This window comes from Nuphar pumila, chromosome 2 (assembly GCF_984573655.1).
Source record: "Nuphar pumila chromosome 2, dmNupPumi1.hap1.1, whole genome shotgun sequence".
Classification (NCBI taxonomy): domain Eukaryota; kingdom Viridiplantae; phylum Streptophyta; class Magnoliopsida; order Nymphaeales; family Nymphaeaceae; genus Nuphar; species Nuphar pumila.
In genome coordinates this window covers 125,488,739-125,560,827 of record NC_143250.1, presented here as the reverse complement: position 1 = coordinate 125,560,827, position 72,089 = coordinate 125,488,739, and the positions used below count along the sequence as shown (strand labels likewise).

Here is a 72,089-nt window from a genome sequence, read left to right as displayed (position 1 = left end):
TATGAGTATCGTGTCGTGTACTGGGGTCATGAATTTTCTGTCGGTCGCAATATTCTCATATCGGTTTCCTCAAAGCCATTTTGGGAGTCGATGTTAGCGAGTGGATCTATCGCACGGCATACCATGCTCCTTTATAAGATAATGACGTTGATTGTGGCGTATTTGTAATGAAGTACATTGAAGCGATATACAATAGTGCAGAACCCTGTTTCGACGATGTATGTCATTTCTTGGCCTCTGTTATTGAGGATTAAGTGTATGTCTATTGGTTCTACTTTACAATCTCTCCTTGCAGGTTGATATACTCGGATTCCGCGAAGAACTCTGCAAAAAATTGATGTCCTTTCTAATTGCGGAGGAGAAAGTGACGGAGGTGTTGCGAGGATCTAAAAGGCTTGTAATTGATAAAAGATGTGCGCTCAACCCGCATGATTGACAGTCGCAGAATGAGACTGCGATGTATACAATGAACAAAGACTTCTAATGTTCGAAATAATAATATTCAACATCGCTATGAAATGTTTGATGCTTAAACATTGCTTTATTGCTGGCATATGAAAAAAGTGGTGAATAATAGCCATTAATGTTGCTTTCGTAATTACGAATAGGACAAAGCGATACGACATGCTTGATGTTCAGAATTGGCGGTCTAACGTCAACTACACTGCTACCACCATGAAAACTTGTGTAAGAATTTGAAAATTTCTTGAATTTTAAACGACGTTTCCTTTAATTATGATCTTGCAGACATATGAAAAAAGTATAGACGGATACGACGACTGCGTCGAAGCCGCCTATATACTCGATTCAAGAACAAGTCGTTTATGCAGGAATTATTTATTTGTCGATTCCTTATTCACGAAGCAAAGTGGAACTGTGTGTTGTGTCATTCAAATATTAATGAAACGTCCTATCACCCTCCGTCAGTTTTCAAGTATATACGTCAATTTCAGTAAACCAAAAGCAAATCTTAAATAAAAATACACTCTGCATTAATTAAATTGAACAATGTCATGCCAGAGGACTATTCTCAATAGTAATCAATGCGATTGGACCGAATTTTTGGGTCTTAAATAAATCCACAAGTATGTCCACACGCGTCCCAAGAAATCGCCTTAGGTGTACATTATCGTAGGTTCAGCAATACAGCGATTTCTGAGAACAAACCTTTCTTATTGATAAGTTCACGGAATGCGATTTTTAGAAAGATTTCAGAACTGCATCAAAATATCTTTCGTCGTAGGAACCGCACCAAAATATCTTTCGCCGTAGGAACCGCACCAAAATATCTTTCGCCGTACAGTATTTTTCATTACTGAAGAACAACTTTATTAGCATTGGTTATGCATATACAACAAAAAACTATTTCTGAATACGATTTAATTTTCGTAAAGGAAGCAGTACAACGATTTGAAAGTGTGTTTTGTAATCTTCGAATTATATTTCAACGGAGACAGATTTACAAAATTTGTAGTCTTAAAAAATTGGCCTATCGGACTTCCTCCTACATATCTCCATTATGTGTCTCTCTCTCTCTCTCCGTCTTTGTCTCTCCGATTGTGTTGATACCAGAAAACCAGACGAATCATATTGCGGCGAGATGAACCCCCGTCACCGGAACGACAGCTCCTCTGAGACCTCCTCACTAGGGAGAGGAAGAGGACGTGGTGGAGCTCCTGTTGGCCACCCTCAGCGCGACTGCACCGACTGGGTTGCTGTCGAGGAGGAGGGCGAGAGCGGTGATGGCGGAGCTCGTTAGGTTGTACAGACAGAGCAATCGATAGGTTTCACTTTACATATTTTGTTTGCCGTTCTTTTTAAACTCAATCAATTTTCCGCATATTTCGTAGCGTATTTTCGGCATATGTTCCTGCAACAAAACATGTAATGTGAAACCAATATATAACATGAATACCCAATAAAATCGGATACAAAACTCATACAGCGTGGAAACAAGGTTCTTCTCTATTGTATATTGCTTCAATATGCTTCATTATGAATATGCCACAATCGACCCCATTACTTTGTAAAGGAGCATCGTCAACACAGAGCAACATCCACTCGGCAATGTCGACACCCATAAGCCCGTTAAGGAATCCCGCTTGTGATAAAGGGATAATATATTACAGTCCGGTCCACCTCGAATAGCTACGATTCACCTATGGGCAGAAGCTTACCAAATGCATAGCATCCCGTTCTACGCCACTGTGGCAGTCCAATGAGTTGTAGCACCATAGTTGTTTTTCCAGAAAATTCATCTCGTATAAGACCCAATGGTCGAGATTTTGCCAGAGTGTAGGAAGTAAAATCTATGAATCGATAAAATAATTTTTCATTCCAGAGACATATCGTGATGGGGATGTTACGACTAAACCTTGGAGAAGAGGTTTGTTCACTTACCTTTCCAAATTTTGAAATGTCTAGGCACTCATCATCGTTGTTCCAACAAGGTAGTGCATCTGTGAATCCAATGCCGTATGGCTTTCGCCGAACGTATATCTGTTGCACGAAATAGTAAGGTTTAACTACCAAGAAACATGACTACGTCATAAAAGCAAACAAAACAACAACGGACCAAACATACCATGAAATAAGGGCTGATGATGCGTACTGTATTGCTCGTTGGGTTGCTCTGAATGTAATTGACAAAATCACACATTGTCTGGTTGCACTAATTTACGAACTTTAAAACATACAAATCGATGACCTAGAAATTGATAGTGGTTAAATACTTACAAAATTACGGATAGTGTTCCCGTCTGCAAATTCATCTTGCATCTACTCGATGTCATCTACGAACTCGTCAGGGCGTTGCCGCTCACCCTTGCCTGTGGATGTTGCACTGAGTGCACCATGAATGTGGTATTCAGGATTCGACATTGAAATTATTGTCTACAGTAAACAACACAAGTCCAAATACGACATAAAAAGGCAAATATTGACTAAACCGCTCAGGCGTTTCAAAAAATATACGTCTTAAGCGCTAGTGCTGGTACTATGGATGTGGTTATCTTCTTTTTCGGCGTCGTGTCTGGCCGTTTTGCTCCCATCGTCCTCTCCGTTGGTGTTGTGCCTGGTCGTTTTGCTCCCATCGTCCTCTCTGTTTGCTCCATGCCTGGTCGTTTTTCTCCCATCGTCCACTCCTTTGGCGTTGTGCCTGGTTGTTTTGCTCTCATCGTCCTCTTCGTTGCCGCCGTGTCCGGTCGTAGTGCTCACATCATCTTTGGCGCTGTGCCGGGTCGTATTGCTCCCATCGTTCTCTTCTTGGCCGCTATGACTGGTCGTACTGCTCTGATTGTCCCCTTCTTCGGCGCCATGCCTGGACAGAGATATCGATGGCACCTTTGCAACGCAGATACGGAAACGTCGTCCTCAGTCAAATACAAAGGTAAAGTCCTTTAACGTGCCGCCCTTTTTCGAAAACAGTCCGCTAATTAAATGATTGTGTTTTAAATAAATAAAAATATGTCTTTTCGCATGCCACCCTTTTTCGATAATCGCCGGCAAATTAAATGATTGTGTTTGAAGTATTTAAAAATACGTCTTTCCACACGCCGCCCTTTGCGTTTTAAATATTTATAAATATGTCCTTTCACATGCCGACCTTTTTTGGAAACACCCCGCAAATTAAATGATTGAATTTTAAATAATTAAAAAATTGTGGTTTGTCGGTCGCATTATAACAATCGTTCAGTGGGAGATTGACACGACCCGAACAAACCTGTTTTTCAGGTATGAATACTCTTTCACGATTATTCTATTGATTATCGTATATGGATACATCGATATATTCATGCAACATATTTTCCTTATCGGTTTTTTAACAACAAACGTTCATTATCGCAGTTTGCATTGAAGGTGTCCCTGCCAAATGAACAATTGCTGACCGGGAACCGTATCGACAGATTTTGGAGCATCAACCTTTTCTTATCGCTATTGACTGTTATCATTTACACCGTCAGAACTCGTTAAATTATTGTTCATGGCTTACATCGCCAATCCTTTTTGCGATATTCTTTCGAGGCGGAGACAAATACAGCGATTGCTAAACAGAAATGCTCTATCTTAGCGATGCCAAAGAGGTTAGGCAATGCCACGATTTCTGAACAAACATCTATTTTCGATTAAAGTTTATTTATTACCGAGATCCATAGACGAAAGGATGTAATAATAAAGAATTAAACAATAAAAGAATGTCACATTACGACAATTCATTATGCAATTACAACAAAAACCTAGCGTGATAAAAATGAAAATCTAGAATTTATTCCGAGGCACTTGACGAATCAGATGAAATATCATAGACTTGTCTCTCACTTTTTATTGGTGGACTGTCTATCATGCGTGGCCTCTTGGTTGCGCCCATCTTATTAAGAAAACTTGTCATCATCTCTACCACTGAGTTCAATTGAATCATCATAGTGCTTACTTCTGTTCTTAATTTCTTATTCTCCCTCTCCATAAGTTCGAACCTTGCGGCAGAGACAATGTTCTCTTTTAAAGCAAGTGTTCACTCTTCCTCGTGCTTTATTACTGAGGGACTAGTCGTAGTAACCAGAGAGAGACGATGTTTTGGTTGTAGAGGCTGGGCTGCAACATGAGAAGGGGCAGTTGGGAGGCATGGGTTCACAATATTCTCAATCTTCCGATTTCGCCGCATTGGTTCCCAATACCTTTCGAAATAGAAGGGATCAAATTGTCGTCCTTCATGATCATACGATACGGCAGAGAAACCACTTGAGTTCCAATTTAATAATTCGTCCCTGTAGCAATCACGCCAATTCACGTTCCTGCCCCCACCACTATTCATCTTCGTTCTCACTTCCAAAGGCTTATTTGAGATAGACTGCCCCAAGTCAGATTGTAGGAGAACTCAACTACCTTGCTGCAACTCAGCTTCAAAATTGTAGAACAACCACAAATCGTGGTCAGACAATCTAGCAGCCTCCGCAACAACGTCTTGATCATCGTTCTCCCCATCTCCGTAAGGTCTCCACAAAACCTGTACATTGGTAATTCTTTTTAATAACGAATGACAAATATATTACAATTTATTTACGCATGGTATGACAACAACGATATGTACTACGAAAGACAATCCTGCAGCAATGGATACTTAAAAATGCTAAACATTACAATGATTTATAATACTCAATGGTAAATGCTGACGCAATTGTAAACAATTTTAGAACGCTTATCTCATTTAGTTGCAGCCCATCTAAAATGGACTTAGCATTATGAACTGTGACGTTTATTCTAGCCCAGCGATCGATTTTTGGAAAACCACAAATCAGAGGGCCACAACGTGGACGCAATGGGATAATATGTTCCAACGCCCAGGCCTAACAAAAACAATATTATTAGTAACACCACAACCTGCAATGAGATTTGTCTACAATTACTAAGTATGTAATCAACAAATACCTGAACAAATGGCCAAAATCTCTCAACTGTTTTCGTACCATTACTCGCACGGTGGAGTTGACTGTACAAGTGTGCGAGCATAGCGGCACCCCAGGCATAATTGTCGACTTCGTCTAAGTCTGTTAGGTACTGCAGCCACATGGAACTTATTCTCGAATCAGAACAATCGGAAAATAATGTAAGACCAAAAAAATATAGAAGGAAGTCAGGCAACTCTTGGTCAGCTATTTCAGATGCACAAGTAGCGGAGTGGCCTCCCCATTTATTACGAAAAAATGACACTTTCATTGATGTGGAATTGATTCCACCAGAAATACATTGACTCTATTCGTCCATCGACATTCCTAAAAGGGCCGTGCATTTTTCCCTTGCGTTATAGTTTGAATGCCGTAATAGGATAGCACTGCCATCGCACTTAAGGTCAGTGATCCTCGTCACATCTTCTAGAGTCATGGTGATCTCAAAAGAATCAAACTGGAATGTGTTCGTCTTATCATTTCACTTATTTACCAGGTGGGTAATGGTATTCTAGCAAGTTTCAAAATATTGTTGGTCCAAAAGGCCACCGAAGTGCATATTTCGTAATCGGTCCTTCTGATATGCACTCAGCTGACCATACCACGACAGAACTACAGGCCATTGACACCGACCTCCGAGCTTTTCACCTGGTGCTCTACTTCTCCTGTGACCTCTCTGTAACACAAAATAATATATTATTCCTACCAATTATAAATTAGTTTCATTTGTACTTATAAATAGTATTTTACTAATCGCTATAAATAATATTGGTTGCACACAAACTATCACAGTAATCGTTATACATATTAATACGTAACACAGTAATCACTATACCAAAATCGCTAAACATATTATTAAATCTTCACAGACAGGACGAATATATTTACCTTGGTCGCTATTTTCTCTTGTTCTCTCTCTAACCTGGGACTTTCTGGTGGGTCCACAGTCTCCAACTGCCTTTCAATCTCCATCTCTACCGGCTCCACCATCGTCTGTCTTTCTCTGGCCTTCCTTTTCTCGCCCACCTTCTTCATCCTTTCTCTATCCTTCCTTTTCTCATCCTCCTTCTCCTTCCTTTCTCTCTCCCGTTTCTCCTCCTCCTTCTACTTCCTTTCTCTCTCCTTTTTCGCCTGCTCCTTCTGCTTCCTTTCTCTCTCCTGTTTCTCCTCCTCCTTCTCTTTCCTTTCTCTCTCATTTTTCTCCTCCTCCTTCTCCTTCCTTTCTCTCTCCTTTTTCTCATCCTCCATCTCTTTCCTTTCTCTCTCCCTTTTCTCCTCCTCCTGCATCCTTTCTCTCTCCTTTTTCACCTCCTCCTCCTTCTCCTTCCTTTCTCTCTCATTTTTCTCCTCCTTCTTCTGCCTCCTTTCTCTCTCCCTTTTCGCCTCCTCCTCCTTCTGCTTCCTTTCTCTCTCTTATTTCTCCTCCTCCTTCTGCTTCCTTTCTCTCTTCGTTTTCGCCTCCTCCTCCTCCTGCTTCCTTTCTCTTTCCTGTTTCTTTTCCTCCTTTTGCTTCCTTTCTCTCTCCTTTTTCGCCTCCTTCTCCTTCCTTTCCCTCTCCTTTATCTCCTCCTCCTTCTACTTCCTTTCTCTCTCCTTTTTTTCCTCCTCATGCTTCATTTCTCTCTCCTTATTCTCGTCCTCCTTCTCCTTCCTTTCTCTCTCCTTTTTTCCCTGCTCATGCTTTCTTTCTCTCTCCCTTTTCTCTTCCTCCTTCCTTTCTCTCTCCTTCCTTTTCTCTTCCTCCTTCTTTATCCTTTCTCTCTCCTTTTTGTCGTCCTCCTCCTTCCGCCGCCTTTCTATCTCTTCCAATTCTTGTTTCCTTCTGTCCTGCACTTCCTCCTCCTGCTTCTTCCTTTCTCTTTCCTTTTCTTTCTCCTCCTCCTCCTTCCGCCGCCTTTCCATCTCCTTCAATTATTGTTTCCTTCTTTCCTGCACTTCCTTCTCCTTCTTCTTTCTTTCTCTTTCCTGCACTTCCTCCTGCTTCTTCCTTTCCCTTTCCTTTTCTTCATCCTCCTTCTCCTTCCGTTGCCTTTCCTTCTTTTCTTCATTCTCCTTCTCATGCCTTTGCATTTCCTTAGCTTCCTCAAACTCCTTCTCCCTCATTCGCCTTTTCTTTTCTTCCTCATACTGAGCAATATTTTTTTCCTTCTCTTCCTCCTTATTTATTTGCCTTCGCCTCTCCTCCGCCTCCTTCAGTAGCCTTGTCTTGTTTCGCATTGCTCTACGCTCCAATTCTCTCCTCTGACATTCCGCCTTAGTCTCCTCCACTATATTGCTAAAATACCTTTCCCACTCCTCCACATTCTTCTTCTTCCTTTCCATCTGCTCTGCGTTAATCCTCCACCTTCTATTTATGTTCTCATCAATATTTCTTTGCTTTGTCTTCTCTTCGTCATCCTTGTTCTGCATCTTTCATTCTTCAGAGTTCTTTCTTTGGTTTGCAGCCTCGATATCTGATGGATAATCCTCCGCATAATATGATTTCAAGGCTTTTTCCCTGTCTTCATCGTTCTTAATCTTAAGTATATTTTGGTATCTTTCAAAAACCTTAGATAGATGGGACTGACGGATCACTTCTCTAATAGACAACCCATAGAACGACGGGGTATCTCTAATCTGATGAGGCGCAGACATTGCTAACCTGCACAACACATTACACGATCATCATGATTAGAAATCGTCGGAATATTTGGGTTCATAAGTACACATCGTTGTAAGATTTATCAAACTTACAAATCGTTGTATAAGAAGCAATCTTCATATTGAAGAAAGAAACCTTACACGAAACTCACCAAAACGATGGGATTTTGGATATTCCAACTGTAGAGTAAGCAACAGTAACAACTAATACGCAACAGAAGGTGGCAACGATGCTGCGACTGCACGTAAGACGGAAACCGATGCTCTGGAACAAAGGAAAGGATGCTTCGGCGACAACAGATGAAAGCAGAGTATGCTCCGATAGAGTTTTCTGCTTAGAGCAAGAATGAATTGTTTTGAACTATTTAAATCCTACAACATAAGGCTTGCTAAATACGCAAACTTTGCGGAACGTTTTGGCGCGATAACGATGGAGGGCAGTTTTGTCATTTTTACGAACCGACGATTCAGTTTTCTAGAAGGAGGGCATTTATGTCCGTTTGAGGAAGAGGAAGCGAATAGCGGTAAAGGGTACTTAAGTCTTTGTTGTGGCACCAAATTATGATGCAATATGATGCGGACACACATGGGGATACATGTTGGTATGCATCTTATACGTGGCGCTATTTGGAACCCCTGAACATGAGATCTCAGTATCGGCCCTGTTCAGGGGGGGAACATATAACCTGCTTTGGTGTAACGCTGTTAAATGGAGCAGGAAAAGCATGAAAAAGTGTGACACGTGGAACCATCTTAAGATTTTGTTCAATGGTCAGGATTGTCAGATAATAAATTTTCTCATTAGACAAATGACCTGATCTTAATCCTAGCATGCATGATGAATAGCGGTAAACATTTTCATCGTTGGCAAGCATGATGAATCACAAGCGATATGTGAGCGAATCATGATTGGTCATAAATTTATTATACTGATCATTGTTATCCATGATTAGCCAGTGACATTTTGTATTATTTTGTTTATTTTATAGCATTTATTTTTATTTAAATCCCAAATGAAAATATGTGATTCATTATTTAATAAATCGGATCATGATTCCAAATGAGAACACGAGATTGGAAGATTAGGTAAACATAGTTTGTATACGATATCTTCAAATAAAAAAAATTACAAAAGGCCTAAACGAGAAAACTAAAATATATTAAAAACAATAACATTCTCTTTTGTTATTTCTGCTTTTGCTTAACTTAACGAGCTTCACTCTACGGCCTTCTCTCCTTTCTTAAACAACCTAACAAACTACCAAAGTTTGCTTCCTGAAGAAATTTTGAGAACCATGATGTCAGTAAAGCATGAAAGATTGGGTATTTTAGTCTTGGAATTAATCAGCACTAATTTATTAATTTGTGCATGGAAAACTGATTAAGCTTGAATTGGGCTAAACGAATTAGTCCAATGGAATTTAGTTAAATGATGTTCACGTCGGTGGAACTTTAACAAACATGAATAGAACCAGCAGTCAGAGATGATCTACTTTGCTGTTTTATGATTGTAAAGTTCCGCTCATTATCAAAATTTGAAGTCAAGTCATGTTGCTCAAATAATTAGCAGGGAAAATAGTTGAGTTCAAGTGCAACTCAAAATTAAGTTGCCATAGTTCAATGAGAAGGCTAATGTTGCCACAGAAGAGGCTCATTCTCAAAATCTGAAATCTGTAGCTATGTCGCAAGGATACGTCGTCGACTCGCAGGTTCTAATTTTTTTTTTCCGAAAGTAGGACACCAGAACACATCATTTTTTAAAATTTAATCAATGAGAAACTATTTTAAAATATTTTCATAATAAATTATATTTTATTGAAATACTGTTAAAAATAAGGGGTGCAAGGGGAGAAAGGGTATTCAGCCTTTACTTACGGCATCACAGCTTTGACCTTGCAGGAAGGGATGTCACCGCAGGTTTCGAACTTGTGGCATCCGAACAACTTGCTGACATTCACAAATCGGCCCTAACAGATAAGCAGAGCCCTTGTGGGCTTGATGTTCTATGACTTATGTTACCACAATTTTCGTGTGTTCCTTCTTATGGCTATTTATTTCTAACACAAGGGCCAACAATCTTATATTGAATTCATTATCAAACCAGCCTCTATTGGCCTAAGTTGAAAACTCAAACTTTGGATCCTAAATGCACACTCTCCAAAGATGGCTATCCCCTAGTAAACTCCTAATTGCCATGCAATAGAGCAATGCAGCCAGTGTAGGCCTTGTTCCACTACGAGTGCAGCCTGCATATTCTATTGATTTGCCGCTATGATGGGGACCCTTTGGCTATGAGTAAAATGTAAACTTTCCCCCAAACAGAATTTGGTAGTTTGGACGGTTGGATTCACAAGGTCATAGTATCCTGCATCCTATGCCACTGAAATCATGCTTACTCTTATTATGAGCTTTAGCCTTGTGGGTTTATTAAAAGGAAATAAAATAATAAAAACAACAATCAAAGGTGGGGTACGTGGGGTGGATTGGGGTGCCCATGAGGGTTTGTGCTCTTGGTTAAGGGCAACCGTGGTTTGTCACCTCACATAGGCAGCAGCAGTTTGAAACACACAGGGGGCGTCCCTTGCCACAAGTCAAAGCTGGGTGTACTTCGTTGTAGGCAGAGGAAGGTGATGAAGGGACTCTCCTTTGGCCTAGTGAAAAAACAAACAAGAATTACATCCCCAACTATCAGCCATCTAGGTTTTTATATCAGGTTACACATAGTCAGGCTACTTCACATGTGGAGTCCAATCCTGAGCCCAAACCCCATCCATCCTGGACTTTGTGCCTCATGCCCGTTGGGCAGTAACGTCCAAACTACACCTTCTAAGCCAATACGCAGTATAGTTAATACTGTAATTGACAGTTTCAATTGAATTGAGAACCACCAATATGAGGCCCTTAACATGCAAAGTTAATGGCGAGATGAAAGATTTATTTTCAAAATATTATGATCTATTCATGAGAAATACAAGATTCATGTTGTAGCATTTTGAAAAATTCCTTAGTACCATATTGTCCATTAGAAAATCAGAGGTGTGAGTTTAAAAAGACCTTTTTACCTTTTGCACATGCGAACTTCGGCTCTTAAATATATGATTATTTTTGCAGAATAGTCTTTCTTCTCAGATCTGTATCTCTCTGATCCATCATCGAAAACTTCATTTTCCTAAAAATCCTATAATTTTTGCTATTCTCTCCATGTCCAAAATCGCAAATATCAGAATTTTAAAGACTTTTTTACCCTTTGCACATGCAAACTTTTTTATATATGCGAATTTTCTCTCAAATATGTTATTATTTTTTGCAAAACAATCTTTGTTCTCATATTTGTATCTCTTCGATTAGATGTTTAAAACTTGTGTTTTTATAGTTGTTTGAAAGATGAGACTCAAACCTATAACTTTTCTATTTTGAGTCAGAACTGAAACCTCCTCTAGGGTTTCTGTTTTTAAGTTTCAAAACTTGAATAAAAGCATGCTCTACAGACTAGAACACGTGCGGCTACACCTTTTTTGTTTGTTCTATGCTATTTTTTGATAACCTACACTGAAAATCAAGAAAAATAGAAAAAAAATGATAGACGAGACGTTAGCTTTTCAATGCCATTAATATCACCTTGATTTAATGAGCGGTTGGGGAGAAACATTCTCTGAAAGATAGATTATTCAATTGTTTCAATCAGTCGAGCACTCTTCTATTTTGGTTTTGGAACTAAAAAATGGGAAACCTAAACGGGTTTTCAGTTCTGACTCAAAATAGGAAAATTATAGGCCCGTGTATAAGTTTTCCAACGACTAAAAAAATACAAGTTTTTGATGTCGATCGAAGAGATATAGATTTGAAAACATACTTTGTTCTATAAAAAATATATATGTAATTTTTCTCCTAAATATATGTGGTTTTTCTCTTATATATATGCAAAGTTTTTCCTATATATGTAATTTTCCTCTTACGTATGTGGAGTTCCTCCTAAACATGTGATTTTCTCCTAAATGTATTAGGAGTTCCTCTTATACATGTATTTTTTCCTAAATATATGTAAAGTTTCTTCTATATATGTGATTTTTCTTCTAAACATGTGATTTCCTCTTAAATACATGCAAATTTCTAAGTTTAATAAGATGTTTGCACCTATTTTTATCCAAACTTAGTTGGATATTTGTGAAGTTTTGATGTTTTAGTTTAATATGATGTTCATACTTATTTTTATGCGGACTTCCTCATTTTATACATATATTTTGTGCGAACTTCCTCCTTTTATATGGACTTCCTCATCTTTACGTATATTTTATGTAGACTTTCTTATCCTCGTATATATTTTATGTAGACTTCCTCATCCTCGCATATATTTTATTAGGATATCATCATCCTTGCCTATATTGAACAGTCTATCTTTAAGAGGGAGTTTCTCTCCAATCGCTCATTAGATCAAAGTGATCTTGGTGGCGTTGAAAAGCTAACGTCCTAATCTGTCTTTTTTTTACTGTTTTTAAGATTTTTAGCACAAGTGGCTAAAAAATATCATAAAACAGATAGAAAAGGCATAATCACGCCTATTTATCTCTTGTTTTAGGAACGTTGTCGGGGTTGTATCTCAATGCTCGTTCGTTGTTTTTAAGCGAATCAGGTATCGTTGAAAATGTATTTCTGTCTAGTTTTTTTTTGTGTTTTTATGAAATCCTTCATTTTATGGGTCAAAACATCCTCTGAAAATATATTGTTTGGTTATTCCAGTCTGCAGAGTATGTTTCTATTTCGGTTTTGAAACTCATAAATGAAAACTTTAGAGAGATTTTTGGTTCTGACTCAAAACATGAAAGTTATAGTCCTATGTCTCATCTTTCCAATGACTATAAAAACATGTTAAATTACCCATACAATATGATCATTTTTCTTTTATTTTTTGTGAGCGCTTTTTCTCACCATCTCTCCAGTGCTTCTTCTTTCTGTAATACAAATTATATCTGGATCAACTCAATCCATTTTATAAGGCCGAACATATTCTTGTCCCTTGAATTTTCTGGGGTTGGTGAGACTGCACTTCATCCTCATAGGCTCTTTTCCTATGCTAAGCAACATTACCTATGCCTATGGCTTGCCAACAAAGAGACGAATGATACCAACAGGGGGCTCCGCTTGTCTCGCAGGAGCAATTAGTGCATGACACCTTGTGTTGGGATGTTGCAAGTTCGAATCGTAATGGTATGGTTGTATAACTGATAGGGATCTGCCTAACCCCATCTTTCTCTCCCGAAAAAAAAAGAGAAAATGATAACAAGAATGAACAAAGTGCTAACAATAATAACTGACAAAGATGCAACTAACTGAAGAAGGCAAACAAGAAATTAACATGAAAGCCAGAAAGCATATGAATATCAAAATAAAAGCAATCTCCCTCATACCTGATGAGATAGTGCACTTTCATTGCAATAGAGCAAAACATTTGAGTCTAGGTCAGCAACCAAATAATAAAAAAGCAAGCCCCTTCAGAAAACCCGTATAGGAAAGCCACCAAATTTATTTGACTTAAACAAAGAAAACAAGAAAGGTATACCCCTTTGCCATGATAAACTTTGAAAAACACTCGTTTTATCTAGTTGGCTTGTTTTTTTACCTTTCATTGTCAAATAGAATTATTGGATAAATACAATGCCTAGGACTCTGTTTTAAAGGGCTACTCTCTCATGTGCATGTGTTTCTCGACCAATGTTTTTATCACTGCTCGGTTTATATAAGGGTCATCCCTGCCCAAACTTGGTCTAAGATATGTTTAAACCATGGTTGCCAGTTGAGGAAGCGGGAGCGGGAAGCGAAAGCGAGAAGCAAGGCACTTTCAAAATTTTAGGAAGCGGGGGACCACTTAGGAGCGAATCGAGAATCGTCTCAAAAGTGAACCGGAAGTGACCTAAGAAGCAAGGGGGAAGCAAAAAAATTTAAAATATAAAATATAAAAAAAATTGAAAAAAATGAAGAAAGTGAGGGGGAAGCATGGGAAAAGCACGTCGAAATCGTGATGGGAAGCACACTTCCCATTTACAAATGGTGCTTCCCCGGGCGTTTCGAAAGCGTGGCGGTTTATGCTTCCGAAGCACGCTTCCTCACTTACCTAGGCGCTTCGGGTAACTCTGGTCTAAACCATATGCAGTTTAATTTTGGGGGCTTAGTATCCAACCTAGCATACGAGGGTGTGTCAGAGCAAACTTCATACAAAGCCAAATAGTCAGTTTTTTGTGCTTTAGAGTGCTTTTCATGAACAGTGCATAGACTTATTTCACATCTTCAAAGAATTTTTTTCATCACAAAGCTGCTGTTCATAGGAAAAGGCAAAATAAGATGGCCATCCTCAAAATCCCTATAATAGCAAACATGGTAGCACAAGAAACAAAAAAAAAATCTGATGCCATGTTTGTTTATCTAGAGGCAGCCAACTCATAGTAGCTCTGCTGCAAACACCACTTTTGAGCAAAAAATCTGACAAAATTAAGTTTAAAAAGATTAGATGCAATTACCAATTGGTAGTGGCATCAAAATATCAAATTAGAGTTTGTCAATGACATTCTGGTAGAACACAACCCACTGTTCTATGGGAGCTCCGCTTGTCTGGTAGGAGCAGCTAGTGCACGTCACCTTGTGTTGGGACATTGAAGGTTCAAAACCCAATGGTATAGGTTGTATAACTGGTAGGCGTCAGACTAACCCCAGCTTGCCTTTCAAAAAAAAAAAACACAACCCACTATTAGGAGGTGGGTTTCCCCACCAACTATGGCCAAACATCGTTGGATTATGACCATCAAGGTTTTAGGGTAAGCTGATGCCAAATTGGTGCCAAACCAAAGGTAAGATATTGGACAGCCAAATTAGAAGCAAACTGTCCTCTCTATACGTCACCAATCAAAAGTAACATTTTTTACTTGTTTCTCAATATAAAATATAAAGGATTCGAAACTGACGAAGAGAACGATGCTTTCTCGAGGGACTAACCCCACCATTCTCCAACTTTGTCATGCAGGAACTACAAAAGCCCTTTTTGAGCAGCACACAACTTTCTCATGCTAGAATCAACTTAAAAAGCAAAGTAATAGTTTTCAACGGCCATCTATGACCCCCAAAAGAAGGGTTGTGTTTGAGCCCCTCAACACCAGCAGTTCCATCTTCAAATGGACAACCTTCTCTCATATCACTCAAAAGAATAAAAGACCTCACATAGAAGTCCAAGAAACAGTTCCTTTCATTTTCTAGAAAGACACTAAGATCAGGTGCGAACCCTCCACAAAGCACATATAAACTCCAAGAAAAACAAATTTCCATTGTGAACATTGTGGAACTCTCAACTTTTGATGAATGAAAAATGTCATATTCAGGCCTCCTGATGTAATTCTACAACATATTGGTTTAATCGTTGGCCAAAGATTTTCGTCGAGAACATTTGTGTAACATGATCACGGGCATGTTTACCCATGTCCTCAGCCAAATCTGGGTTTCTCATGAGTGTAGCCATGGCAGAAGAGAACTGCTGTGGAGTTGGTTCACAGAGAAATCCTGTCTCAGCATGCTTGATTGTTTCAACAGGGCCACCACTGTTACATGCAATCACAGGCTTTTGTGCTGCCATGGCCTCCAACGGGACAATGCCAAAGTGTTCATCCTGAAAAAAAATATTGAAGTTTACTTAAATATCTTCACAATCCATATTATAAGAATGAAACCTATCATAGATTTACAATCACAGTCAATATAACAAACAACCTACGATTTTTTTTCTCTTCTTTCCTTTTGTTTTGAATGTACAAGAGGAAAAGGCCCAACCAAAATATTTTGAACTCTGGGAGAAGAAAAACTGCATTGCAGTTATCCAGACAAGCAGGTAGTAAGCATGCTATGTTGAACTAGAAAAGAACATCAACATAATGGGAACCATCACCTTGTCTTCCTTCCAAGGGGTCACTAGGAAATGGGATAGAATCAAGGTATGGAAGACTGCTGATTGCAGAGAGGTATGAGAAAAATAAAAAAAATATTTAATGCAATTTCTCACGAGTGAACCTACTTCAACCTAGGGCATTTTCATCAGTCTATTATTTTTTGCATTTAAAAAAAGTGGAAAAGAAAGAACAGAATTGATATTTGCATACCACTGGGTCTAACCAACATATTTGAGCAACTGACAGACCTTTGGGGTATATATAACACATAAGCATTCAGAGAGAAATTTGTTTCTTTGTGTGGTTGAGCAAGATGTGACAAATTCAACCCGATCAGCAACTCCTTCCATCATAGCTAGACCCTTCAGTTCCTCCAGGTACTGAACATTTTCCACAAGACGTTTGTCAAAACCACCTAATGAACAGGAAAGAAGTTTCTTGGTTAGACACAGTGATTTTGTCATGCTAAATATATATTGAAACAAGGCCACAAATGTTTTAATCAGCAGAAAGTTTCCTATGTTTGGCAGAATATTATTTGAACCTAAAAATCTAACGATGTTAAGCTAAAAAATTTCTAAAGCAAAGGCTTGCAGACCATTCTATAAAAGCAAACTGAACTAGAATGCCAAAGTCGCATCTTGAATTAACATCAATATATTTATGTTATAAGTGCAGAAAAACAACTGAATAAATAAACAAAATTTTCAGAAGTAATCGCTTTTTTTTCTTCGATAGGCAAGCTGGGATTAGGCAGACCCTACCAGTTTATTAGAAAAAGACAACTATTGTTGTACGGTTAAAAAATACCTTACTCAAGAGGCTACAATAGGATTTCCTTAGCCCCGATCTAGCCAAATTGAGAAGCCTCCTGGCCAAAAGATTTGTACAACAAGAAGCTTTTACAATTTGGAATGTGTCAAAACTACACAAAAAATCAAGCATATAGCATGGAACTACCTCACGTGTAACACCACACCTCTATAAAGTGGCCATTCTCATCTCCTATGGTGTATCTCATGTGCCATCCTTGTCTAAAATTCCTTTGAATGTTTATCTTTATCCAACCTTTCAGAGGAGACTACCATAGATACAGGCTTCTCCACCAGGCCGTAATCTGATAGAATGAGTTCTCAAGAATACCTAATATATGCATTCTCACGGAATGGAGTATTTCTCTTTCCACCTGATCCTGAATTCAAGTGTGTATCTCAAAAAATAATTCGCTCAGTTTCCAGATTTTCTAGACCATGATTTGGAGCGTCACCATCCAACTGTGTCGGAATGTTTGCCTCTTTGAATTGAGCCACCACCCAACTGACAATAGCCTGTCTCATATTTCCACTTCATGTCCATCTCTTCCCAAAAAAGAATGTCACTTTCCTCCAATGCTGCCTCACCTTTGGACATCCCAAGAAAAGATGCAAAGTGGTTTCTTCTTGCCTCTTGTATATGCCACATTGGCTAGGAAACAACATTCCTAGCATCTTCAGTCTTTCATGAGGGAGGAGCCTATCCCTGATAGCGAACCCCAGTGCAAGGGCTGCTCTGGGAAAGTGATGTTTGTGCCAGACATGACTACATATAGCCAACTTGGCCTTTCTCCCTTAAAATGTTTCAAACCACTTTGGATGAAAATACCGTAGAGGTGCACTGGACGTGTCTATTTCACTAAATCTGATACCATGCAGGCTGTCATACATGATTCTTCAGGTGTTACAAGAAAGAGTGAGCCAAATTGGGCCTTGGGTGAGCCAAGGCTAAAACCGAAATTCCATTTTATGCCTATTACCTACCCTTCATCTAACACCTCCGATTAGGTGGGAAGCTCCCAATCACATCTCCTTCCATTCATATGAAACCATTGGGTCCAACCGGGTGAGATATAGTGATTCTCAATACGTATTATCTTTATACTAGAAGAACCCAAGGATTACTGTCCTACTTGGCTACCATCAACACCAGTTCACCTCACCCAGTGCTCTTAGGCTAGTCCACACTTTGTTCCAGCTCATAAGGTGAATGTGGTTCTACTGCTCCACATCATTCCAAAAAAACACTTGGCATATAGCTTTCAGCTCGTTAAGAAACTGCAGCTTGAGCATGGAAACTTAGCATCCAATACATGGGAAAGAATTACCCGACCAGTCATTGACAACTTTGAAATTCACAAACCAACCCTATACACATTGACTTCCGTAGTGTCACTTTGAATAGTGGGAAGCCCAGGCATGAAACAGGGAAGGGGACCAGATTCCACCGACTCCACCTCTGGACTTGGCGCACTCGTTCAGGGGATAAGTGGAAGGTCACAAATACCGTTTTCGCCTTACTAATTGATAGGCTTGATGCTTCTTTGAACTTCTTAACGATCCCCAAGAAGTTTTGAACAAAGTGTTGCAATTTCTCAAAAAAAAAGTGTCATTCACATACAAAGAGTGACACTAGTTGAACCCTGTGATGCTAAACGGGCTAATATCCCCAACATGTTCTACATAGTCAAGACTTGCCTCAATCACAAGGAGGAAGAAGTAAGGTGACATTGAGTCACCTCACCTCAATCCTCTACTGCTCCAGAATTGCCTGGTAGGAAGCTATGTAGTCAAAAGCATTAAGCGGTGCCTAGTTGGTAGACCCGTAAAAAGACTAGTCGAACACTAGGCGAGACTAGTTGGACTAGTCGGTACCCCAATTAAAAAATAAAAATATACCAAATATACATAAAAATATGTTTTAATTATTTTGGTAATAAGATGCTTTTATCAGACAAGTACACAATTACACATGCTTTCACAAAATATATATAACCAGAATATATATATGTTTATTCATAGCATAATCATACCTTCCGCCTTTCACAGAAAAAAAATCACAGAACCACAGTAACACACACACACACATATATATATATAACATATTACATAATCATTAATACTAAACATGCTTTCAGGCTTTTATAGAAAAATTTCACACACACACACACACAGATCATCAGAAACAAATTAACACACACATATATATAAAAAAACATAATCATTTAAAATTAACCCCTTCCCTTCATATGTTTTAAAAAATATTTATAATAACAAAAAATGACTAAACTGCCATTGTGCCTAGGAAAGAGCAGCTTAGTTGCTTACTAGATGCCCTAGTCGGCAAAATTGGTACCTTTTAAGGTACCCACCTAAGAATTGCACAGCCTACGCATTTTTTTTATGCCTAGGCTGACTATGTGAACTAGTGGGAGTCTAGTCAGTGTTTTTGACTACACAGCTGGTAGGTTCACCATTAACACACACATATATATAAAAAAACATAATCATTTAAAATTAACCCCCTCCCTTCATACGTTTTAAAAAATATTTATAATAACAAAAAATGACTAAACTGCCCTTGTGCCTAGGAAAGAGCAGCTTAGTTGCTTACTAGATGCCCTAGTCGGCAAAATTGGTACCTTTTAAGGTACCCACCTAAGAATTGCACAGCCTACGCATTTTTATTTATGCCTAGGCTGACTATGCGAACAAGTGTGAGTCTAGTCAGTGTTTTTTACTACACAGCTGGTAGGTTCGCCATTAATGAGGAAAGCGAAGGAAGGAGATCTCATGTTGCATGAAACAATCAATCCACTCCTTTGTAAAGCAAAAAGAACTCTAAGGAACTCTCTAAGAAGTCCCATTCCACCCGGCCATACGCCTTGGCCACATCCACCTTAAAAATCACACTTTTTTTCTCCCCGATGCCAGAGTCAACCATTTCATTGGCGAGCAAAATGCTGTCATGTATGCTCTACGCTTTAAAAATGCTCACTGACTAGACTAATTATGTGCTCCAAAATACCCCTCATTCGGGTGACTACAATCTTGGTTATAACCTAAGTCACACGGACTCGGCTAAAAGGTTGACACACCAGCGTCGACACGCCCTGACAAGGGTGCGCCTTCGGACATGGGTGCGGCTTCGGACACGGGGCAGACACGATCAACTAGACTCGGTCAATGCATCGGGGCCAAGTCCGTCCACATTTTGGACTCGGTCAATTTTGACCGAGTCTATTTTTTTCCATTTATTAAAATTAATTTGGACTCAGGTCGGGTGCAGATCCAGACCCGGCCTGGATCCAAGACAATATCGGGGTTGGATCTTATTATTGTTATATATATATATAGTTGTGTCCCCGTGTCCAAAAAAATTTAAATTGCTCTGCACCCGTACCCGCACCCATGCGACATAGGTTATAACTTTATAAATAAAATTACATAGACTAATGAGTTGAGATAAGAAACTAGTGCCATTCACCTTCGGAATCAAAGCAATGTTTGTGTAGTTGACTCTCCTAAGAAGCCTCCCTGTAGAGAAGAAATTCCTCACCGCCTTACAAACGTAGCCTCCTACAATCGACCAATACATTTGGAAAAAGGTCCCTGGGAAGCTGTCAAGGCCAGGAGCACACTCAAGGTCAACATTGAACACTGCCTACTTAATTTCAAAATCTGAGACCTCAGAAAGGAGAGATTGGTTTTCCTGCTCCATCACTCCTGGGTTAGCAGAGCCTTGGAGGAACACTTGGCTCAGTCCGACACTAGTGAAGATTTTCTAAAAGGTCACAGTGTCCCTTTTCATCTCATCATTCGATGTAATAGACATACCATCGTCGCGAGTCAACTTGAGGATCAGTTTCCTCATAATATTCCTCGTAACTTAAGAGTAAAATAGGATGACTTTCTATCTCTCTTACAACCATTTCATGCGAGAGTTCTACTACCACTTCAGAAGTAATCTTATATGTCCAGTCCACGTGCCAATAAATCCTCCTCTAATCATTCTAGGTTTTTAATGCACTTCTAAAACTCACTCTCTAAATCATCTTGAAAATGGCTGATTTTATCTAATTCATTCTTCAGATTCAAGTTGTATCTAATAGATGTAATTTGTAAACGTAAAGAATCTTCTTAACAAACAATTGTTAAAATATATGCACACACACACACACACACACACACACACACACACACACACACACACACACATATATATATATATATATATATATATATATATATATATATATATGCTGTCATGTCTAGAATACCCGATAGGGGAATTTTAGTCTTTTTACATAGTTGTTCTAGAAACAACTAGTTTATTAGGTTAGCTTTTTTTGTATTTTTTTTCTTTTCTTTTTTCTTTTTCTTTTTTTTTAATACATATTGGGGGTCCAACCATAGAGTGGCTGGGGGCTCCCAACAACTCCATGTGGGAGCCCCCAATGGTCTCACTCCTCCTTTCTTGTATATAAATAGGGGACCTCTCCCCTTGTATTTCTATTGCTTTTTAGCTCTCTTAAATAAAATTCTTCTATTCTTTACTTGTTGCATTGCCTTTTAAGGCTTAGCTACTGTCCCATCATAGACTTTGTGTATATATTTTCCTTGTGCCATCGTGCATGTCCATTATTGGACTTAGTTAATGCTTGTTATATTTTCGCATACTTCATTACATGGTATCAGAGCTTGGTTGAGCTCTTGATTTTTGTTAAATCTATCTCTTGATAGTTTGTGATTTAGAAATCTCATCCATTCCTTTTTGCCCATCCTCTCTCTAAGTTACTATGGAGAATGAGCATAAGATTGATCTTTCCTTCAAGTTAAACAGCACCAATTATATGATGTGGGCCTCCGCCATAGAGAACAACCTCAAGGGCAAAAAACTTTGGGGATACGTGATGGGTTCCATTCCAGAACCACAACTCAAGTTTACAAAAATGGAAGAAGGACAATAAAAGGCCCTGGAGGGAAATGCACACTCTATAGCCATTGAAGAACACCAATCCAAGAAAGAAGATTGGGAAAGTAAACATGCAAAAATCCTTGCATGGTTCATGAACAATGTGGAGCTCAAGATATGCGCCAAAATAGCCAAATTCCGCAAAGCAAATGAGGCATGATTTTTTATGAAAGGTATGTATACTCAAAAAGACCTTGCAAGACAATTTTTTCTTCAAGAAAAAATTTGTACTATTAAGCAAGGGGATATGAGTGTCTGTCATTATTTTAGCACACTTAGTCCCTTGTGGGATGAATTATCTCTTCTAGAACCCAAATGAGTGGCTAGTGAAGATGTTGAACTTAAAAGAGAACAAATGAAAAAATAACACTTTTTCCAATTTTTACACGGGCTTAGGCCCGAATATGAATAAGTTAGATCTTTCCTCCTCCATAGATCTAAGCCTATTCCCTTAAAGGATGTCGCTGCCAAAATATGCCAAGAAGAAACTCGTATTGGCATGATAAAGAGAGGAGATGAAGTTTTGCTGTATCTAAGCCTGACAATCATGTTAAAACTTATAAACCTCCATACTTTGAAAGGCAAAATAGCTATAATGGAGCCTATAGGAAAGTCATTTGATTATTGCCATGAACCGGGACATATAAGGCCTAATTGTCCCAAGTTATATGAAACTCCAAAGAACAAAGTTGCTTTTGTAGAAGAAACTACACCAAGGAAGAAATAACCAACTAAAGAAAATGATTCTTTTTCACTAGTTCAATTATCGGAGGCACTTCAAATTCTACTCAAATCTCCATCTACATCGGGTGCCGCCATTGCTTCTTCTTCACCTCCAGGTATGTCTTCTTGGATTCTTGATTCGAGAGCTTCTTTTCATATGACACCTCTTGAGAATGGTTTATCTGAATTATGCACTAATTCAAAAACCTCTTATGTTTCAACTACCGATGGAACATCTTTACAAAGTAAAAGTGTTGAAACTCTAAACTCTTCTAAAACCTTTTTTGTGCGAAATGTAACAACTAAACCTAGATCTTCTTTCGGTTTCTCAAATTTTCGATCATGGATGTAGAATCTTCTCATCTAAGGATTGCTTCGTGCAGGATCTCCAGTCCGAGAAGCTGATTGGGCAAGGTCATAAAAAGAGAGATCTCTACTACATGAACTATTTAAATCTCCCTACCAACTCTTTTTGTAATTATGTTAAAGATAAAAATATTGAAACTTGGTATAAAAAACTTGAACATCCAAGTTTCTCTATGATGTATCTTTTTTCCTTTGAAAAAAAAATTGTAACGAGAAAAATTTTGTTTGTAAGGATTGTATCTTTGAAAAAATGAAATCCGCTCCCTTTCCAAATAGAACTTTTATTTCTAAGAGACCATTTGAATTAGTGCATTCGGATGTTTGGGGACCTTCTCCCGTTACATCAAAAGGAGGATACTCATATTATGTGACGTTTATTGATGATTTCACTAGATATGTATGGATATGCTATCTTAACTTCAAATCCGATGTCTTCTCATTCTTCAAAAAATTTCATATGATTGTCAAAAATCAAATTTCAACTAACATCTCTATCCTTAGATCTGATTCAGATGGTGAATATTTATCAAATGAGTTTCAAAATTATTTAGAAATAAATGGAATTTGTCATAAAAAATCATGTCCTAGAACTCCCCAACAAAATGGATTAGCCAAAAGGAAACATAGGCACATCTTGAAAACCATTAGAACACTACTTATTTCTAAAGTTTCAAAAAGTTTTTAGGCCGAAGCCGCCCTAACATCAACTTCATAAATAGAATGATCTCATCGTCTTTACAAAACATATCCCTCTGTGAAAATTTATTTGAAAGAACAACCGACTTCAATAGATTAAGGATTTTTTGTTGTAAGTGCTTTGTGCTTTTTCATAAAAGAGATAAATTGTCTTCAAAAGCTATTGAATGTGTATTCTTAGGTTCTGGAGAAAACAAAAAAGGATATAGATGCTTTTATCCCAAAAATAACAAACTATATGTTTATAAGGATGTAACCTTTTTAGAAAATGAAAATGGTTTTGAGAAGACCAAAGACAACAATGCAATTGAATATATATTTTTATTTGACCTTTTACCACAAGAAGAGTTGAACTCTTATGATAATTCTTTGAATGACGAAGGGGATAACCCCCTAAATATCAATGAAAATGATAATGAAAATATGGAAAAAGAAACACATATAAATGATGATATTATTGATAGACCTATGCAAACTTATACCCGGCGTGATCAAAGAAATCCTCTAAATGCTTTAAAAAAATATTCCCAAAATTCAAACTTGGAGGAAACCTCTCTTAGGAGATCCAATCGAATTTTCAATCCACCAAATAGATTTGTATCCTACGACACATTAACACAAAAATATAAATCATGTTTAATTGCATTATATTCTTTTCATGAACCATCACATTATAATGAGGCAAAAAATCTTTCGCAATGGGTATGGATTTAGAAGTTAGTGCTCTTGAAAAAGCTAAAAGTTGGGAAATAACTTCATTACCCATAGGAAAGAAATCTATACGATGTAAATGGGTTTTTAAAGTTAAAACAAAGAGTGATGGGTCTTTAGAACATTACAAAGCTAGATTTGTGGTTAAGGGTTACTCTCAAGAGTATGGTATTGACTACAAAGAAAAATTTGCCCCGGTTGCAAGAATGACTAGTGTTACGACTCTCATAACTGTTGCATCTATTAAACAATGGTTCATTTATCAACTAGATGTGAAAAATGTTTTTTTAAATGGTGAATTAAGTGAAGAAGTTTACATGGATCATCCATCGGGGGTTTGGATTGAAAAAAGAAAAAAAATAAACTTAAAAAAGCCTTATATAGTCTAAAATAAACTCTAAAAGCTTGGCATGATAAATTTAGTAATGTGATGACTCATTTGAGTTTTCATTCGTATTACACTGACACTGCTCTTTTTGTGAAAAGTATAGGTTCTATGGTGGTTATTCTTCTACTTTACGTAGATGATATGATTATCACTGGAAGTGATAAGCAACGGATCAATGACATTAAGAATATTTTAAAAGAAAATTTTGACATGCCTGATTTAGGAAATTTACAATACTTCTTAGGTATTGAAGTTGCGTACTCTCCCAGAAGGTACATTCTTTCTCAAATAAAACTTGCTGCTGACATTTGTACTAAGTCTGGTATTTTAGATGATAAGAAGATAGAAACCCCTGAAGTCATTAATGTCAAATTGAGGTTGGCAGATGGGACTTTACTCAAAGATCCTACTCCTTACCGTCAACTTGTTGGATCACTTACATACTTGTCTATCACTCGGCCAGACATAGCTCACGCAGTTCATTCAGTCAATTTCAACATCCTACCACTGTCCACATGAGTGTTGTCTTAAGAATCATCAGATACATCAATAATACTATAACAAAGGGGGTTTTTCTTTCCTCATCCTCTTCATTTGATTTATATGTCTATACTGATGCTGATTGGAGAAGAAATCTCAATGATAGAGTCTCAACTACAAGTTTCTGTGTGTTTTTAAGTAATTCTATGATCTCATGGAGATGCAAGAAGCAACACAAAGTATCTCTATCCTCAACAGAAGCCAAATACCGTGCAATAGCCACTACAATCATAGAGCTTATGTGGCTTTGAAGTCTTCTCAGTGATATAGGCATAGTCATTTTCACACCTTCGAAGATATGTTGTGACAACAAAAGTGCAATTTACATCGCAAGCAATCACACTTTCCATGAGCGTACAAAGCATATTGAGATGAACTGCCACCATATACGTGACAAATATCCAAGAGAAATTATTTCATTGTCATATGTCACATCATAGTACCAGTTGGCGGATTTCTTCACCAAAGCTTTTACTGCTCCTCGTTTTATTTTTCTCCTCAACAAACTTTCGGTTATCTCTCCGTAAAGTTTGAGGGGGCATGCTAAAATATATATACGCACATATATATATATATATGTACTATTGTGTCTAGAATACCCAATAGGGGTATTTTAGTCTTTTCACGTAATTGTTCTAGAAACAACTAGTTTATTAGGTTAGCCTTTTTGTATTTCTTTTTTTCTTTTTTTCTTTTTTTCTTTTTTCTTTTTTCTTTTTTTCTTTTTTCTTTTTCCTTTTTTTTAATACACATTGGGGGTCTCTCACTCCTCCTTTCTTGTGTATAAATAGGGGACCTCTCGCCTTGTATTTGTATTGCTTTTTAGCTCTCTTAAATAAAGTTTTTTTATTCTTTACTTGTTGCATTGCCTTTTGAGGCATAGCTATTGTCCCATCGCGGACTTTGTGTTTGTATTTTCCATGTGTCATCGTGCATGTCCATTATTGGACTTGGTTAATGCTTGTTGCATTCTTAAATTATATTTCCGCATACTCCATTACAACAATATCCACCTTTAATAACATTATTGAAATACTTCCCATCAATAATAACATTTAATTTAAAGCATCAATCCAGGGTTTTGGCCACAGTTGTCAGTCGGGGAAGAAGGAGCAAAAAGCGATTCAAAAAGCGAAAGCGGGAAGCGCGGGACGACTCAGAAGCGAACCAGAAATCGTCTCGAAAGCGAGGGAGAAGCAAAAAAAGAGAAAAAAGTAAGAAAAATTTAAAAAAAAAAAAACATGAAAATAAGGAAAAGCGAGCTTCCCATTTTTTTTGGAGCTTCCCCTCACGTTTCGGAAGGGCCACGTTTCGCACTTCTGAAATGCGCTTCGGGGAAGTGCACTTCCCCATATAATATGGCACTTCCAGTAACCCCGGTTTTGGCAAGCTTTTAGGAATTAAGACACCACACATTTTAAAACATGGTTGATTTGCTCAGTGTTTGTGTTTTCTTTTTCATACAAAGCCGAGTATTGTGCATATATTATGATTTCGTCAAGTCAATACCACAAAATAATAACCTTGACTGAATCACATTCTAAATTGTTCTTACTAAACATGGTTATCTTTCTCCTTTTAATGACAACCAGATTCCTCTGGAAGGTATGAATGAAGTCGCTCAATGGCAGCATGAAAGCCAAGACCATCCACATTCATCTGTCATCACCAGTTCACATCCTTTATAACAGACACTTTTCTAATCTTTTTCTTTGTTGACTGGATGTCTTAGGATCTTGTCATGAAATCATCAACTATAGGAATCAAAACCACAGCAAAGAACCGAATTCAGTGGTAACCAACAACAGAATAAAATTTACCTGCAATAGTCAAGGATGCCTGGGCATGAAAGTTTTCAGAGGAGCTAAGGATTGAAAATGCTGAAATTGCTAACTCAATGTTCTTTTTCCTTTCAAAGCGGTTTATGGAAAGAAAATTTATCCTGAAAAAAAAAGTTGGCATAAAAAGAAAAAAGAAACAAGAAAACTATGCAAGATTTAGTCATGGTGTTTTAGAGAAATTGGTTTCTGACTCTCCTATAGCTTCCAACTCATGCTCAAACTCTAACTACATACGCTATAAAGTACCAGTTACCTATATGAGTGAGGCTCACTAAACTGTGCCACATTGACTGCTGGATAAAGCACAGCTGGGCGAATACCCTTAGCATGAAGAGATTTGAATGTATTTGCAAAAGTGGATGCAGTAAAATTGCTGTTGACCAAAATCAGATCAGCCATTCCTAAGGATTAAACCATTCAGTTAAAGGGAGAGAGATTCCAAGCATATATATTTGCTTTTAAAAAAAAATTACATTTACTGAAGAAAATCAGGCAGAAGGAGACCAGTAGTTGCTTCTTCAAGCATGTCAATTGGCTTTCGATAAATTCTTCTCGCAAGAGTTGAGTGTAGTGCCAGCAACGAATCCGGAAAATGGCAATAGAATACAATCTGAAGCAGAGAAATAACAAAAATGATTCTCCAATTCCAAATGCTTGACTATGGAGACAAACAAAATGGTTATATACCTTGGCCAGTCTTTTAAATCTCAAGATAGGAATCACAGCCGAAACTTGATCTACCAATATAAGGTCAAACACAGGCCAAAAAAGCAGAACACACAAAGCAACAACTATGCAGCGTAGATATGCACATATCGCATGGAAATGGTAGAACAAATGTCGAGGCAGGAAAGAACCATATACTGTAACTGGAAAATATCCTGCATCAACCAAAAATAATGTCATAAAACCCATCAATGATAGACAAATATAAAAGGTAGCTTCTAGGCACATTCACCAATGCCAATGAACCTTCATTTCAATCAAAACTAGAAGCAACACACAAGCACTAAAAAATCCATTCACTTTTTGTGTCATTCTAAACTTGAACAGCATGACGATCACTAAGATGGACACTGATTTCTTCATGTTTCGTTCAATCCCACTATCTTATAAACAGATGTATAACTTTAGCTAGTTCATATTACATCCTAGTACACCATAATGCCACCACAATATGTTATTGAAGATTGATATGTTACCTCCAAGGATGAAATCCTGCAATAATCTTAAATAAAAGTCAGATAAGGAATTCCAAGTAATTCCACATTATGTTCTAATTAAGGCCGCCAAAGAGGAAAGCAGAATCAAGAAGCAGAACTGAGAAGCTAGGGGTTTATAAGTACATGTGAAGTAGACAGCAAGAAGTGACTTCTTATTCTTTTAAGGAATTTACATGTAGGCACCGCACTTATGAAAAATTACATTTAACCACCTATGTTTCAAAACTTTTAAGATAGACATCTAGCTTTTTTCAAGAAATTACTCAAATGATTGTCTATCTCACCTTTTCTTGCTAAAGTTACTTATTTGACCTTAACTATATAGTCTCTACTACAACTACAAAAAGTGGCATCCAATTATCTAAAGAAAAGAAATGGTTAAAGTGTCATCTTAAAGAGTCAACTAGAGTGAAGTGATAGAAAAAGTAACTTAAGCTGGTCATATGAGAAGTTTGTTGAAAAGATAGGCACCTATTTGAAAATTTCTAAAATGTAGGCGATTGAACTTAATTTTGGCACAAGTTTGGGATGCCTATTCGAAAATTGCCCTATTTTACTACAAAATTATAGCATTAGTTTATTATACATATTCAAATATAAAAATAAATATGTTTATCATATCTAAACAAAATTTATTATTTATCAATATCATTATTAATATCATGATAACTAGTAAGTAGCAAAAATAGATGAAGACATAACAAACTTATAGATTACGTACAAAATAGTACATGATAGCATACATGTTGGTGCAACAGACTATGGGGGTCGGTTCGCGAATGCGCTCTAATGTAAGATTTGAAAGCGGAAGCAACTACGATTCAAAACCAAATCTGAATTCAAACAGTTTTTCTTATTCAATACTCAAGCAAATCAGATTTAATAAATTCTCCAAAAAAAAGTAACTATATTCAGCCACGAAACAGCATTATATATATATATATATATATATATATATATATATATATATATATATATATATATATATACACACACACACACACACACTCCAAAAAACACAATTTTAATTTCAGAAGTTGACCATGCGACACAATCTATTTTAGATAAGCACACATACGCATAAACTTCCGAAAGTCCAGATTTTTAGATATTGCCACAATGTCTAAACAGATTTTTAATTGAATCCTATATCTGCACGCACATGCAACCAGATTTAACAGGATTCAAAAAAAATTATCAGATTCAATTCTGATTCATGAAATCAGCAAATATATCCCAAATACGAAGTGATTTGATCATGCAGCACACAGAAACTGGATTCCAGAACTTAACACGATATCCAGTTGGATGATATTCATTAACAATTCAGATCACACATAAAACCGACGACAACAGATTAGGGATCAAATTGATGCCAAACGGGGAAAAATGTTAAACAGATTCAATGCTGACACAGAGATAGTATAGCAATCGATCCCAGCTCAATCAAACAGTGACACAGTTCAGATTCAATCAGATGGCGTAAAGTGAAAAGGCTAGACATTAAATGCAGTCCAGCTTCGCAGCACAGGTAAATTTCAATGCAGTTCAGCAAAAAAAATCTTTACTCATAAACCAACAGCATATATCCTTTTCTCGAATGGATTTCAAACGCAGCAAACTAATTGATTCAACAGATTTCAAAACGCAGCAAACTAATTGATTCAACAGATTTCAAAACACAGCAACTCACCAAGATTGATTTAGTTCAGTCTAAACAATTCAAACAGTCACGATTTAAGCGAACAGAAATTGCAAACTCAATGCCAGCGGTACAGAATAGGCTCCTCCACCAAGCGAACTCTTTGGCAGTGCACTCCACACCCATGGTACTGCTGGTTCAACACCCATGAACAGGTATGTTCAGCAGCCAGGTCCGCACAGCAGCTCCACATGTTGGATGCTACCCATTGGCTCAGCAAACACAGTTCGATGTTTAGCAAACACCGACCGATTCTCACCGTTCAGCAACCACGAACAGGCCAATGCACAACAGCTCCTCAAGCTGGACGCTGCTCCTTGGTGTGATGTCAAGGGAGGAACACGTTGAAGACAAGTTCACGTTTCACTCACCTTCTCTCACAAACCTCAAACTCACTCCCACAAAGTTCAAACCAGGGTTACCGGAAGTGCCATACAATATAGGGAAGCACGCTTCCCATTTCAGGGAAGCTCACTTCTCCTTATTTTATTTTTTTTGTGTTCTTTTTTTCTTACTTTTTTTCTCTTTTTTCACTTGCCTCTCGCTTCCAGTTCGCTTCTGAGACGATTCCTGGTTCGCTTCTAAGTCGTCCCGTGCTTCCCGCTTCCTAAAATTTTGGAAGTGCCTCGCTTCCTGCTCCCGCTTCTCCAACTAGAAACTCTGGTTCAAACCTCAAGGTTCAGACCTCCATGATCATTCTTTCAAAAAAAAATTCAAGTTCATAAAATAGTAAAAGACCCTCTACACATTTTTGGGTTATTTTTAAAGGGGAGGGGAGGCCACCTCTCATGAAACCCAATGGGAAGCAAGAAGAGTAGTTTTGTCCACCTCCCATGAGGCTCAATGGGAATCAAGGAGAGTACTTTTGTCCTACTACTCCTTAGAACAATGGAGCCTTCTAAAAAAGTAGAGGGTGGCTCATTTGAGAGGTCACCTTCCTTTTGGCCATTGAGAAGTTAGTGATGTAACGACCCCAACTCATCTCCATTGAAAAGTGATTTTTTTTAAACAATTGTGAAAACCATACCAGAGATCCGGGGCCTTACAGACATGACACAATCCAAACCACAAGGGATCTTACATTAACCCAACAATCAACTAATTAACTTTATTCACCAATAATTAAAGTTAAAAACATAATCAAATAAATGTATATAATAATGGAGCTACATTGTCTCAAAGAAAATGTAAAAAACAGTCACGCAATTTTGTAGGCTCTCTATGAGAGTCGATCTCATCACTGGGCTTCGGATCCTGTGAAAAACATAAAGGGCGTAGGGTCAGAATCAATGATCCTGCGTACGAATTTCTCTAAAGATCTAAATAGGCAAAAAAATATAAATCAAATTCATGCAATATTTTTAGAGAAACATAACTACAACAATCTCACAACTTAATATTTATTCATGCATTCAAGATTAAATATCATGTATTGGCAATAGCTAACAAGGAAGTAAATAAATAAAATTGCATGAACTAATGCATAACAGTAAATATACATGATATCAATGCACATGCATGTGTAACTTATTAAATTCTTATCAGAGTTTTTTTTATGCATGTCTTTATTAAATGCACATAAATTTAGTTCAACTTTTCATTAAAACCCGTAGATATTAAAAAACGAGCACAACAAATTTCTGAGGTTCAAGATAGGTTCCCAGTTGTATCTTAACACACAATTTGTATTTTATTACTGGGTTTCACACTTTGCCCTCAACTGATATCAAGAATCAACACCATCCATCAGAATATTAGAAATCAACATTTAATGTCGGGACACCAGAAAAATCAATATTCACTGATGCCACTTTTTTGGTATAACAATAACAACAGTTGTGTCTACACACCACCCTCAGACAAGGTTACAGAAAATTTCCTAAAATTGTGGTCAGGAAGTAAACCACCATATCGAGTTCAGGGGCACAATCGCAAACAGAGTTTTAGTATCCTCAGGGTTCTCCAAAACCGCCATCCAGGATTCTTATACTGTGGAAGAGACATCCAGGAAGAAAACATTAATTACACTGTTTTATCTCTTTTATCTTTTTATCAAAACACAGATTCTTTACAAAAGCTTTATTTTGCAATTCAACATACAAAACACAACGACCTTGACCTGTTACAAAACTTAACAGTGCAATTAATTCAGAAACTAAATAAATTTTATATGGGCTTTTGCAATGCATTCAACAAGACTCAGAGCAACACATACTCGTGGCCGACATGGCCTACAGTGGTTCACATTCAAACCACTGATGCAGCTCATGCAAAAACCACAGTTAACATGTAACCACACAACAATTCAACATGTCCACAAATGCACATTCATTCACATAATACGAATGTACATGTAAAATAATTTACATATGCATATGAACACATGCTGGTAACATACACCTTGTCTCATGATTTATCTCATGCATAATATGCAAACATGCACATGATAACGTTAATGCAACAACAATATAACTTCAGAATTCACATGTGTTCATAATGTGAATATTTATGCCAACATAATATTAGATTTCATGAGCATATGTAAACAACAAATATTTTTGCCAATTCGGGCATGCTCGGGATTCAAAACATGAGTACCGATCCCGAAACTATACTGACCCGCACATGGAACAGCACTAAGACTTCATTGGCAATCGACTGGGCTTAGACAAAACAATCTCGGCTCCAACTGATGACCATATGTGGTCTTAGTTATTTTCTGCACATATGTGATGACTCTTTACAATACCAAAACACATATTTTCCTGCACCAACCGAGCATATATGTGATGCCACAGTATGCATCCTAAGCAATCATATTTAAGCATGTATTTTAGGTTATATGAGCAGTCAAATAAACAGCCAAAATAGTATTTATTGCAGTCATATATTGAACATGCATGGACAGACACATACAATATACATTTTCAGTATCACTTTATAAGCATGGGCAGTTATATATAACATGCATTTTCGGTATCAATGCATGGATATGAACAATCATATATAACATGAAACTTGATGCCACTTTATAAAGCCCAACAACCTCATATAAACCTGAGATTTGGTGACACCTTATAAGGCATAACAGTCACTGAAATGGTCATGTGAATAGACAGTCCGAAAACAGCCATATAGCAGTCCAAGAATCAATCTTATAACACTCAAAAAATCGATCTTATGATAATCCAAAAAAAATCAATCTTTTTACTTTAAATAAGTTCAGACCTAAATCGTTTCATAAAACTTGGATTTATATTCAGTCCAAAACCAGAGTTAAAAGCTAAAGTTGAGTTTTAAAAGCCCAGATCCTTCTATTCTAAAGTCGATTTTTAATTAATCCCAACAAAGGTATTCTTTAGAAGTACAAATTGACAAACGAATTTTTACGTCCAATAAACATGTTTTAAAACATGGGTCATATCAAACTGTGCTAAATGCTTGACTGTCAACGAGTCGGCAGTACCAAACCCCACAGGATCTCTCTCTCTCTCTCTCTCTCTCTCTCTCTCTCTCTCCCCTGTTTCTTTCTTTCTCTTTTTTTTTTTTGAGGTTTTTATAGAGGGAATCCTCTAGAGGGTGACTCCCCTCTAGAGTTTCTCATGAGCTTTTCCATGTGGGACTCTATCTCCAACCCTTCTTTCCTTATTTCTTTATGTTGACTTTTTTTCTTACTACCTCTTTTAATACTTACCTTATTTTTTTGTTTACTCAACCAAATTGGGATCTTCTAGGTACCCTATTTATTTGGTAACTATCACATCTAATAAATTTCGGAATTAATTAATTTTTAATAATAATTTAATTAATTTTTATTTATTTATTTATTAATGTCCAAAAAATTCCATAGGGTGTCTTACCCCTCTAGGAGTCTTTTTTTACTTTAACTCCTCTTAAATTAAACCTTTATATTGAATTTAAAACTTTAATTTTGTTGGACATGAATATTGGATCTAGATCCGGATCCAAGATCCAAATCCATATCCAATATCCATATGAATCTTGAATTGGATTAGATCCTACTTAATATGGGTCTTGGACTAAATCCAGATCCATATTAACTTGGACTATACAGATCCGATCCGATCCGATCCGATCCAAACCCAGTCTCATCGAGGCGGGCCTTTTTTGAAAACATACGATTTTCGGGCCAACTGTAGCCCAAATTCAGAAAAGTAAAATATCGATGAAATCAGAATTTTGAGGCGCATCTCTTGATATATAACTTGAATTTTGCCTCCGAATTTCACCTGAATTTAACACGAATTTCGCTTGATTTTAAAGGTCAAAAATAAAAGTTTCTATCACTGTTCAATTGGCCCGTTTAGGTCTTGTCGATGAGACCTGAACCACGCCCAGACTCAAATGTCATCACTTAATATCGAGTATTTTACCGATGTTTCAACAACACAGCCAAATTTTTAGAAATCCAGAATTTAATACAGTATAAAAATACACAATATTACAAGTGAGGTGGTCACTCTTGGACTGGACACTCCAATAGGCCACCTCTATTTGGGGTCAATGAGGAGGATCCACTTGTGAGGTAGATTGGATCATCTAAACCAAAAATTAAAATGGATCAAGGTCCAGATCTATGTCACGTGGGTGCGGGTGCGGCACTTTAAAAAACCTTGGGTGCGAGGGTGCAGGAGTATATATATATATATATATATATATATATATATAATTTTTAACAGCAGTAACATTAATGAAATAAAAAACAATTTTCATAATATCATCATGCATGCAATAAATCAAATTAACAATCTACAATTCTATTCTTCATCATAAAAACTAACACCACAATTAAATCAACCTAAATATATTATGGACTATGTCACACAGACTCTTCTAACAAGGAACCGCACCCGTGTCGCACCCACGTCGCACCCGCACCCAGGCGAGTGCAACACTTGGACACAGATTCCTTTGTGTTAGGTGAAGTCAACCAAACTGAGGTCCATTTCTATCCAAAAGTAGATTCACTTAACCCTAATCAAGTCCATTTTTATCTATATTATATATATAAATACATAAATGCACACAAATACACAGTGTGTTATCTTAAAACTGTTAAAAAAAATTTATATATATATATATATATATCCTCCTCGCATCCCCACACCCAAGTTTTTTTAAAGTGCCGCATCCGCACCCGTACCTGCACCTGCATCCACACCCGCACCTATGTGACATAGATTGTGGACAACAAGGTTCCCTTTTGCAATCCAATATTTCATCTTTGTTGATTGCTTTCGCAACAAAGTCCAAGTTTTCAATATCAACACTAAAGTTTATAATTGCATTTGATCTCAGACGTATTGTCAAAATCTTCTCTAGAACCTGCGTTGAGAGAAAGAGAAAAGAATAGAGGAAGGGGAGTTGCGGCTGTCACGACTTCAATCTCTGAAATCGTGACCTAAACAATGTATTAATATGTGAGTGTACAGTATGGGTCCGAGTTTGGTATAATATCCAAATCCGGAATGAAATAAAGCTATACAAGTTATACATTAAAAAAGGAACAAGGAACTCGGGTCTGATGTGATAACCAGACCCTAAACACACTTTTTCACCCCCCTCAAGTTGATCATGGTTTTGAACCATGAACAACTTGCCTTTAAGCGTCCAAAAGCGATCTTTTGTCAAGCCCTTTGTAAAAATGTCTGCAACTTGTCTTTCAGTATTGACAAACTCAGGCTCGATTTCTTTTTCTTCAACTTTTTGTCTCACAAAATGTTGGTCGATCTCAATATGCTTAGCGCGACTGTGATGTACTGGATTGAAATGACATATTGAGAGCACTTTGATTGTCACACAGCAAGGTAGACAGAGAGATCGTTTCTCCCACTTCAGTTAGTAAATGCTTGACCCAGGTGACTTCAGCAGTAGCGGCAGCCATGGATCTATACTCAGCTTCAGTGCTTGATCTAGCAACAACCTTTTGCTTTCTACTACTCCAAGAGACTAAATTTCTTTCAATAAAGACACAATATCCTGAGGTAGACCTTCGCTCATCAGGATCTTCTGCCCAGTCTGCATCACAATATACAGTAAGTTCACGCACATCCTTGCTAGACGACTGTGGAGAATATATCAACCCATCTCCAATGGTCCCTTTCAGATATTTGAGTATCCTTTTAACCGCCTCCATATGTCTGGTACGTGGTGCATGCATAAATTAAGACACTTGATTAACTGAATAAACAATATCGGGTCGAGTAAATGTGAGATACTGCAACATCCCTATTAGGTTGCGGTACCTGGTGGGATCCTCACACAGGTCTCCATCATGAGTACTTAATTTTTGGTGGAGCACACTTGGAGTGGCTAAAGGTTTGCAGTCTTTCATACCTGCCCTTCTGAGAACATCTATCGTATACTTGTGTTGAGTGAGAGTCAAGCCATGAGCCTGGCTATCGACTTCTACGCCAAGAAAATAGAGCAAGGCCCCGAGATCTTTCATCTTGAACCTTTGACCTAATAGGTTTTTCTCTTCCTTGATGTGACCTTCAGAGTTTCTTGTGATAACCATATCATCAACATAAATTAATAATAGAGTGATCACATTCTGACTTCTAAAAATGAATAATTAGTGATCCCGTAGAGAGCGTGAAAACCCATGCTTTTGAATCTCAAGAGAGAAGTTGTCAAACCAAGAACGAGAGACTTGTTTTAGGTCATAGATAGCTCTTTTTATCCTGCACACATGTGTTTTGCAATTTTGCTCTTGATATCCAGGGGGTTGTTCCATGTAAACTTCCTCCTTCAAATCCCCATGCAAGAATGCATTCTTTACATCAAGTTTACTCAACTTTCATCCATCTTCAACGGCCAAGGAAAGAATAATTTGAATTGTTCCCATTCTCACCACTGGGCTGAAGGTTTCATCATAGTCTTACCCTGCTTCTTGAGTAAACCCTTTAGACACCAGTCTTGCCTTGTATCGTTCAATGATTCCATCTGGTTTATACTTTATTTTGTAGACCCATTTGCATCCAACAACATTTTTGTCACCTGGTCTGAGAACGATTTCTCATGTTCCACATTCATGTAAGGCTTGCATTTCATCATTCATGGCTTCTACCCATTTGGTAAAAGTGGTCGCCTGATACTACATGATAGGTTCATCTTCTTTATTCAGGGCAGTTAAGAAGAGCTGAAATCCAAGGAGAAATTGTTATAGCTGACCCACCTATCAATAGGGTGTCATACGCGATTGAATCTTTTGACCTCAAGAGTATGAGAGGAAGTAGGTGTAGCTGCTGAGGTGTGATTTGAAAGATCTTGTGTTGTCGTTCTCTGTCTAGTATAACAAATGCCCTTGTATCTGCCCGGTACGGATGGTATTTCTTCCCCATTATGTGATCCCGATGTGCCAATAGTCTCAGAGGTTTTTTCTTCCTGCTGTCCACAATCTGGAGAACAAACTTCATTGAAACTAGCAAAAAGTTCGAAATTCAGCCAAGGATAATAAACTTCGGTGATGGTAGGGGACATGTCCGTTGTGCTAGTTTTGTGATCAAAATTTTGTTCATCAAATATAACATTTCTTGAGATTTTGATACGCCTGTTGACGGGATCATAACACCTATATCCTTTGTAGTCGTCTGCATATCCCACAAATCTATACTTCTGAGCCTTGTCCTGAAAATTGTTTCTCAGGGACCGATCAATGTGCACATAACAAACACATCCGAAGGCACGCAAATCATAATAACTAGGATGAGCTCTAAAAAGACAGTAATAAGGAGACTTATTTTTCAGGACAACCATGGGCAGTCTATTTATCACATGTACGGCAGAATGAAAGGCTTTTGTCCACAGATTGGTGGGAAGGTTACTGTCATGGAGCATACTCATGGCACTTTCAACGATATGCCTATGTTTTCACTCAGCAATCCCATTTTGTTGAGGGGTGTGTGGACAGGACACCCTTCTTCCTATCCCATTATTTTGAAGAAAAGAAATAAAGTCACTAGATAGAACTCCCCACCTCCGTCACATTGGAAGAATTGGATGGACTCAGAGAATTGATTTTTTACTAAGGAAAGAAAATTTTGAAACAAAAGGAAAACTTTTGACTTATTTTTTATGAAATATATTCAGGTGTATCAAGAATAGCTATCAGCAAAGATTAGGTAGTATCTGCTTCCAGATCCAGAGGCAACTGGGGCAAGTCTCCATACATCAGAACATATTACCTCAAAAGGTTTTGAAACTCTCTTATTAATAGAATGAAAAGGCGATACATGACTTTTGCATAAAAGACAACTGAAACACTTCTGATTTTTCTCATCCACATTGAGACTTTCTTTTGGAATGAGATTATTAGAAACAAGTTTCTCAATAAAATGACTCCCACAATGTCCTAATCGGCTATGCCATAAGAAAGGCTTATTACACTCAGAAATACTAAAAACATTGGCAGAAGAGGAGGAAGACGACTCTAAAGAAGACTTCGAATCCAGGTGAGCAGGGCGGACGGAATGACATGGAGCTTCTTCAAAAACATATATATTGCCTCGTCTCTTTCCTTCAGCGAATGTTTCCCTCGTGCGAAGATCCTTAACCTGCACAGAGAAGGGAGTGAATTCGACTGAAGCATGATTATCATCAAGTTTAGAAACAGAGATAATATTTTTCTTGATGTTGGGAGCATGTAGGACATCAGAAAGCTCAATAGTAGAATGTGACATGGGAATGACAGTTTTTCCAATATGGGAAACAGGATGGTGGGATTCATCTTCAGTGACAATTTTACTTTTGCCAAAATAAGGAATAGGATTAAAAAGTTTACCTGCATCACCAGTCACGTGAGATGTTGCCCCTGAGTCAACGAACCAAGTGCCTTGATCATTCTGCTTTAATTTCAATTCTGACAAGGCGGATATCAACAGATTTTTAATCTCTCCACTGTTACTAATACTGGTAGACTTTCTTTTGGGTTCTGCCTGTGGAGCCTTTCCTTTATTTTCTGGATTGTGCCAACAATTCGCCTTGATATGTCCCCTTTCGTTACAAAGGAAGCAAGTGGGGATGGATCTTTGCCCCTGAGCATGAATCAACATATTTGGAGTTGGGAGCAATTCACATCCTCCGTGTCCACTTCGCCCTTGTCCTCTTCGCCCTTGTCCTCTTCGCCCTCGTCCTCGACCGTAAGTCACCCATGTGGCAAAAACTTCTTGAGAATTTGTATAAACATGAGTTTCTTCAAAAAACCTTTTAGAGTCATTTCATACTGAATTAATTTAGCTCGTAACTCATCAAAGGTAATAAGGGCAGGCTGACACAATAGTCAAGTGACGATCATATTGTAGTCGGATCCCAATTCACTCAGAGTCTGTTGCACCATATCACTGTCACTCACCGCACATCCTATAGCTACAAGTTGGTCTGTGATAGTCTTCATCTTGTTTAGATATTCCATGATGGTCATGGAATCTTTTCTCAGCAACTGAAAATCCCTCTTGAGAAAAACCATCATCGCCTGTGAAACTTGTGAATATGTCTGAACCAATCTCTCCCAAAGTTGCAGGGTTGTACAATTGTCGGGAATTGCAACAAGGACCTCTTGAGACAGGGTAGAAGTGATATATGCAACCACTGACTGCTCTTTTCTTTCCCAATTGAGATACTCTACATTTTTGACATACACAATTGAACTTGCCCCTTTGTCATCTTTTTCTTCTCTCGTAACAAATTCTAGCGGGACTGGAGTGGTTTCATCCAGGTGATCTAAGAGACCTTGGCTCCTTATAAAAGAGATGATTTGTCTCTTCCAAATCAAGAAGTTTGATGTGGTTAACTTTTCATAAACAAGTTGATTGAGGAAACTCGAAGAAAGATTCGATGGAGAAGAATGAAGATCCATGAATAAAGGAATATTAACAGGGGTATTAACGAAGTGCTCAGTCTACTGCCAAGGAGATTTGCTGATTTTTTTTTGGTTGAGTAACCTTCAAAGATTGGCGACCAGAGGCTATCAGAAAAAAAAAACAGATCTAAGTTTTCCCTTCCACCTTTTTATAAAGTTTGATATTTAAGCAATGGGATTTCTCACACGAATAGAGTTTTTTTTTTTTTTGCGGCTGACTGTATTTTCAATGTGAATACCACCTGTGGCAGCGAGAAGAAATATGTTGCGAGAGAGGACACTTAAAAAAATGGGAATCGAATCAAATAATAAAAAAAAAAAACTGTCACACAACAGGTCTGGACAGCAAAGGAAGTTTAATATCTCAGATCTGACGTAACTTCACGGTCAGATCTGGATATCCAGTCCAAGTGGAAAAGAAAAGAGATACGCAGGGGAAAAAGCGCAGAGGGCACAGATCTGGTGCACCAGATCTGAAGAAAAAAAACAGATGAAGAAGAGGTTGGGTTGTGGGTCGACCTTAGCGTTTCACGTGAAACAGGAGGTTCACGTGAAACGAGTTTTTTTTCCTCCCCTTTTTTTGACGCACAGGATTTTCGTGAACCAAGATTCACATGAACTACTCACACGTGAACTTAGGGATTCACGTGAGGCGTGAATCCACCAAAAAGGGAACTAGAGATGAAGAAGCGGAGAAACGAGAGATGGAGATGGAGATGGAGGAAGAAGAGAAGAAGATAAGAGATGAAAGAATCCTCAAACCTTTGATCTGTCGCACCTTTTGGAAGCCTCTTCAACCCCTAGATGGATCTCGGCTTTGATACCATGTTAAAATCTTCTCTAGAACCTGCGTTGAGAGAAAGAGAAAAGAATAGAGGAAGGGGAGCTGCGGCTGTCACGATTTCAATCCCTGAAATCGTGACCTAAACAATGTATTAATATGTGAGTGTACAGTATAGGTTCGGGTCTGGTATAATATCTAGATCCGGAATGAAATAAAGCTATACAAGCTGTACATTAAAAAAGGAACAAGGAACTCGGGTCTGTGAACTCGGGTCTGATGTGATAACCAGACCCTAAACACACTTTTTCACATATATCAAACAAAGGAAATTGATGTCTAAGAAAACATAGCGGAGAAAAGCATGAAAAGAAGAACATGATTTGTAGACCACTCCAAACTCTTATAAGAAAACCAAAACCAACAAGATGAATAGTTTGTGCAAAATATCAAGACCCATCGATAGTCCTCCCAATATAGAGTTTTATGAATGTGTCCCTCAAACACTTCACCTTTCAGTGTTCAAGCACACAAATGGAAGCTTCCTTAAGTAAAACTCAACCAAAACAGAGGAGAAAAAATACATTTTGTTGATTAGGCCATTCCTCACATTGGCCATACCCTTCACAGGTTGTATGATGCAATTCAAAGAAGACTTGACAAAAAAGATCAAAGCATTTCAATTATAGTACATCGAAGGCAGTCCAGTTCCACGCAGGAAGCATCAAGCCCAAAATAGACAAAGATGGAGGAAACAACCAATCATTCAAAATCGGATGCATAACATGAAAAACTTGCAAAAAGCCAAAATGGATAGAAAAGGTTTAGCTAAAACCATGGTTGGCAAAAATATAGAGTCAAACCATTTAACTTGGCAAATTGGTTCAAGGTTGGACCATATTATTTCCAGTACAAGATAAAATAAAAAATTACCAACACTTGGCATAAACTGGTTAACTCGCCTGAGTGCCAAGATTATGAGGAACCGTGTGATTTGGGCACATTTTCGCATTTTGCCTTTTAGAAGTTGGATTTGAAAAGGAAAGAGAAATGTCAATTGAGTTTCCTAATGACATCTTATTCTGGTTTCCAATATCCTAATAACTAATTACTAATGAAAGAGGTGAAAAAAGATACGAACATATCAATAGAAAAAATGGGCAAGATCGGCATGTCAGAAGTGGGGGGATGCAAAGCAAATCTTTCAAATGAACGGTGATTGCGAAAAATCATGAATTGCGAGAGAACTAAAATAAAAGTGACTATTCTTAAATTTCATAACTTTGTAGTGTAAAAATTAAATTTTTAACAAAATCTAAAAATGATGGCTGTCAGTTTAGAGAAAGTACATGAAAGTGAGTGAAGCGTGAGAGGAAACACATAAAAAACATGAAAAGTAGAGTGAGAACATATAAGAAGAATAGATGAAGCGTGTGAAAAACATAAGAGAAGCGTGGAAGAATTGAGATTCCCATCAAGTTTCGGAAGCAAGGAGTATCGGGCTTCCGAAGTGAGCTTCCAATCTATCTAAGAAGATTCCGGTAACTCTGGTTAAAACTATTGCTGTCAAGTATTTAACCCTTGGTGGCAAAGCAGCAGTTCCCAGACAACTTAGAGTATAAAAGATTCAAGCATGAAACTGCATTGAGAAAATGAAACTGACAATTTTATGTCCAGGCAGTTGTTTCACGCTATTCTGCATTATTTTATCCCTTGTAAGATGTATAACACATGTAATAGCCAAAAGAGAGCCTTTCCAAGTCATCCAACCATTACTTCTGACATGGGGTGACATATATACTTCTCAACCATGATTATTCCAAATGAGATCTAACTGCACATTTTTTTGTCCACACTAAACAAAGAATTAGTTGAATGAAATGTTTTGATCTTTCTATGCTATTAAGTTGCATAATTTTACAGTGGAAAAGAAGCGTCCACAAATTCCAATGGATAAATTGAGGAGAAAAGATTCCATAGTGATAAAATACCAACATGAAAGACCTACCACCAAGAGTCTCTTCAAAACAACGGTTCTTGTCATGGTGTGCAGTGAAAACATGCACCTTGTGCCCACGGGTTGCAAGTTCAACTGCAGCATCGACAATTAACCTTTCAGCTCCACCTGCACATACAGTGGAGAAAGAAAAAGGAAAACAAAAACAATCAGCATGCAGCCAAATGTTCATAAAGCACCACTATAATTCAAACAAACCAAACAGGCATCAAAAAAAAATAAAAAGCATGAATTAGACAATAGACAAAATTCAAATATTCACATCAAGATATTTACACCAGAAGCCCCAACAGCTAAAAGACCACTTTTACGAGTACAAAGTAAAAAATAGACAATTCAAATTGTTCCCATCAAGATCTTTCACCAAAGCCCAAGCAACCAAAAGACCACCATTGTAATTCCAATGGCTCTTCACCCACATTTGAACTGATAAATCTGCATTCAGTTACCACCTGCACATGGGTTACACAAACAGACAAGTACAGCTACACATCAGAACTTCCAGCAGAGTCTGATAAACTCATGTCGCATATGAAATGAAGTGAGGATCTTCCACAAAAGTACTTAGATCCGCAAGAGAGAGTGTCTAGAGAGACACTTGAACAGAACCCTTAAAAAAGGGTATAATAAAAAAGAAATAGAAAATCATCTTTATTGAAAAATGATAAAATGCTTAAGAAGCATTAAAGTTGCTACTACAAGAGGGGATGCACCCCTTTATATACAAGTGAGAAAAGGAGAGCTCTTAAGGAAAAATTGTTACACTTTTATCACAGAGTTTCAAAATTTTGAGACTCTATCCCAGAGTCCTAATCGAATCAGGACTCTATCCTGAGTTCATTTTTTTAACTTCATTTTCACCCCTTTTTCAAAAGTTCTTTTTAAAATCTCATCATTTTCTTTCTAGAAAACCAAAAATTCACAGAGTTCTAGTTGAATTAATTCTCTTCCTTAGAGTCCTAGTCAAATCAGGATTCTGAACCGGACTTCAATTTCTACCTTATTTTCACCTGTTTTCCAAAATCCTCTCATTTGTTTTCTCAAAAAATCTAAAATTTTAAGAATCCTAGTCAAATTAGGACTCTGTCCCTAGAGTCCCAGTTGGATCAGAACTCTGTTCTGATTTCACTGTTTCTTGTTATTTTCAATGGTTTTTGAAAATTCTTTCATCAGTTTTTCAAAAAATGTCAAAAAAAAAATCTAGAGTTTCAGTCCAATCAGGACTCTGTCTCATAGTCCTAATCTGATCAGGACTCCATCCTGATTATTGTTTCGATCTTCATTCTCATTTTTTCACTTGTTTTCAAAAATTAGTTCATTTTGCAGAGTTCCAGTTGATTCAGGACTCTATTTCAGAGTTTTGGTTGAGTTAGGACTCTAACCTCGACTGCATTTTCCAGCTTATTTTCACTAGTTTTGAGAAAATTCTTCAAAAACTTCTTCGTTTGGCTTTCAAAAACCTAAATCTCAGAGTTTTAGTTGGTTCAGGACACTGGTCCAGAGTTTCAGTTCGCTTAGGACTCTATTTTCAAAACCTCTTACTTTCATCTGTCGATTTTAACTCCATTTTAAAACTATTTCAACTTTTTCAAAACTCTGATGTGAGGCCCACCCAGTTGGTGCCATATCTGGAAGAGTCTTGATCCAGTCAGAACTCTTTTTGGTTTTAAAAACTTTCAATTCTCATTCTAATCTTAAACCTCTTTTGAAAATCTCTCATTCTCGAGTTTTAAAATCATTTTTTTGAAAAATCAAACGGGGCCCACTCGAGGTGACGCCACATTTGAAGAAGTTGGGGTTAGATTAGGGTTAGTTAGTGTCCTAGATAGGTTAGGAATCTAGAAGAGTCAAATTTGATTTTAAAAATTCATTTTCACTTTGGTTTCCTCTTACTAAAGGGTTAACACCGGGATTGTATTCCGAACATGTATTGAGGATGGGCTTGTTAAACTCTTTTTGATATATGCATAAGAATAAAGTGATAACATACAGTTTTGATTCTCATTATGGTTAATCTCATAAGGATTAGAGATTCAACTAAGGATCTATAGAATAGATATTAAAGGTCAATCTATTCATCAAGTCATTCGCATAAGGTATTCGGTTAAGGGTTTATCGTTGGGACAAGTGGGAGAATATTGGAGTCACCCCCGTATAAGGTGTAATAACCCAAAGTTTTGAGTAATTTTATGCATTTTGGGTCCGAGATCCGTTACCCGAATCTAAAAGAATATAATTAAAAAGTATTGGGTAATTGGGACTGGACCCAAATAAAGCATACTATGGGTCCATCGATCCTTTTTTTTTTACCCGGATCCATTTGTGGATCTGTCAAATGGCTGCCAACTCGGATCCACATTAGAGTGGATCCATAACTTATTACTGACCCGGATCCACGTTAGAGTGGATCCGATACAGTGGCACCGCGGGTCGCGGGACCCGGCTCGATATTAATAAAGCATCGCATGTAAGGATCGTGCTTAGGGCACGATTCTTGTGAAAATGTAAACCAAGAACTCGAGAAGGGGGAGGGTTGCAGCAAGATCTCGCTGCCGCAGTTTTTGGAGGGAAGGGGAAAGGGTTTCGAAGTCGTTAAAAGGGGGATTTGTGGGGAGAGTCTCACCTCTCATATCTCACTTCTCTTGTCTCCCTCTCTGCTCTTTCCTCTCACATTGTCGGAGCACCCCTTTCATCGTTGTTGGTCATCCATCGACGCCGACCACCTGCAGCCACCTTCTCCAGTCGCCAGCAACCATTCTTCCGCCAAGAGAGGTAGGATTCTGGCTTTTCTTGATGGCTATGGATTGAATTAGTCTGTGGTTGGGTCGGTCAAGGGAGAACCCGATTCCTTTCACCTGCCGAGCCTTTTAATATGTTCTTCATTACATTGTTGCTTGACAGAAACCCAACGTTGGGGTTAGGATTTCTTGTAGGAGAGATAATAGAGTTTGGGGGTTTCCTATTTTGGGATTACGGTATGGATAATAATCGATTTGGGGGTTTATATTAACCCTAGTCCGAAAACCCCAAATCTACGATTTGGGGGTTTCAGATTTTTGTTTTATAGAGAGGATTTGCATACGGTCATCAAGGGGTTTCGAGTGTTACTTCGATCTTGCTGTCATGTGTTTCGGTTTGAATTGTGCCAACAACGAATGATGAAATCTGTGTATGTGTCTTAGTTGATTTTCGTATTTGAAATTTCTGTTTAGAGGGTATTAGTATGATTTCGGCAGACACTGAGTACGAATGTGGATTTTGTGCATCTTTTTCTGAGTTTTCCCTTGCTTTGTAAACCTAATGTTCTATTGTTGGGCAGCTGAGTTATTGGGTGTGCTTTTCTCTTGATGGGATCTTGGTAGTTTGGTGGAAATTATCAATCTATGTAGTTTGAAGCTTGAATAATGAGAGTTCACTGCAGTGGTCCTCACTTTTATGCCTGAAACTGTCTCAAAGGTTCTTTGAGAACTGATGTTGGCATATTATCTTTGGAGTAAATAAACCGATTGGATGGTGTTTTATATCCTTTTCTAGTTTTTGGTACATGGATGACATCATTGTTTTGGTTTAAATTTATCATCAAAGGGTATAATGTGATTGGATGACACTTTCTCATTTATTGTTTTCTTGTCTGTCTGTATGGATTACTTCAGATAATGTGATCATATGGGTTTTCTTGATCTGATTTGTTGTCTTGGATCATATTTATTGTCTTGATCAGATTTGTTTTGTGATCATATGGGTTTTCTTGATCCGATTTTTTCCATAGATCATATTTATCTTCTTGAACAGATTGGTTTTTCTTGATTCCTGCATTGGATTCTATATCATCTACAAAGTTGTGTGCCTTGGTTCTGTTTTGGGCACCTGATTTCATGTGGAAAATATATAAGTAAACCATGTCTTAGCATTGTGTGCTTTATTGATTGATTAACTGAATATTTCTATTGTTATCTGGTAAACATAATAGGTTTGATGTTACTTCTGAATCTTTTAAACTGTGCCTGAAATGCTATGTCTCTCATATTTTTATTTAGTAATTAGCATGTCTGCCTGACTGCAAGATTGTGGTAAAGATGAGTCACTTCACTCTTAGATTTGTCTCACAGGATTCAGACCAGTTCACATCCACTGTAGGGCTTGTCATATGCTGAATAGATAACCTGTTTAGCATATCTTATTCTTATTCTGACTAATGTACCATGTTATATTTTGATTAGACATTGTTAACAATATTCACCACATTGATTTCATTACAATAATATGATTTGTTTTCACAGCACTGTTAGTATTGCACTATTATGACTTTTTCACAGTAATGATCTATTTAAAATAACATGGGTTGATTTCATTGTAGCAAGTGAGAGAGGGTTTCACTTGATTACAGCAGCCTTACTATGGATTTTGCAAAAGGTTGTATCAGTTGGTTTGACTCTGTGTTGTATGATAGTGACAACAAAGTACTTGGGTTATATTTTTCCTGAAAGTGGCTAGCTGGAAATGTTGTGATGGGGTTTGATGTAATACCATGTATGGTACTCTGTGTTGGGTTCATGCGTATGCACATGCCGCTAGCTTGTGCTATAAAAATGTTCCTGATACGTAGATACCCATGATCTATATACTTATTATAATGATCCTTGATTTCTTATGAAGCTGCATGCATTCCATATTTCCAAATGTCAAGTTAGTTGCCTGTTATGATGTATATGCCTTACTATTTCAAATGCATGATAAGCTGTACATTAGGAAGATTAGTTGCAAAGTTTTAATGCTCAAATGCCTATTTAGTTGCATATTCGCTTCTGCCTATTAAGCTGCAAATGTTCTAATATTCAATGATAGTTTCCAATTCTTATGATAAATTCTCTATCTCTTTTCGTAGAAAAGGAGTGTGACATATCAAGGAGATGTGTATTGACACTATTTGTTGCATATATTTAGATTATGGGAATTGCTTTTCTTTGGTTCATTATGAATTGAAAATATATAATTTAAACTGCTTGTATGCAACCTGTTACCTGTGTTGAGGAATGGGGTTGTTATATTGGTTTCACAAATATGATGGTGTATTTATTGATATATGGATATGTGTTTTGCCTAAGAGGGCAATATATGAATGGGTTACACGACGTGGGTATTTGAGTTATTGGCTTGCGTGCTATGTTAATAAGAGTGATGAAAACTTAATTGTAATTAGTGTGTGCTTGACTGGTTTAAAAGCACCGGAGCACTCTGAGTGGGATTAAGAAATCAATGTGGAAAAAGTACATGGATGGTTTATATACCTTGGTAAAGTGACTAAGGTTGGGATCTACTGCTATGGTAGTAGGAAAAAGTTGGGAAAATGCCCTGAACTTCGGAACAGCAATTAAACAATGAAACCAGTTTTTGAGGCTTACCTTGGAGAGGGTAGGTGGTACAAAACTTCGAGGACTTGTGTTGTGTTTCGAGCGTGAAGCGGCTCGTTGGTCTCCGTCCTCGGAGTTAGGGACCAGGACTACCTATGTGTCATAGGTGGTAGTTTCATGTCTTCTGCAGAAGTTAGGGATGCATCATGTTTTGAGTTGAGCCTTTGGGAAATTATCTCGGCTATTGCTCGCTTCCTTGGGGATTCAGTCTCCGTTAGAATGTTCGGGTTAATAAAATACCTAGAATAATATACCACCGAACGTTCTTTTCTGAGATGGTCACCTGTGCCCGTGTGTACTCACGGGGTAAGATAATTTAAACACAATTTAGAGCAATTAGGTATCACAGTGAGTAGAAATACTGGAGATATGTTTTATGTTTTTTAACATGCTTTATATTATGAGCTTGTGATGATATAAAATTATGAAATGTGTAGATACGAGGTAGTTGAACAATTATCTGAGAGTTGTACATGTTAATGCTATGATTGTTGCAATACACATCTCACTTATTAATGTTACACTTTGTTATTATTATGACTGTTGCATACTATATCTCTCTTGCTTATTAATGTTACACACTATGTTTTACCTGCTCAGTTATGGTTGTTGTATGATTGTTCACATACTTATGTATATGAATGTTGGCTTCTGTTGCATAAACTGCTTACTTGTTTAGACATATGTTGAGAATCACCTTTGACACCCACATCACATGCTAGATTCATGACATACCTGCATTAAAAGTTACAGTTTTCCTACTTAGACGTGGTAGTCTAATTCTTATAATTTTCACCATTTTCAGGTAAACGAGTAGACTTATGAGCGGTTGCAGGATGAAGCATTGGATCAAGATTGTCGATTTGTTGTTCCAGTGATTCCTTGGGTTTATGGTAATTTAAATGTTCATATCATAATGAAATGAAATACCTGTGTTGAGTTTTCTTTCAAATGTAATGTTCTGAAATGCTTAACCCTATATTGGTTCTTCTTTCCGCTGAAAAAAAAAATCACCTAAATTTGGGTTAAAATTTCGAGGCGTTACATAAGGACTCTCCTAGAGGTGTCTCTATCGGATAAACTTTATCTTAATTGTTTTCTAATAAAGGTTAATGTTATAAAAGAGGTACTGATGAGAGACCCCTCTGCAGAAGCAGAAACTAATCAACACAGTTGATTGTTCTGGGATTCTGATCCTGCTCACTGTCGCTGGAGAGCCTGCGCTCATCGAGGGTTGTGACATGCTGAGGAGATGAACGTCTCAGAGATGAAAGATCGGGTTCACTCATCAGCCATTATCAGACGAACATGGCCGCTTCAGGTATATTCCGTCTCACCTTTTGTGCAGGCGCCAACATGTTTGGGATGTAATAGAAAAAGGAAATTGTTGCTCACGAGGGGCCTCCGGTGAGGGAGTTCTTCGGAAATCAAAGCATCAACTTGCATTGTTTGTCCATATAGCGGCAACAGGACTGTTAGTTCCGGCCACCACACGGAAAAGGTTAAGGGAGCGAACCCTCAAAGCTTAGTCCTCCACCCAAACAACCCACCAAAATCTCGTTGAACACCCATCCCCCAATTCCACCTTGTCCAAAACCCTGATTTGTCTAGTTCTATTAGAACTAGACACTAAAAAACTAAAAAGAAAAAATAGAAAAATACAGAAAAAATAGAAGATAAAATTACATAAATATATATAATAATAATATGAATATCATTATTATATATATATATATATATTATATTTTAACACTCCCCCTCAAACTTATGGTACAATGAGCGAAAGTTTGTCTAAGAGGAAGTGAAATCTGGGAGCAACGAGAGGCTTTGTAAAGAAGTCTGCTAACTGATATTCTGAAGTAACATATGTCGAATCAATTATCCCATGTAGATATTCCTCTCTGACGTAATGACAATCTATTTCAATGTGTTTGGTGCGTTCGTGGAATGTTTTGTTGCTTGCAATGTAGATCGCACTCTTTTTGTCACAGCACATTCGTGAAGCTTTTGTTGTTTCAGCCCTCATGTCGGCAAGCAGATGTTGGAGCCAAACTACTTCCATGGTTGTGGTTGTCATGGCTCGGTATTCGGCTTCGGTGGATGAAAGAAAGACATTTTGCTGCTTTTTGCACCTCCACGAGATTAAAGATTCACCTAAGAAGATACAAAAACCAATGGTTGAGTGTTTGTTATTGGGATCACCTCCCCAATCAGCATCAGTATATGCAATTAAATCAAGAGAAGAAGAGAAAGATAAGAAAAGTCCTCGTGAAAGAGAGGACTGGATGTATCTGATAATATGCATGACTGCTCCCATATGAACAAAGGTGGGAGCATGTTGAAACTGGCTTGCTGTGTGAACAGCATGTGTTATGTCTGGTCTGATAATAGATAGATAGAAAAGTGCCCCAATAAGTTGTCTGTAAGTGGTAGGGTCTTCAAGAAGTTCTCCATCATCAATCTTCATTTTAACATTGACAACTTCTGGAGTGTCTACTTTCTTATCATCTGTAATTTCAAACCTAAAAACAATGCCAAAAGCAAATTTAGTCTGAGATAATAAATATCCCCTAGGAGAATAGGCGACTTCAATGCCTAAAAATATCTCAATAAACCTAAATCAATCATTTCAAAATGAGATTTGAGAAGTATTTTGATGTTTTCAACTCTCTGTTTATCGCTTCCGGTGATGATCATATCATTCACATATAGAAGAAGCACAATAATTCTTGCATCAAAATTCTTAATAAACAAAGTTGTGTCAGTCACACAAAATTGAAAACCAATATCAAGCATAACACTACTAAACCTATCATACTAAGCTTTTGATGCTTGTTTAAGGCTATAAAGAGTTTTTTCTAAGCGAAGAGTTTTAACCTTAAAAATACTAAGACCAAAAGGGGCTTCCATGTACACTTCTTCAACTAGGTTTCCATTTAGAAATGCATTTTTGACATCCATTTGAAATATGGATCATTTCTTGATGAAAGCTAAGGCAATTAAGGTTCTGACTGTTGTCATATGAGCAATAGGGGCAAAGGTTTCTTCATAATCAATGTCATATTCTTGGGCATAACCTTTGGCCACTAATCGGGCTTTATATCTTTCAAGAGTGTCATCACTTTTGGTTTTAACCTTATAAAACCATCGGCATCCTATAGGTTTCTTGCCTAGAGAAAGGTCTTAAATAGTTCATGTAGAAGCCTTTTCAAGTGTATCTAACTCAACTTTCATGGCTTATATCCATTTGATATCATTTCTGGCTTGAAAGTACGAAGATGGTTTCTCATATGAGTGAATTAATGCAATGACTGTCATATATGTAGGTGAGAAGGATTCGTATGACACAAATTTTTTTGGAGGCTTCGAGACTCGAGATGACCTCCTAGTTGGAATGTCAGAATATCTTTTAAGTGCACATGGAAGATTAGGCTCTCTTCGTCTGGAATATTGTATACTAGTGTCTATATAGACTTCTTTATAGTCAACATTATGATCAAGATCAATAATACCTTGATCATTATCAAAGTTATAGTCAAGAGTATATTCATCAGATTTTGATGTCAGATCTAACAAAAAGGAGTACTCAGTAACTTTGGTTTTTCAAAATCAAAAAAGCTCTCTTTTTCTAAAAAGGAGACATTTCTTGATACATATAATCTATCATTCTTGAAGTCAAAACACCTATAACTTTTTTTATTTTCTGCATATCCTAAAAAGGCACAGGAAATTGCATGAGGAGAAAGTTTATCATTTTTGTCGATAAATATAAAACACTTGCATCCAAATACTCTAAGTCTAGAATAATATGGAGAAAGGTTCATAAGTTTTTCGATTGGAGTTCTATTTTACAAAGAAGATTATGGCATTCGATTAATCACATAGGTGGCACTTAAGGCAGCTTCTGCCCAAAAATCTTTTGGGACTTGATTTGCTATTAATAAAGTCTTAGTCGTTTCCATAATATGGCGATGTTTACGTTCTGTCAGCCCATTTTGTTGAGGTGTGTATGGGCAAGACCTTTGATGTGTGATGCCATGTAAGATAAGGTAATTTTTAAAATCTGTGGACATAAATTCTCCCCCTGAATCTGTGCAAACAAAGGAAAATATCATTCTGAAACTAATTTTTAACCATATTATGAAATGTCTGAAAGTATGAAAATACTTCAGACTTATGTTTAAAAAAATAAATCCAAGTATGTCTGAAAAAATCATCGACAAAGATAACATAATAGGCAAATCCACCTTTAGAAATTATTGGTGCAGGACCCCAAACATCTGAGTGTACTAATTCAAGTGGTCTTGAAGAAACAAAAGTTCTCTTCTGAAACGGTAATCTTTTCATTTTGCCAAGAACACAATCTTTACAAGTAAATTTTTCAGAATTACAAAATTTTCCTAGATTTGGAAAATGTTGGATTTTGGCTATACGTGGATGACCAAGTCTTTTGTGCCACAACTCTAACTCAATTTTCTGAATGTTATAACAAAAAGCATTCTTCGGCATTTCCAAAAAAATCATGCAATAGAGTCCTTCTCTATGTCCTTTCCCAATCAGCTCTCCTAACTGGCGATCCTGTACCCATCAACCATGAGAAAAAAAGGAAATATTACAACAATGGACAGATATTTGAGAAACGGATAAGAGATTTAAATTTAATTTGGGAATATATCTAACTTCTGGGATAAAAAAATTCTCAGTTTTATGGGTTTTTTCAAAAATTTCTATTCCTTCTATTTCTAGAAAAGTTCTATCGGTTGTAAATACTTTTGGCACACTTGTTTTATTTTTAATACATCCGGATAAACTTTTATCATTTGGAATCATATGGAATGAAGCACCAGAGTCAAGAAGCCAAGGAAAGTTACCTAAATCGAAAAAAGATGAAGCAGTTGCCCCAGTCGAAGCTTCAGATGAAGAGGACGCTCCTTTGATGAGTGGTTGAAGAATTTTCATTAGCTGAGCCATAGAAGCTAGTGCAAATTGATCTTTGGGCTCCGATCCAGCAATCGCAGTTCTTTAAGCTTGAGACACTGAGGCCTGTAATGTCTCGGTTCATGACAATGATGGCAAATAACCCTTTTCTTGTCATAGTTACCACTTTGTTGGTTAAAGTGAGGTGGTCTGTACGAATGTACATGATTACCCAGTCTAGATACCGCTAGAACGGAATCATCTTCGAATTTTGAAGTATTCTTCTTGATTCTGTTTTCCTCCGTAGTCAGTTTCTCTATAGTATTGACAATAGAGGGAACTTTTTTTCGATGAAGAAGAGCCAATTTAATCGACTCGAATTTTGGTCTTAGACCGTTTACAAATTGGTAAAAATGGTTCATATCAAGTTGCCTTTGGCGGAGCTCAATGTCCTCGAGACAATGCCATTTTAGCTCCAAAAGGGTCAATTCTCCCCAAAGTTCAAAGTTCAGACAATTCATTGTAATACTCTCGTATGGTTTTGTCACTTTGGGTCATAGTCCTAACTTTTTCTTGAAGATTGCACACATGTGCAATATCTTTGAGGGAATACATATCTTTGAGATATTCCCAAGCCTTATCGGCATGCTCAAACTTAGCAAGACTAGAGCATTTTTTTATGACAACGCTATTGATTAGCCATGACATGATTTTTGCATGCCCTATCTGCCATTCCTTCCAACTCTTTTCATAGTTGGCCAAAGCTTTGATTTTCTCTCATTCGGTTAGGAGAACCTCTTTATTACCTTCCATTTTGGTAAGGACTAGTTTAGGTTCCGAATCGAAACCATCTACTATTCACCAAAGCCCCTTTCCCCATATGTGGTGCTTCATTATCGAAGCCCACATTACATAATTTATGTCATTTAGTTTCATGAGTATGATGGTGATTTTATCATGATCATCCATCTCATACAAGAGTGATAAAGAGAGAGAGAAAGACAAAAAATAAGACAAAGAGAAAAGAAAAGGGAGAGTAAGAGAAAGCAAACTCAATATTTTGTTGCAACGAATCTTCCTTTCTTTAAAAGGAACTTTAGAAGCCTCAACCAAGGTGATGAAACACCTTTGCAATCTTGGCAGGGAAAACGAGGCAAGAAATCTTCACGATATAGGATTAACCTTGCTTTGATACCTCTGCAAGAGAGAGTGTCTAGAGAGCCATTTGAACATAACCCTTAAAAAAGGGTATAATAAAAAAGAAATAAAGAATAATCTTTATTGAAAAATAATAAAAGGCTTAAGAAGCATTAAGTTGCTACTACAAGAGGGGATGCACCCCTTTATATACAAGTGAGAAAAGGAGAGCTCTTAAGGAGCTCTCCTTGTAACTGTTGGACTAGTCCAACGGTTAGAAATGTAACCGTTGGACTAGTCCAACGGTTACCTTACTAGTTAAGTTCCAAGTGGAACTTAACTAGATAGAGTTGTCTAGTTCTATTAGAACTAGACACTAAAAAACTAAAAAGAAAAAATAGAAAAATACAGAAAAAAATAGAAGATAAAATTACATAAATATATATATAATAATAATATGAATATCATTATTATATATATATATATATTACATTTTAACAGCATAAACAATCAGCAACTTGCTTATAATAAGATCAAGAAAGTGCTAATGTACTGTTTGTTGTATATATATATATAAAAATATTTTTTGTATGTAAACTGAAATACCCATCAAGGGTATTTCAGTCATTTTCTTATTGTAATAGGGGTCAGCCCACTAGGGGCTGCATTGTAATTTTGCTTTTTTGTTGTTTTGTATCTTTTGTCTTTTACTTTTTGTTTGGTAGCTGATTGGGCTAGTCCAAGTAGACATTGGACTAGTCCTAACGGCAAGAATTCTAACCATTGGCACTAGCCCAATGTCTACTTGGGTTGTCCCATGCTTGTCTATTTAAAGAGGTTTATCCCCATTGTAATCCAATGTTTTTCTAAGCATTTTATGAGATTAATTATAAGTTATTTTTTAAACTTTGTGTTCTCTTGTGAGTTGTTCTTCATTGTGATGATTATTCTTGGTCCATAAGTGACCCTATTTGTGTTTGTGCTCTCTTGTTGCCCTTAGTGGCACTCTTCGTGTTCTCTTAGTGCCTTCATTACATGGTATCAAAGCCATCAGTGTTGTGATCTGTGTGAAGCTTGTAGGTATGGACGTGAGACCGTGGATCGTGAGCTCGTGGTGTCCAAAAAAACTTCTTTTCCACTCTTTTTATTCTTCTCTCTCTCTCTCTCTCTCTCTCTCTCTCTCTCTCTCTCTCTCTCTCTCTCTCTCTCTCTCTCTCTTGTATAATTATGGAGGATGAACGAGAAACCATCATCTCTATTCCTATGAGACTCAATGACACTATGTGATGTGAGCATCTATAGTGAAGCATAAAATTTGGGAAAAGGGTTTATAGGGCTTGGTGGATGGCTCCGAAAAAAAAAATCATAAGTTCATGCTTACAAAGAATGAAAATGTAAAGTAGCACTTCAAGAAGAAGAGATAAACAAAAGTCATTGCCGATTACGAAAAGAGATGGAAAGAGTGGAAGATGGGTCATTCTAAAATCATGAGATGACTCATTAATAGTTTTGACATAAAGAACTGTTCCAATTTGGCATATTTTGATTTTGCTAGTGATGCTTGGAAGTATCTCCAAGACATGTATTGTTTAAAAGATATAGCTCATGTAATGTATCCTATAAAATAAAGTGATGACCATGACCCACGGAGACATGAGCATAAGAGAATACAACAACAACAACAACGCCTTCATCCCAAAACAATTGGGGTCGGCGATACGAACCAAAAAAGAAAATCATTCTGGGTCTTCCACATGAATCCTTCTCCTCCAATCATTTCTATCCAATGCCATGTCCTCGGTGAGGTTCAAAGCATTCATATCCTTTCCTATCATCTTCATCCAAGTCTTTTTATGCCTACCCCGACCTCTTTTAACTAATATATTTTCTCATTTCTCCATCCTTCTAACTGGAGCATCATTAGGCCTTCGCCGAATATGTCCAAACCACCGTAAACGATTCTCTCTCATCTTATTTTCAATGGGTGCAACGCCTACCTTCTTACGTATCTCCTCGTTCCGAATCTTATCTTTTATTGTATTTCCACACATCCATCTCAGCATACGCATCTCAGCTACACTCATTTTTTGAATATGATGTCTCTTGGCAGCCCAACATTCCGTACCATATAGTAAAGCGGGTCTAATAGTCGTCCTATAAAACTTTCCCTTCAACTGCAATGGCATTCTACGATCGCACAACACTCCAGTTGCACTTTTCCATTTCATCCACCCAACCTTTATCCTATGATTTAGGTCTCCATCAATTTCTCCATACTATTATAATATTTTAATATTATAATACTTTTGAATGTTATAATATTTTTTTTTCTCTCATTTTGAATGATTTAACTCTTCTTGAGCCTAAGTGTCATTGTCCACTAAACATAGAACTCCGTGAAAAACATCAAAATAGAGCACTTTTATCAATTTGTAAATGGGCTTAGACCCGAGTTTAAAATGACTAAATCGATCATTCTTCGTAGAGGAGGTATTTCTTTTATAGTGAAGACTCTTGAAGTACTATGGAAGAGAATAGATTGAAGAAATCTTCCTCCACTAAAAATGAAGAATCAGTGCATGTCAAGGCCTGAAAATCACACAAAGACCTACAAGTCTCCGCATTTTAGAAGAAACTCCAATGACTATGACTCCAAAAAGAAAATCATATTATTTTTTTAATGAATCGGGTCATATCAAGCCTTTTTGCCCAAAAAAGAAAAGAGAAGAAAAGAGATTGGCCTCTATGAGGCCATCATTCGAGAAAGGTGGTGAAGCCTCCAAAAGTATTGGTGACATGTTACTCGCTCAACTTGTGAAAGCTCTACAATTACTACTCAAAGGGCAATCTTATTCCCTTTTTGATGCAGCCGTTTCTACATACGTGAACCCTGGTAAGACTTCTTGGATCATTGATTCTAGTACTTTTTTTATGACTCCTAATGAATCCACACTATTTGAATGTTACATTAACCCCAATGATTTTTATGTTTCAACCACCAATGGAACAAACTTACAAATCAAAAGTTTTGGTACTTTGAAAAATTCTTCTAAAAATAACCAAAAATTTTATGTTCCAAACATTAGAGTAGTACCCAAACTAAATTTGAATCTTCTATCCGTTTCTCAAATTACCAACCATGGATGTAAGGTAACATTTTTATCTAATGGTTGCTTGGTGCTGGATCCCTGGTACGAGAAGCTGATTGGGCGAGGCCATAAAAGAGGGGACCTCCACTATATAAACAATTTAGAACTATCAAAACAAGTTTTTTGTAATTTTGTTGAAAAGAAGGATATCAAAAATTGGCATAGGAGATTAGGACATCCAAGCATGTCAAAATTGTATTTGTTCTCTTTCATTGAAAATTGTAATGAAAAAGACTTGGTTTGTAAAGATTGTATTCTATGTAGTCAAAAGCATTAGGTGGTGCCTAGTTGGTAGACCCCTAGAAAGATTAGGCGGGACTAGTCGGTATTCCAATTAGAATATAAAAAAGTATACAAAATATACATAAAAATATGTTTAATTATTTTACTAATAAGATGTTTTTATCACACAAGTACAAAATTACACATGCCTTCACAAAATGTATTAATGTATACATATATATAATTGTACGCACACACACACATATATATTCAATTATTCATAACATATTCAGTATAATCAACAAAATATGCTTTCAACCTTTCACAGAAGCACAATACACATACACATATAAATAACATATTACATTATCCATAATACTAAACATGCTCATCGGAAACAAAGTAACACACATATATATATAAAATATAATCAATTAAAATTAATTGTGCATGCTTTTAATGTTTCATAGAAAAAATCCCAAAAGCAAAGTAACACACATAAATATATATAAGCACGTTTTCATCATTTCACAGAAGAAATCACACAAACACATGCATATATATAAAACATATTACATTATCCATAATACTAAACATGCTCATCAGAAATAAAGTAACACACACATATATATAAAACATAATCAATTAAAATTAATTGTGCATGCTTTTAATGTTTCATAGAAAAAATCCCAAAAGCAAAGTAACACACATAAATATAAATATAAGCACATTTTCATCATTTCACAGAAGAAATCACACAAACACATGCATATATATAATTATATATATACAAAACAATAACAAAATATATAATAATAATAAATGACTAAATTGCCCTTGTGTCTAGGCAGGGGCAGCTTAGTCGCCGGGCAAAATTGGTACCTTTTAAGGTACCCACCTAGGAATTGCAAAGCCTATGCGTTTTACTTACGCCTAGAAGCGGACTAGTCGGTGCCTAGCGAGGGCTTTTAACTACATAGATTGTATTCTTGGAAAAATGAAGTTTTTACCTTTTGCACCAAGTCATTTTGTTTCTAAAGAACCATTTGAGTTAATACATTTAGTCGGATTTATAAGGGTCAGCACCGATTATGTCTAAAGGAGGAGTATCCTATTATGTTATATTTGTTGATGATTATAGTAAACACACATGGATTAATTTTCTTATACTCAAATCCGAAGTATTTGATTGTATTCAAATTTTCATAGTTATGTTAAATATCAATTCAAAGCCTCCATTAAAATCCTTAGATCTGATTCCGGAGGAGAATTCCAATAAAATGATTTCAAAATTTACCTTGATCGACAAATGATTAATTCACCAAAGAACTTGTCCTTATACCCCACAACAAAATGGGTTGGTCGAAATAAAACATCGTCACATCATTGAAACCACTAGGACTCTTCTCATATCAAAAAATATTACAAAAAGGTTTTGGGCCGAAGCCACTCTTACGAAAGTCTATTTAATTAATAGAATGCCCTCAACTATTCTTATAAATATTTTTTCTATTGAAAAAATATTTAAAATACCTCCTGATTATAAAAGATTGAGTCTTTGGCTATAAATGTTTTGTTTTGTTTTTTTTTCTAACAAAAATGATAAGCTTTTCTCAAAGGCTATCCCTTGTGTTTTATTAGGCTATGCTGAAAACCAAAAAAGATATAAGTGTTATGATACTAAAAAAGATAAACCTTATGTTTCAAGAAATGTAACCTTTCTTGGACAAGAAAATGTTTTTGGAAAAATTGAGTCTAAGAAACCTTGTGAGTACTCTTTTTTGTTTGATTTAGTTAAAGTGCATGATAGTGACATTGTTGATGATGTGAATGATAATAATGATATTCACGATGCGCATGAGAGTGACAATGATGACACTCATGATGCACATGAGAAATAATAATACTATTGATATAGTTGAATCTCACAATGAAATACAAGTTTATTCACATCGAACTCAAGACCATCCTCCATGTGCATTAGAAAGGTATTCTCAAAGTCAAGACATAGATCAACCTAGTGTTAGAAGATTTACTAGAATATCTAAAGCACCTAGTAGGTTTATATCCTATGAATCATTTGAACCCAACTATAAAGCATGTCTTATGGATATTCACTCCTATATAGAACCTTCCTCCAATAAAAAGGCTAAAAATCATCAAGAATGAATTAGAAGTTTAGAAAAGGCAAAAACTAAAAAAATTCAAACTTCACCCAAAGGAAAGAAAACTATAGGCTATCTAATACGGACTCTTCTAATAGGGCACTACACCTGCATCGCACCCGCACCCATGCAGGTACAACACTTGGACACGACTTCCTTTGTGTCAGGTGAAGTCAACCACACTAAGGTCCATCTATGTCCAAAAGTAGATTCAGTTAACCCTAACCAAGTCCTGTTTTATCTATATTATATATATAAATACATAATGTACACATACACGTAGTGTTAACTTAAAACTATTAAAAATTATATATATATGTATATATATATCCAGATCATCCCAACAAAAGTGAGGAGCTGGAGGATGATCCGCCTTTGATAGCCTGATACAAGAAACCATACTAAAAAAGATCCAAGCCAAATGTGACCCATTTGGGTCCAAATGGATCTCAAAGGTAATTTCTTCATTGCACATATATTTATTTTTTGAGATTTTTGTTCTATACATCTCAGAAAATCTATTTTGATAGTTGGTTCTACTTTTGTGATTTTTGGAACCACACATAAAAACATTTGCAATCTTATTTTATTTTTGGTAGGATTTGTATCTTACAAATCCGGATAGTTCTAGTGCCATGTAAGATTTGTTTTGTGGCACTAGAGGGTGTATTAGGGTAAATAGGCAGAGATTATTTTTTTAGTCCAGATCTAGATCCTTTTGGTTTGAAGACCCACATTACACATGGCATGTGTTTGGGCAGTTAAGAGGTCCTATGAGAAGGCCAAATTCGAATTTGGGTCTCTCATTGGCCTCTTGGAAAGTGACCTTCCAAGAGCCTATGTGCATTCATTACTTCCCTTTAAAAGGAATACCCAAAATCGTGAAAGGGCTTTTGCCCCTTTTTCTGAAAAACGTGGAACTTGGCTGGACTGTTCTCTTGGAGAGGAGAATGTGTGTTTCGAACGTTGGAGAAATTTGTAAGCTTGAACGTGTGGAACAATTGGGGCATGACCCATTCAGTCACATTTCCCTTTGAGTGAGAGCTTGTTGGGCAAGTTGGTGGACGACCTTGTGAGGAACTGCTGTCAGCGAGCTCACAGCTGGTGTGTCATTGTGTTTGGGGCGTGAACCAGGTTGCTCAACATCCCTTGTTAACTCAGTTGATTGTCCTGTGAAATTAGTTGTGTTGTGGTCAAGAATCCGAGTGGAACATTGACTGTTGTGGATCGAAGGCAGGACATATCACTGCATCCCTTAATTCCTATCGTTTGCATCTTCCAAACTGAGTAGTTAATTTCTGTTTTGAAATTGGTTACATGACTGTTACCTTGGTTGTTTGAATATCATCATTGCTGCATATTTTATGTTTTAAATCGTGGATGTCGCAATTTCTAAGATTAATGTGACTGCGTTCAAAAGGGGGAAAATCCAATCGCCTTGCATTGCATTTGATTTCCTGCTGAAATCATATTCTTGTTGTTCTGAAAACTGGTTTTATTTCCTGATTTGTTCAGCAATCGCAAAAAGTATTGGTCTTGATTAACGTTTGCTTGAGGTAGGCGATAAGCTGATTTGTTTCTTCTTCTAAGAATCGATTTCATTTGAGAAAACACCGACTGCATTTTATCTTGGTAACCCGCATTGTCTGGTCGCAGCTCACCCATAGGACTGAGTTTGGTTTGATCCTTTGAGTGTGTTGTGCACACAGGTCCAGCAACCCATGCTGTTGGGTATGTACGCGACCCAGCTGAAACCCCTCATTGATGTTCCGAGGGTTACCAGACACCCTATTCATCTGAACCAGATCCGTGGGTCTGATTTGGACACTGCCGAGTGGATCTGATCCAATATTCACTTTGGTAAACTCTCTCCTGATTTGCCATCTCCACTGTTGTGCTTATTTGGTCGGCTGAAATATTTATTTCACTTGTGCATCTAGTTGTCGTGAATCATTATTGAAGTGCTTCTCTTGTTTATGCTGTTGTAGTTGGTGGAAGTCGGGGATTTCGAATATTGGAGTGTTCTTTGTGGCAGGGCACATTAGTCAATATCTATAATATATATACATATATATAAATATAAGAGGATCAACTGCGTGTATGCAATCAGATTTGGTCCTCTACACCGAATATGAATTTTGTGTTCCAAACCTCACCTAATTTAAAAATCAAAATCGCTTCCACATTCGACTTCAAAGTTTAGGTGTGTTCGCGAAACGACCACGAGTAGTTGGTTGCATCATATACCCTCCTCACACCCCCGCACGCAAGTTTTTTTTATACCGCATCACCGCATTTGTACCCGTATCCGCACCCACACCTATGTGACATAGACTATAGGATGTCGGTGGGTCTACAAAATTAAAACAGAAAGTGATGTAACATTAGAGAGATATAAAGTTATACTTGTAGCTAAAGGATATAATCAAGAGTACAATATAGACTATGAAGAGACATTTGCCCTCGTTGCTCGTATTACTATTGTGAGAACCTTCATCACTATAGCCTTAATTAAAAAATTGCCTATTTTTCAAATGGATGTAAAAAAATGTTTTTTTAAATGGCAACCTTAATGAGGAAGTTTATATGGAACCACCTCCAGGTTTAGAATTGGTACATGGAAAGGTTCTTTTCTTGAGGAAGGCTTTATATAATATAAAACAAGCTCTCCAAGGTTGGTATGATCCATAGTTTGAAAAATCGTTGGGTCAGCCCGATGACTTAGCCCGAATCGTCCAAGTACTAGGTCAAAATTCAGTATAATTCATCTATGTACAAAACTCAGCCGAGTCATGGGCTTACTCGGCCGAGTCAGCAGGGTTTTAGCATGACTCGATCGAGTTTTCCCGTGACTCAATCAAGTCCTACTTATATATACATATATGTTATATTTTATATATAATTACATATATTCTATAAAAAATAATATAAATATTATGTATATTATATATAAAAATATAGTTATATATGCATTAATAATATTATACATTAAAATATTATAAAAATTATTATATAATGCATATTATATATAATATATTAATAACATACTATAAAAATATATACAGTATATATATTTATATATTTTATATAAAATATAAACTTAACATGACCCGACTGAGTCACCGAGTTGACCTAGCCGAGTCACTCAAGGTCGAGCTGAGTGATGAGTCACCGAGTTTTAAAACCATGGTATGATTTATTTAGTACTGTGATAATTCAACTAAATTTTAAATCTTGTTATACGGACACTACATTGTTAGTTAAGTCTTTTGATGCAAGGATAATTATCTTGTTGCTCTGTGTGGATAACATGATTATCACAAGAGTTGATAAGTAGGGAGTTAGTCATATCAAAAATGTTCTCAAATCCAACTTTGATATAATAAATCTTTATTTTTTACGTTACTTTCTTGGTATTAAAGTTGCATATTCACCTCGTGGTTATTTTTTACTCAGACTAAGTACGATGTTGAGATAATAGAGCAATCAAGGCTTTTTGATAAAAAAAGACTTGATAATCTAAAGATCATCAACGCTAAGATGAAGAAAGATGATGGAGAACATCTGAAGACCCCAACCCCATATAGACAAATGATTGGAGCCATATCTTATCTCTCTATTACTCATCTTGATATTGCCTAAATCACACGAACTCGGCTATAAGGTCGACGCACCCGCGTTGACACGCCCCGACACAGGTGCGGCTTCGGATACGGGGCGGATACGGTCAACCAAGTATCGGACTCGGTCAACCAAGTGTTGAACTCGGTCAACGCACCAGAGCCGAGTATGTCCACATTTTGGACTCGGTTAACTTTGACCGAGTCTATTTTTGTCCATTTTTTAGGGCAAAAGATGTATAAAAACTAAAAAAAAATCGATCTTTTATATATATATATATATATATATATATATACATAACAATAATAAGACTCGGCTTATTATTGTTATATATATATATAGCCGTGTCCCCTAATGGGCACAACTTTGACCGAGTCTTATTATTGTTATATATATATATATATATATATATATATATATATATATATATATATATATATTTTAAATATATATACATATATATAGCAGTGTCCCTGTGTCCAGAATTTTTGAAATTGCTCCGCACCCGTACCCACACCCATGTGACATAGGAAATTTACTCTGTTAGCCAATTTCGGCATGCCCTCTACTACAATATATATGAGTGTTATAATGAGGATTATTAGATACATTAAAAACACTATAAATTATTGTTTATTTCTTTCATCTTCTTCTCCATTAGAAGTTATTGCTTATTCTGACTCTGATTGTGGAGATATGAATGATAGTTGTTCAACCACTGGTTTTTGTGTTTTTGTAGGTGATTCTCTAATTTCATGAAGATGCAAGAAATAACAAAAGGTGTCCATTTCTTTCACAAAAGCAGAGTACCGCGCAATGGCGACAACTACTTCTGAATTGGTATGGTTGATACAATTATTAGAAGATATGAGAGTTCACATAGCAAAACTCTTAAGATTGTGTTTTGACACCAATAACGCAGTATACATAGCAGGCAATCATACATTCCATGAAAGAACCAAGCACATTGAAATGGATTGTCATTACGTTCGTGAAGAATTTTTAAAAAAATACCATCACGTTGACATATGTTCCATCTGAGTATCAACTGGCGGATTTCTTCACCAAAGCGCTTCCGTTGCCCAGATTTCACTTTCTCCTTGGCAAACTCTCGGTTGTTGCATTGTGATGTATATATATATATATATATATATATATATATATATATATATATATATATATATATTGAAATATTTTTTATGTAAACTGAAATACCCATCAAGGGCATTTCAATCATTTCCTTATTGTAATAGGGGTCAACCCACTAGGGGTTGCATTGTAATTTTGCTTTTTTGTATCTTTTGACTTTTACTTTTTGTTTGGTAGCTGATTGGACTAGGACTAGTCTCAATGGCTAGAATTCTAGCCGTTGGGAGTAGCCCAATGTTTACTTGGGCTGTCCCATGCTTGTCTATTTAAAGGGGTTTATCCCCATTGTAACCCAATGCTTTTCTAAGTATTTTATGAGATTAATTATAAGTTATTTTTTAACGTTGTGTTCTCTTGTGAGTTGTTCCTCATTGTGAGGATTATTCTTGGTCCATAAGTGACCCTATTTGTGTTTGTACTATTTTGTTTCCCTTAGTGGCACTCTTTGTAATCTCTTAGTGCCTTCATTACAAAAAGATCAAACATAGAGCATTTTTCCCACCTTTACATTTCTTAAATAACTAGGGTAGGACTTTCCCACTCTTTTATCCCTTTCTTTTTGTGTGGTTGGCTGCATGTTTGTATAAACAATACAGATATTCAAACTCAAAACCAGAAATAGACAACTTCACAACACAAAAGGTATCACCAATAAATGGGTGAAACAATTATAGTAAAAAAAGAGATGAAAAGAGAGAGAGAGAGAGACCTATGCCAAGGTCGGGGTGAATAATTGCGATGCGGAGCTTCGGGTTTTCTTGATTCATTTGTTCCCCTTTGTTTTTTATTCCTCTTCCGTACCTTCCCTTCCACGAATGGTATCCCAGCTCAACAGTGGTTTGATCTGAAGGGGTAATGCAGACCCTTACTCTGTCCAACACATAACCAATTCCAGACATCATCAAGGCTTTTGTAATAGGCTAAAGGGAGACAATCTCTTCTCTGATGAAGCATACTGAGAGAGAGATAGAGAGAAGTTTGGGGGTTGGCAACCAGCTTGAATAGGGATGTAAACGGATTGGATTCGGATCAGATGTGGCCAATACCAAATCTGACTAATTGGATGTGGCCTAATCGGAGTTGGAGTTGAATTCAACTACGAATATGAAAAAACTTAAACCAAATCCAATTCCGACAGCTATAATCATACCTGAATTCAAACCAAAATTGGCATGAAGATATGGATTTGGTCATACCTGAATCCAAGCATGGACAATCATCATCCAAATCCAAATCTGATTTCAAATCCGATGATGGACAACCATTATCCAAATTCAAATCCGAGTTTGTTTACATAGACACCTGCTTATATGCTAAGGATGGGTCATGTCATAACAGAACATTCAAAACGAAAAAAACAGCCTAGTCAACCAACCACACACATCACACCTTCACAGTTCGCATGCTCAAACAAAAGAAAAATACTTTTACTGAACAAAAGAGTCTGTTACTCACAATGAGATGCATAAAAATCCCAAAAATATTCTTTTAGCATCACCATTTTAATCAGAAAATCAAAAAACCATATATACATTGATGGCTTCTACCAAATAACAAGAAGCAAAACCGCCACTTCTGCATAACATGTGGATTCCATCCTCCCTTCTTACAACATATAATCCCCTGCATGAACCCTAAGCTGCCCCGGATACTTTCTTCTAAACCAAAAAATCAACTTTTCACTCCACGTTCTTTTTTTTTAGAGAGAACTGCATTCAAATATGCCTTTTAAGATGAAAAAAAAAAGATGAAGCTTAATCAGAACCAGTATGCCTGCATTCATTATATCAGCTTTATGGATGTAAACTTGATTACGAAGAAAAAAGAAAGAAAGGAGGAGGCAGGTTTCAACCGTGTTTTCTCTCGATCATTCAACCATTTTTATGACCATCCATGTCATTCAACCGCAAAAAACCACAAATTTAAATTTTTTGTGTTTTTTCTGTTAATAAAACACCAAAAAATCCAAATTCATCTTGTCCATCCCTAAAAAAAGGTTGTGCACAGCATGAATATCATACTAAAAAAAATTGAAAAAAAAAATGAAAAATAGAAAAATGATGTCTCAGAAAGTATGTATATAAATTTCAAGAGTTGCATAACTTTTTGGAAACTAAAAAGGAAAAAGAGATAAAACGTTGACTCCAGTAAAAAGAATTTTCAACAAAATTTGTGTTCCCTAAAGAACCATTTTTTCGAACAAATGCAGGAGAAAAAAAAAAAGAAAATAACAGAAGAAGGCGACTTCAAAGTTCCCCTTCCCTCACTCTCCAACAACTTTTGCCTCACTTTCCACCATTGCATCACCATAAGCTCGATCAGTTCCCCAAAAATCATTCCTGTACACCTAAATAGATGAAAAAGGACATGATCGATTCCCCTATCCATCACAGAAACCAGACAATCGATAATAACACCGGCCAAACAGATGAAAAGAAGACACGATCAAGTTGGGCCCTGTCACACGACCAATCCTCCAATTTTCTGCTTCAATACATGCATGACCATAACCACCTTTTGAAGGAGTGAGGCGAAACTAGGAGATGGGGAGGGATTTGGGATTTCCGACTCCCTCCCTATTTCCACGATTTGCCGTTGTCATTCATTCCAAAAGGGTGGAGGTGATGCCGTTTCCACAACGCAGCTCCGATTCAGCGCTCCCAAACAGAGCCTGAAGAGGCGACCTTCCTCCATTACTGACACAAGAAAGAGAGAGAGGTACCTTCCGGCAATAGACACGATGCTGTCGCCGGGCGCACGCAGCAGAGCAGAGGAGAGGGCGAGAGGCGAGACCGCAAGACCGCGAGAAGATGGAGTACTAGCTAGGCATATAAACGGGTCGGATCTAGGCAATATCGAGTCCGAACTAATCGGGTTCGGAGTTGGATGGGATCAGCTAAAACTGAATCCGGATCTGACTACTTTTGAAATCCGGATTATAGTCCGATTCAGATCTTACTCGAACCATGCCTCAGATTCGGATGCAAAATAAAATACCAAGTTCGGATCCAATTATCAAAAGGATCAGACTTTGGCTGTTGGTAGGTGGGTCAATGGGTCAAGTTTACTTGGACTTGACTCTGACCAAACTCTATAAGGTCCAGGTATGGTGACAAATAAGAAGACCCGATTAAGACCTCGATCCAGAAGTTCGATTAATACATGAACCTAGGTATTGTAACGACCCCAACTCATACTTCTTGAAAAATGCGGATTTTTTTTTTTAAACTATTGCAGAAATCTTCTCAGAAACCCGAGGCCTTTACAGTTCTACTCTCAATTGGATAAAACAATCAACCACAATAGCGCTTACAATTATCATTCATATCAAACTAAACCTTTATTGAAATAATAAGTGATAAGTCTCAAGATAATTGCATAAATAAAATCTAAACGAAAATGAAATAAAAGAAGAGTCACGTTGTTCATTTGTAATCTATCTAGCAAGTGCGTGACACCAGTGAATCCCTCATAAGTCAGTCGCTTTACTGATCACCTACAACTGCAAAAAATCATAAGTAGGGTGTCATAACCGAAATCCTGAGCATAGGTACTTCTAATGAAACAAGTGAGCTAAAGAACACAAATACGATTTCATGTAATAGTTTAGAGGAATATAATTATAACATTTACATAATTCAATTAAACATTCATGCAACAGTGAACATTTATTAAGTATGAAGGAACATTAATCACTAACAAGAATTACTATTTAAGAAAGCAAGACATTTAACATGCATTAGAAATTAAAGATCATGCATTTACCAACATGTAACAATTAAGAGAACATGTAAAATATGCATATTCTAATGCATAGCAGGAATATGCATGACTTATGTGCAATGCATGAACACTTTATTATCTTTCATTAAAGTTTTTTTTTTCATATGCATACCCTATTAAATGCATATAATTTAAGTTTCTCTTTTTAATTATCGTTGCTCGCGGATACACCAAACGGGTACAATTTCTCGAGGTCAAGTTAGGTTCCCAGGGTAGCTTAGCACACAAGTTGTATTTTATTACTGGGTTTCGAACTTAGCCCTCGACTGAATCACCTTCGAAACATTAGACCTCCACATCTAATATCGAGACACTACGGACCTCCACATCCAATAATGTCACTTTCTTTGTATACCATAACAACAGTTGTATCAAACACACTACCTCCAGGTAAAGTGACGTACTATCTTTAAAACCGTGGCTACGAGAAAAAACCTTAATATCGGGTTCAGAGGTCAAAGTAAAGCACACGGAGTTTTTGTATTATCGTGAACCCCCAAAACTGAATCTCTAAGATTCTCATTCTTCCGATGAGAGATCCTAGAACGTATATTATACTGTTCTTATTCATTAGCTTTTTATTAAAAGCCAATTATTGAATTTTGCAATTCAGCATACAAAAGCAAAGGCAAAAGCTCGCATCTACCTCTACGAGAATCATCACGAGACTCTTGCCCGTAGAAACACATAGAATAGTACAATATAGTAAAATCAAAATAAATATGATTTTTGTGATGCATTTATAATAAATAAAGAATGAGCAAACCAAAGCTCGAGGCTCTCCAAGTCCGCGATGATTCATTTTGATCATCGATGCACCATATGCAAAAATCATAACAATATGCAATTTATGCAATGATACCAACATGATTCCAAATGCACATTCATTCATACCAATTTAATAATGTGCATGAGTTACCACAATCATATGCATGTATTCACCATCCATGTGCAAGTACTTTCATGTAATCACTTAACAGACATGCATTCATCCATGCTTCATAAGTATATATGAACCTTTATGCAGGATTGTGCATGCTAAACACACATCGATTTCATGTATGCACATGCACTGGAACAACTTTCACAATAGCATTGTGTTTAGGCATGTCACATAAGTTCAAGCATGTGAAATCTTCCACTTTTAGTATATAATACATCCACATAGTAAATCTGGAAATCATTATGCTTATTACTTTCAAATTCCAGATTCAATAAACACAAGGAGTTAAATATACATTTTTTTTTTGAAGTAGGCCTATCGCCTTGCTGACCCCGTCGGCTAGAGGTTCAGGCCCCACTATGTCATGTATATGCTTTCATTTATTAAGTAACCATGAGACACACTCCCACATAAACACATATTGTAACATTCCACCTTTGAAGTTGTGTATACATGTGACAGCCAATTTGCATTAAAAAAAAAGCAAGCAGGGTGAGCCAAGTAGGCATGCGAAGAGTTCAAATGTGAGCATGCATAAAGGTAAACCCCAACAAAATCTGGAAACTAGATCACATAACTCAACACACTTTTATTATATGTGCACTTGCTCTTGGAACTGCTTGCAATAATATATTGCTACAACACATCATATTCAGTCCAAACATATGAAACCAAGTTACATCCTTAGTATGTAATCAAAATTAAAATACCTACACTTAAAGCAGACGGAAAGTTAACATACTATAACTTTAGAATTCTAGGTTTAAGCCAACACTGAGTAAAAAAAAACTCTTTTAAACCCCTCTTGTATTATATATATATATATATATATATATATATATATATATATATATATATATATATTGCTTTGGAAGGCACCCGCCTGCCCAACCGAGCCTACTCGACTGGGCCCAAAAAGGGTCAACAGGCCTGGTAAGGCGGTCTGTCAGCACCCGTATGGTGTTATCTCTGTCTGGTCAGAGAAAAATAAAAAAGTTTAAACAAGAACATTATTTTATAGCCCCCTGCCCAGCCCAGCCTACTCGGCTGGGCCCAGCAGACTTGGTAGGCCTGGCAAGCCAAGCCTGTCACCCTGCTGGCCAGGTCTAGCCAGCCGGGCCGAGCTCGGTTGGTGTGTTGTCGAGACCGTTGGCCCAAGCGATTTTTTTTTTCAATAGGGCCATATGCCCAGCCCCAGAAAACCAAGATAAGTTTTGAGAGGTAGCATCATGAAGAGCACAATAGAACGTACTAAGCCATGTTTTCAAGGTAAGTGTTGGAATGGAGCCTGATTAACTGTAGAAAATTGATCAAGTTAGAACACAGCAAAATGAAGACACTTAACAATAGGAGCAAAGTGTAAAATCTATTATTACACATCTACGAGATAATGGATCCTTTTAATTTTTGAAAACACATGGTATAAAACAAACAGTTCATGCCATAACATGTTTGCCTTGGTAACAGGAGGGGATGAACAATCACAACCGATAAAGTAGAAGTTGTGATTGTTGGTCACAAGGTGATTCTTGTGACCAAGAAGCACATGTTTTGAGCGAGAACACCTGGCACTTTTTTTTATACTTTAATAAACTTGAGAAAGTGGTGTGCTTGTGATTTGCAATCACAGGATGTCGAGAAATCCAAGAATCACAAGGCATTGCAAACATGTATAGGCAGATGCCAAGTCATAATCTGAGTTTATACTTTTGAATTGGACCCTACACTTTGACAGAGAAATACAGCCCCCATCCTTTGGACCTCAAATTTTGCTTGTCACATGGGTATGAGGATACAACCATTTTTATTAAGTTTCTAATATGACTTGTTTGTAAGGGGTTACAGGAGGAGAGCCAAAATAGAGTACCCATATGACAGATTTTTCCATATTGCACCATACACACACATTTTTCATTCTTGCAACCGGGGCATAAATATGCAGAAGAAAATTACTCAGCTTTCTTAGCCATAAAATACATGTGATATTCACAGAGCAGTTTATATACAGATTCAGAGGTTGTTATTTAACTTATTTAAAAATATATATACACAACCTAAAGACGTGATGCTACACATGGAATATATTATCACATGTTTTTCAGGAATCTAACAGTCCATCACATGGACCATCTTAAGAGAATCAATATCCATTGAAAATTGTCTCTAAAGAAACACTCATACAGTAAATAAAAATTATGGTTTAGCTTGTTCAGAAATTTATTTTTTGGAAAGAAGAATAAAGCAAAAAAAAATGAATCTATGGGAGAGGATTCATAACCCCTCTTTCATATATTTTAGAGTGATCATATAGATCTACTCTTTTTACCATGGTTTCAGATCATGGTATAGCATGAAAATCAAATCGGTATTCGATTTCTCATTTATGTCAAAAGAAGAAACTTATACCTTTGATGAAAATAAAAAAATAGAGAAGGATGATGGTGGAACAAGGGCTGGATAGCTGAAAAAGATCAAATATCCTCATCTTCTCCCCCCTTTTACCTCTCTTTTCCTTACTTTCTCTCTCTCCCTTCTTTTTTTTCCTTCTCTTTTCGCTCTCTTTTTGAAGTCTTTTTATAGGCCCCCATAGGGAAGGTCGCCCCTCCTTCTCCGGCCCTCTCTAAGAGAGCTCCCCAAAAGATGGAAACTCTCTCTCCTCCCTCTAGTTTCCTAATTTTTTAGAAATACTACCAAATGTTGACTTTTCCACATTTGGTAGTTTTTTTAACTTCCTCAAGCTTTTAAAACTCTCTTTTAAGTGAGTATAAGGGCTCTTTTAAGGAGTCTCACTCGACCCTAAACCAAAATTCAGAATTAATATTAATTAATTATATATATATATAAACTTTCAAAAATAACCAAATTAACCCAGAAGGCTCCTTAACCTTATTTAAACCCAAAATAAAGCTTTATATTCAATTTAAAGCTAGA

General features: G+C 36.9%; 1 protein-coding gene across 1 annotated transcript; it reads right to left on the bottom strand.

Annotated features, from left to right (window-relative positions):
* Nucleotides 1–15,108: 15,108 nt before the first annotated feature.
* On the bottom strand, nt 15,109–67,234 carry LOC149847024 (uncharacterized). The gene is made up of 9 exons (XM_089998266.1): nt 67,155–67,234; nt 65,142–65,302; nt 42,653–42,769; nt 27,746–27,939; nt 27,563–27,668; nt 27,312–27,459; nt 27,038–27,159; nt 16,255–16,421; nt 15,109–15,729 (listed from the first exon to the last, which is right to left on the bottom strand). Exons 2-9 carry the CDS (start codon nt 65,197–65,199, stop codon nt 15,442–15,444), a joined length of 1,200 nt encoding a protein of 399 aa, XP_089854392.1. The 5' UTR covers nt 65,200–65,302; nt 67,155–67,234; the 3' UTR covers nt 15,109–15,441.
* Nucleotides 67,235–72,089: the final 4,855 nt, after the last annotated feature.

Excerpts from the sequence above, each read along its gene's own strand:
- LOC149847024 (XM_089998266.1), bottom strand. The coding sequence starts at position 65,199 with ATGAATCAAGAAAACCCGAAGCTCCGCATCGCAATTATTCACCCCGAC. Across the intron at positions 27,669-27,745 it reads GATTTAAAAGACTGGCCAAG|ATTGTATTCTATTGCCATTT; the intron begins GTATATAACCAT and ends TCTCTGCTTCAG. Across the intron at positions 27,160-27,311 it reads AGTGAGCCTCACTCATATAG|GATAAATTTTCTTTCCATAA; the intron begins GTAACTGGTACT and ends TTTTTTTTTCAG.